Source organism: Mercenaria mercenaria, chromosome 5 (genome assembly GCF_021730395.1).
Source record: "Mercenaria mercenaria strain notata chromosome 5, MADL_Memer_1, whole genome shotgun sequence".
Classification (NCBI taxonomy): Eukaryota; Metazoa; Mollusca; class Bivalvia; order Venerida; family Veneridae; genus Mercenaria; species Mercenaria mercenaria.
The window spans coordinates 36007532-36075851 of NC_069365.1; the positions used below are offsets into that span (position 1 = coordinate 36007532).

General features: G+C 36.1%; 4 protein-coding genes across 4 annotated transcripts; 3 read left to right on the plus strand and 1 right to left on the minus strand.

Annotated features, from left to right (window-relative positions):
- The first annotated feature begins 2640 nt into the window (after nt 1–2640).
- LOC128557293 (uncharacterized) lies at nt 2641–3885 on the plus strand. Its single transcript, XM_053544529.1, has one exon. The coding sequence runs from the start codon at nt 2641–2643 to the stop codon at nt 3883–3885; it is 1245 nt and encodes a 414-aa protein (XP_053400504.1).
- A 254-nt stretch (nt 3886–4139) lies between these two features.
- On the plus strand, nt 4140–7358 carry LOC123526866 (uncharacterized). Its single transcript, XM_045306114.2, has one exon. It carries the CDS (start codon nt 4140–4142, stop codon nt 7356–7358), a length of 3219 nt encoding a protein of 1072 aa, XP_045162049.2.
- Nucleotides 7359–21101: 13743 nt separating this feature from the next.
- Nucleotides 21102–33059, minus strand: LOC123556884 (40S ribosomal protein S3-B). The gene is made up of 5 exons (XM_045347944.2): nt 32964–33059; nt 28266–28490; nt 27498–27592; nt 26536–26723; nt 21102–21331 (listed from the first exon to the last, which is right to left on the minus strand). The coding sequence occupies exons 1-5, from the start codon at nt 32991–32993 to the stop codon at nt 21144–21146; spliced, it is 726 nt and encodes a 241-aa protein (XP_045203879.2). The 5' UTR covers nt 32994–33059; the 3' UTR covers nt 21102–21143.
- A 5367-nt stretch (nt 33060–38426) lies between these two features.
- LOC123556885 (cathepsin O-like) lies at nt 38427–60356 on the plus strand. Its single transcript, XM_045347946.2, has 9 exons — nt 38427–38625; nt 44018–44120; nt 45057–45162; nt 45828–45893; nt 47446–47602; nt 49908–50023; nt 55961–56121; nt 57563–57655; nt 58120–60356. Exons 1-9 carry the CDS (start codon nt 38431–38433, stop codon nt 58158–58160), a joined length of 1038 nt encoding a protein of 345 aa, XP_045203881.2. The 5' UTR covers nt 38427–38430; the 3' UTR covers nt 58161–60356.
- The last annotated feature ends 7964 nt before the right edge of the window (nt 60357–68320 follow it).

The following is a 68320-nucleotide window of genomic DNA, read 5'->3' on the forward strand; positions in this document are numbered from 1 at the left end:
AAATCGGGCATAAAATTGTTAGAAAGTGGTATATGTTTGCAACTTTGCACTAAAATTATTCTATTGCATGTGCTGCGGATTAAGAACGTGAATAAGAAGAATAATATGTATGAATGAGCAAACGATTTCGATATTTTACTCAAAATGTCTTCTTTTCAAAGTAGTGGGGCTGATTATTAGACTAAACAGTTTTTTCTGACACATAGCACAAGACATCAGGCAACCTTGATCATCAAACTTTAGTTTTACACCCCATTCTCTCTTTTTAAAGATAAATAATTACCATTTTTTTCTACGATCCCTTGGCACGTCATTCAGAAATCAGACGAACTCCGTAACGTTTTCCGGGAACTCCGTAACAGTTATCAGAAGAAAACATGACAGGTTATCAGAAGAACTCCATCCTTCGTGTGACACTTCCTCCCCCGTGGCATTGCATAAAAAGTTTTCTGTATAAATTGAGAAGGTCAAAATAATATGTCCGATGCTTGGGTGCTTCGTAAAAAAAACCCGCAAGATCACTCACACTTAGGAGTATTCGCGACAAAAAAACAACAACAAAAAAAAAAAAAAAAAAAAAAACAAACAAACGCATACTTTGCAAACTTTTTTTCAATTATCCATTTAACTGAAATTATGCAAATCTTTAAAGAGTAGTGATTGGTTTAGATTTTACAATTTGTACGCCGGCAAAAAGAAATGAAGATATAGTAGGTAAAACTTTAATTAATGTGAACAAATTCCAGTAACTATTTGTAAGTGCCACTCGTAATGGTCGGTACTTACCGGCATTTAGCCGTTTTGTTAGACGACAACGATAATGTTGCTTTGATTTTCGTTAGCAGTTTAGCCATGTTTCCAGAGTATTTTTTCTAGAAAATTGTTCGTTTTTTTTTGTACTGAAAAGGTTCAAATACATGTACTATAATTTGGTAAGAATATAAGTATTTGCTTTACTATTGTTGAATATTCTTGACATGTAAAATCAAGCAATTATGCTGTATAACTATTAATTAGTTACGCGCCATTCGTACCCCACCCATATCTGACTGTTCGCTAATAAGTTTGTTGCTGGTAAATGACTACTACAGTTTTCTAGATTTAGGACAGCAATTGTTTAAGTAACAAGGATCGATTTTCTTTGTATTCAAGCTGTGTTTGTATATTTTATTACGTTTAAGACCTCAGTTGTCGTTTGCTTATTGTCAAGGGAAGTAACTGCTACAAATTCTTGTATATGCCTTGCATAGTTATGCCCCTTTGTTTCACCTTGCTTAAATTCACTATTGTTACATTTGTTAGTATTGTGTTAAGAAGTTTAAAGATTTTAAACATTAATTAAGTTGTTTTGACATGTATAATAATTTACTAGGCTATAATAGCATTATACATGTATTGTGACTTATTTGCTAGTACTTATTCATGGTTTTGTGTATTTTCAGTCAATCGTAACATAACGAACTGGACATAACACCATGCAACATGATGTAATAAAGATCATCTTGAAATAGTTACGCATTGTCAATTTGTCTTGATATTTGAACATTTACCAGCCAGTACATCATTGACAAATTATAAACAGTGAAATGGAGGAAATGGATGACGACCTTAGCCGAAAGAGAACTTTAACAGAGAAAGGGCGTGAATATACCATGAACTTGAAGAAAGGGGAAAGAGAAGCGAAGCTTAACAGATTGAAGAAAGAGAGTGATAATTTGGAACAATTGTTACAGTGTACATTAGATCCGCTAGTAATAAAACAGTCTCATGCAAAGTGGCTTCAATACTACGAAGAATTTATTGAGGCTAATGAGTGTTATCAACAATTCTTATCTCCTGATGAAAAAAAGTCTGACGATGATGCATTGAAATTATCCTATGAACAATTGTGTGATTTGAAAAAACGTGTTGAACAATGGTTTTCGGTGAAGATGCAACAAGCCGAAAATAAGACTTCTAAAACAAGCCCCGGAAGTACATCTAGTGCGGTATCTCGTCATAGTTCAGTATACAGCCAATTATCAATAGAAAAGTTAAAAGAAAGTCAAAGGAAGATAGAACTATTGACAAGAGCCGCAGCTTTAAAGGAAAGACAGAAAATCGAAGAAGAAAAGTTAAAACTGAAAATAAAAGAGGAAGAGTTAGAATTATCCACTGAAATTAAAATAAGTGATGCTAAAACCAAGGTTATGGATGAATTAGAAAAAAGCATACGTATGGATGAAAATATTTTTGAGGAGAGCAACTTACCATTAAATCTTGATGCTCCAGAGTTCAAACCAGATATGGAAAGGGTTTCACCTCCACCAACGCTACCAAAGTCTGCAAACCCTCAAATGAATAGTTACATGAAACCTGAGTGTACCTACAGTACCACTAACATTTACAGTAGTAATGAGAACGATGGCCTACATAGGGTGACGCGTGAACTGAATAAACCAAAGTCTGAAATTATCAAGTTTGAAGGAAATCCTATGGACTACAACAGATTCATTAGACAGTTTCAGACAAGAGTGTTAAATAACACTGATTCGTATGATGAGCGCATGATATTTCTTACTACAGTTTACAACTGGTGAAGCACACAAAATAGCTTCAGGATATTCACACTTGAGTGCTGAAGTAGGTTTCACAGCTACAATGAAGGAATTCAAAGACAGATATGGTGATCCCGATGTGGTAGCTAACGAGTATGTTAAAAAAGCCTTAGAATGGTCCGTCATAAAAGCAGACAATCCAAAAGCATTAGATCAATACTCTATATTTTTAAAGGAATGCTTATACGCAGTTGAGAATGTGGAAGCGGCTAGGGTTCTTGAATACTCTGAGAACATTAAGCGCATCATCATGAAGTTACCGTATTACCTGCATGAGAGGTGGCGCACAATAGTATATGAGTTAAAGGAAAAGAATCGCGTTGTAAAATTCAACAACCTTGTCTCATTTGTACAAAGGGAAGCTAAGAAGGCCAACGACCCATTGTATGGGAAAACGGTGATGAGTGTGGAGTCGCATAGTACACGTGCGCCTACGTTGAATCAAAGGAAGCCGTATAGAAGTTTCGCTACAAATACAAGCAATGACGAACATAGAGAGTTACTACCTGAAACAAGTCTATCCGAACACGTTGTGCAGTGTGTGTATTGCAGCGCTGAACATTCGCTGAATTCTTGCCAGGACATCACCAAACAGCCACTTAAAGAAAGATACCAGTTCTTGAGATCAAAGGGTTTATGCTTTGGTTGCCTGAAGCCAGGGCATCAGAAGTCAAATTGTAACAGGAAGATGGAATGTCATATCTGCAAGAGACCACACCCAAGTATTCTCCATGTGGAACCCACGGACAATGAAAAATTTTACACAAAAACGGCTGCAACGTCTACAGGGGCTGGAATTCGTCAAGTTTTGCCTATTGTTCCTGTGAAAATTAAATCTAAAAGTAGTAGCAAAGTTGTAGAAACATATGCATTTCTTGATACTGGTAGTACATCAACATTTTGTTTTGAAAGTTTACTTAGTAAATTAAATGTATTAGGGAAAGGACATAAAGTCACAATCCAGACTATTACTGAAAGGCAAACGCGAGACTGTCTTGCTGTTACGGGTCTAGAGATTTTGTCTTTAGATGAGAATGAAGTTATTGACTTGCCAAAGATATACTCTCAGACAAAGTTGCCGGTAACAATTGCAGATAGAATAACAAAGTCCGAGTTAGAAAAATGGCCACATTTGAAAAACGTTGAATTACCTACGATTGATCAGTCGAATTGCGATGTTGAACTCTTGATTGGCGTCGACGTACCTAGGGCACTGGAGCCTTGGGATGTTATTCCCAGTGTTGACAACAGTCCGTTTGCGGTTAAGACCCTATTCGGCTGGCTGTAAATGGTCCCATAGACTATAGTGATGTTGATGCTGAATGTTTAAACGCGTTTTCAGTGACATGTAACTTCATTCAGACAAGTCTTGATCAGCAAGTTAGAAATAATTTTAACCTTGATTTCAGTGAACGCGTAATTGATGATGTTCCGGAACATTCTTGCGAAGATAAGCGATTTTTAGAGATAGTGGCAGGATCTGCAAGGTTTGAAAATGGACACTATGTAATGAACTTACCATTTAAGTCGAAAGACATACAAATGCCTAATAACAGACAGGTAGCTATACACAGACTGTCATTACTAGGAAAGCGTTTCAAAGGTGATGCAGAATTTCAAGGACAGTACGGTGATTTCATGAATAAGATGATGGAGAATGGCTATGCGCGAAAGGTTCCAAGTAGGGATTTGACACAGAACGATGGATGTGTTTGGTATTTGCCGCATCATGGTGTATTCCATCCAAAGAAAAACAAAATACGTGTTGTATTCGACTGTGCGGCACGTTTTCAAGGAAGGTCCTTGAATGAAGAATTATTGCAAGGTCCGAACCTTACGAACACTCTTATTGGAACATTGATCAGGTTTCGCGAGGAGCAAGTTGCTATTATGGGGGACATAGATAGCATGTTTTATCAGGTTAGGGTCCCAGAATGTGATGCTAGTTTGTTACGGTTTCTATGGTGGGAAGATGGGGACATTAATAAACATATTGTTGAATATCAAATGATGGTTCATTTGTTCGGTGCAAGGTCCTCGCCGAGTTGCGCGAATTATGCATTGAAAAGAACTGTACAAGACCGTAGTGATGACATTGATGAAGAAATAGCTGACACTGTTATGAAAAACTTTTACGTGGACGATTGCTTAAAATCCGTTGATACTGTTGATCACGCGAAATCAGTTGTGAAAGGTTTACAAAAAGCTTTGAGTCAGGGCGGGTTTCACATATCAAAGTGGTTGAGCAACAGTCGTGAGGTAATGCAGGCAGTTCCTGCTAGTGACAGAGCCAAAGAGATTCAAGATTTAGACCTGGACCAAGACGTTCTTCCCATTGATCGTGCACTTGGGGTGCAATGGAATGTTGAGTCCGATATGTTCTGTTTCAAGGTCCACCTCAAGGAACGTCCACTTACCAGGAGGGGGATGTTGTCTATGATTAGCAGCGTGTATGACCCTTTGGGATTCCTGGCGCCATTTATGCTTCAAGCTAAGAATCTTTTGAAAGATCTGTGTAGGTTAGGTCTAGGCTGGGATGATCCTGTCCCAGAAAAAGTTGTCGAGCGGTGGTATCTGTGGCTAAATGATGTTGAAAAGCTATCCGACTTCAGCGTTACTAGGTGTTTGAAGCCATCACTGTTTGGAAAAATTACTTCCGCTGTCCTACATCATTTTTCTGATGCCAGTGAAAGTGGATACGGAATTGTCACATATCTCAGATTAGTAGATTCAGATGAAAGAGTTCATTGCTCATTTGTGATTGGAAAATCGCGTGTTGCGCCGTTGAAACAGGTCACAATACCGAGATTAGAACTTACAGCTGCTACAGTTGCTGTTCGCACAGACAGAATGGTGAAATCAGAAATTGACATTCCGTTGAATGACTCAGTGTTTTGGACTGATAGTATGTCGGTTCTTCGCTACATTATGAATACCACATCAAGATTTCACACATTCGTAGCTAATAGACTATCGGTAATTCATGAAGGTTCGAACCCCGACCAGTGGCGGTATGTGAGCACGAAGCTCAACCCAGCGGACATAGCTTCCAGGGGTATTCCAGCAACTGACCTCTCGAGGCATTGGATTGAAGCACCAGAATTTTTGTGGAAGTCCATATTACCGGAAACTACCATTCCAGTATCAGATTCTCTACTTGATGATGACCCCGAGGTTAAGAAAATAAACTTCGTGAAATCAGTTACAAACAATGTTACTTTTGAATCAATTGAAGAGGATCCAATTCACAAACTAATATTACACTATTCTTCATGGCTAAGACTTAAAAGAGCAGTAGCCTGGATACTTAAGGTTCGCGCAAAGTTGTTGCAACGCGTAAAGTGTAAGTCTAGTTCGCAAAGTCATTTTTCTGGTGACATTGACCGTGGTTGTCCTGACATAACAGTTCATGACTTAAATCTAGCTGAAATAATTGTCATCAGTTATACTCAGAAAAATGCATTCCCAGAGGAAATCGCGACTCTCGCGTCCGGAAAGTACAAATTGAAAAGAGACAGTTCGATAAGAAATCTTGACCCTGTTCTTGATGATGGACTTTTGCGTGTTGGAGGTCGTTTAAACGAGTCATGTATGCCAATTGAAAGCAAAAATCCTATCATATTGCCAAAAAACTGTCATGTTTCTAGTCTAATAATGAGACAAATTCATCAAGATCTCAACCATGTTGGTCGAAACCAGATGCTTTCGAAATTAAGAGAAAGATTTTGGCTGATCAATGCACCGTCAGCTATCAGAAAAATCATTTCAAAATGTGTAGTTTGTAGACGACAGCGAGGCAGCGTTGGTGAACAAAAAATGTCCGATTTGCCTGAAGATCGAGTCACGCCAAATGAACCACCTTTTACGCGCGTAGGTGTGGATTACTTTGGACCCTTTGAGGTTAAGCAAGGAAGAAGCTATGTAAAACGTTATGGTGTTATTTTTACGTGTTTAGCAAGTCGAGCTGTTCATTTGGAAGTTGCCGCGTCTCTAGACACTGACTCGTACATCAATGCATTACGTCGTTTTATTGCTCGTCGCGGACAAGTGACAAAAATGCGGTCTGATAATGGAAGTAATTTCATTGGTGCCAATAAGGAACTCAAGAAAGCGATTACTGACTGGAATGTGTGTCAGATTCATGACGCAATGTTACAGAAAAACATAGATTGGCAGTTTAATCCTCCAGCAGGCTCGCATCATGGAGGCGTCTGGGAACGAATGATTAAGACTGTACGTCAAACTCTAAATAGTGTTGTGAAGGAGCAAACTCTTAATGATGAGTCCTTACATACTTTGTTTTGCGAAGTTGAGTCTATAATCAATGATAGACCAATTACCAGGAATTCAGATTCACATAATGACCTTGAGACGTTAACCCCGAATCACCTTCTTCTTATGAAACGTAAGCCAAGTTTACCTCCAGGAATCTTTGCGAAAACAGATAATTACATCAGACGTCGCTGGAGACAAGTTCAGTACATGACTGATCTGTTTTGGCATCGGTGGACTCGAGAATATTTACCTCTACTCCAAGAACGTCAGAAGTGGTGTGACGTCAAAAGAAATTTATGCGTTGGTGATGTTGTCCTAGTTGTAGATTCTAACGCGCCAAGGAATTCGTGGTTGATGGGTAAAGTAACAGAGACTATTCCAGATAGATTAGGCCATGTTAGGCAAGTGAAGTTGAAAACTGTGTTCAATACGAGCTTGGTACGTCCAGTTGACAAGCTATGCTTGCTTCTTGAAGCGGAAACATAGATTGCTTCACTGTTCTTAAGGGGCATAATAATCCCCGTGAAACAATCTTGATAACAAGTAGTATTCAATATCTTGTAAATTTTTCTAGTCAGCAAGAGAAACAGTTTAATTATTGAAATCGATATAAACTAGTCTAAACTGTTGTTATAGAAGAAAATTGAACTAGAGTGTGTTGTTGTTTCAGAAGAAATTGAACTATGTGTGTTGTTTCAAGAGAAAATTGAACTACTTGAAGGAACTACCTTATACATGCATGTTTGTCTATTGAACTATCTGATATGTTGAACTATTGTATGTTGAGCTAAATAACTGATGAGGCATTTATAGCTTAATTTTTTTTTTTTTTTTTTTTTTTTTTTTTTTTTTTTGAAGATATTTGAAAGGTCTTACTAGAGAATTACTTGAGAATTCATATGTTGTAAACTTTAGTTGAGAATACAGTGTATTTTGTAAAATACCTTTAATGTCTTTAAATTATGCACATGGTTCAAACCTCAAGAATTTATTTTTGCAAATTGAGTTACTGTATCTTAAGTTTTGAAATTGTGTTGAGTAATTGTGTCAGATGTTATCTTCACAATTAAGGGGCTGGGATGTAAGTGCCACTCGTAATGGTCGGTACTTACCGGCATTTAGCCGTTTTGTTAGACGACAACGATAATGTTGCTTTGATTTTCGTTAGCAGTTTAGCCATGTTTCCAGAGTATTTTTTCTAGAAAATTGTTCGTTTTTTTTGTACTGAAAAGGTTCAAATACATGTACTATAATTTGGTAAGAATATAAGTATTTGCTTTACTATTGTTGAATATTCTTGACATGTAAAATCAAGCAATTATGCTGTATAACTATTAATTAGTTACGCGCCATTCGTACCCCACCCATATCTGACTGTTCGCTAATAAGTTTGTTGCTGGTAAATGACTACTACAGTTTTCTAGATTTAGGACAGCAATTGTTTAAGTAACAAGGATCGATTTTCTTTGTATTCAAGCTGTGTTTGTATATTTTATTACGTTCAAGACCTCAGTTGTCGTTTGCTTATTGTCAAGGGAAGTAACTGCTACAAATTCTTGTATATGCCTTGCATAGTTATGCCCCTTTGTTTCACCTTGCTTAAATTCACTATTGTTACATTTGTTAGTATTGTGTTAAGAAGTTTAAAGATTTTAAACATTAATTAAGTTGTTTTGACATGTATAATAATTTACTAGGCTATAATAGCATTATACATGTATTGTGACTTATTTGCTAGTACTTATTCATGGTTTTGTGTATTTTCAGTCAATCGTAACATAACGAACTGGACATAACACCATGCAACATGATGTAATAAAGATCATCTTGAAACAGTTACGCATTGTCAATTTGTCTTGATATTTGAACATTTACCAGCCAGTACACTATTTTCCAAATATTTATTTGATCCAATTTTAACATTTGTTCAACTGAACTGTTCTTTTGTTGTAAAACAGAACTAAATCAGGAGAGGGACTGCACAAAATGAGCCCTTAGGTTTATTTATAATGATGATTCGGCAAATTCTGTCATCGGTCTTCGTATGCCAAACTTATCAATCTTTACGTCATCCCTCTGATTCTCCCTGCACAGTTTTTGCAAGTTACAAAGTACTCTCTCCTTTGTTATACTGTTGAGGGTACTTCTACTGGCATTGCATTTACCTGCGGGACTTTTATTAAGCAAGAGAAATAGGAAAATGCCACAGGGACTTATAAATGGGTGCACAACTTTCTTGTTCTAAGAAAGAATTTGACCTTTATAGAAAGTCGCATTGTCACGACTAAGCAGTATGCCTTTCAAAGCTTTACCTGGTCGTTTAAATTGTTTTGACTGATTTTTTGACAGCTGTATTTTATCCTAAGTAAATTTAAGTTCTGTTGAGAAATAAATTCTTTTAATTTTGGCGGGTGATTGTCCTACGTAATGTGACGTCTTACTGCTTAGCCGCATATATTCATGTCAGTTCAATAGGTAGTTGATAATAGTTGATAACTGATCCTAGCAAAAAGATAGCAGTGTATGTTTCATGAAAGGTAAGGAAAACCACCTAGCTCTTGTATTTAATGGAACTCTGTATGTTGTGCGTTAACGTCTGCAGAAGCCCTTGTGATACGTTTGTGACCGAGACCTTTGTAACTTTTGAATGACAATATTGTTTTCATGGTAGATGGAGGGCAATATGTGTGCGTGCGTGCGTTTACATTGAGAAAAATACTTTATGTTTGCCTCACTGAGATGAATTCTCGTGAGCAAACATCAGATCCCTATCTGAAAGGTCAATGTCACACTTGGCTTAGTGGGTTCGGCAAGAGTCATCTTCGCACCTTTGAAAAGTCACAAAAATACACTAAAACATCTAGAATCTACAACGTAGCGAAAAACGTTATGATGGAAGAAAATAACGAAATCAAAATACCGGTAATGCGGTTGTCATGCCCTATCGTAAAAGAACATTTAGTATATTGTGAAATTTAAACATTTCCCGTTAAAATATCAAATTATGCACTTCCTTATTTCTATTAATAGTATATATTCATTTTTTTAAAAACTACGGTGGCACAGAGGTGACATGCACTACTCTTTCTTTTTCATTTGCACTTCTCTTCTTTTATGTCGTTCCCACGAGATACTAACTCGAGGGAACGACTTAGTATATCGTGGTAACGAGTTACTAAGTCGTGGGAACGACATAAAGAAAAGAGAAATGCGATTAAAAAAAGTATGTCATTGAAAAAAAGGAGTAGCGCAATAAAAAAGTAGTATAATAAAAAATAAAAAAAGAATAGTGCAATAAAAAAAGAGTAGTGCATGCTAGCTATGTCGAGGGAACGAGTTAGTTATGTCGTGGGAACGACTTACTATCTCGTTCCCACGACATAGTAAGTCGTTCCCACGGCATAGCTATATATAACTCGTAGGAACGACATAAAAAAAGAGTAGTGCATGTCACCTCTGTGCCACCGTAAAAAACGCATCTTTCATGTGTATTTTTCTTACTTTTTAAAAACGGGCTTTGGTACTAAAATGAATACGTAATTTAATACTACTGAAATTTTGATATGTTATTTATGACCGTCCCCTCAATTTAAGAAATTTTCTTTCAGTTGGAAAATAGTAAATGGCGGGTTCATGTGGGGTTAGCTCCTTGGTTCAGTATATGTAAGACATCTGTAGACAAGATGGAAGTCCTGACAGATTGTTAAAATTAGAAATTATGGAAAACCAAACTGGAAAACCAAAGTAACTGATTATTGACTGTGATTATTGATTTGGTGTCAACTAAAATACAATACTGCTTATCACGATACCTATACTACTGATGAGTGGGCACTGTATGGAGTGGGTGTAGACGCGATTTTATAGATACGGTACACATACATGTAATCATGGAATATATTGGATAAAAATGTTTGAAATGCGAGATATCTTGAAGTTATATTTAGGCCTAACTGTTATACATTGTTTGTAGTTTCAGGTATTACATATTAATAGAACAGGGTCGTTATTTCATGTATATGTCACCTACACGTACGCCCCCACATTAACAATATCACCTCCAAGGCCAATAATACCCTCCGCTTCATTAAAAGAAATGTCAAAACCAATAACACACAGGTCAAAGAAACTGCTTATAAAACATACGTCCGTCCCCAGGTTGAGTACTGTTCTACAGTCTGGTGTCCTTGGCAGAAATATGGTGTCCTTGGCAGAAATATTTAATAAATAAAGTAGAAATGGTCCAAAGGTCAGCTTCCCGTTATGTAAAAAATGACTAGAGATACAGCAGTAGTGTCACAGACATGATCAATACTCTCAATTGGAAAATGCTCGAACAACGTAGAAACCATGCCTCCCTGATCATGTTCTATAAAATAAGATCCAACCTTATAGTAGTGGATAACCATCAGCTCCTCCCTACTAGAAATCTTAATTATCTAATCCCACATTCTAAGACCGACTACTATGCTACATCCTTCTTCCCGAGGACCATCAGGCTATGGAACAGTCTTCCAATATATGTCCAGTCAAGTCCGAGTCTACCAATTTTTGTTGGTAGACTTGACTCATGCTCTCTGTAGACAGATGTATACTGTTTTTAACCTTAGATCTTTAGATCTTTTATCTTTGCAACATATGTATATATGTGATATATACTTTTAATCCCCATGCACATAACATATCTTTTAAACTAATAACTGCTCCTGACAAGCTTCTGCCGAGTGTAATCAGTATTGATTTTATGGCAGTATGAAGTTGAAGTTGATATGTAAGTTGAAATGTAACTCCTCAATGTTTGGTTTGATATTAAGACATGTGATTGTCGCCGATAGTTATCCTTTTCAAACTAAACTGCAGTCGTTCTTGGGCTCGCCCGATATGGATTTCCTCGACAGCGTATATCCCGTATCCTGTCACCAACAAGCAGTGTAACTAATAATATCAAATTGATAGTCGCCGGCTAATGTATCTATTAGTCGCTGGCGACTATATTTGATAAGCTCTAGGATTTTGTTCAAGATGTAAAACTTTGCAGGAAAACATTTTACAAGAATATATCACGAATTATAACTGTTTTCAAAGTACAAATGTATATGTTCATTGTGTACATATAAATTAAGGCTATACTTGAATTTTATGGCCTCTTAAATGTTATTTGCACAACTTCTTTATATTAGCATATAGAGGTAATTTGACACTAAGCCGTTAAATGATAGAAATTTCTTTCTTTCTTTATTTCATATAAACAATTAGGCCTACATATGCAGACATCTTTTTGCAGAACTTTAGAGCATTTCTGTAATGTGAAAACTATAAATAGTTATCAAAATTATCGAGATGTTATATAGCTAAGAATACTAGTATGTCACGAATGAGAACAGTTGATCATTTGTTGTGCTCATAGTACACACTGTGGAGCTAGCTATTAGTGCATACTTGGTAATCCATTAGGTGTAAATATCAGTTGACCTTATCTTTGCCAAGCTTCCTGTACTAGCCAGAAAATTGATTCTTATTCATTTTGTAAATGCGATTTTAAATGAATGATTTTTTGTTTGTTTTTGTTTTGGCTTTGGTTTAACGCCATTATTCAACAGTATTTCAGTTATGTAACAGTGGGCAGTTAACCTAACCAGTGTTCCTGGATTCTTTATCAATACAAACCTGTTCTCCGCAAGTAACTGCCATTACTTTGAAAGAACTATGGATGTTTGCTTGAAATAAGACTTTTTTTCATTTGAATTACATTTATTTGTTCATTGAAATTTTGGGATTTCAGTAAATACATTAACGATGACAACGCCCAAATTCGCATGTAAAATGCATACTAAAACTGTCGGGATTCACCTGTAAAATACATACTGAAAATGAAACTAGAGTCTATGTATAGCGTACAGAAAATTGTATACACCTTGCCGGAGTTTGACGGAAAGCGGCGAGGTCGAACATGTGACTGACGCAAAAACAAAAGAAGGATTTTAATAGCTAAAGTATAAGCACGTTATGGAATGATGTTAATTATTTGGAATTCTTCTCTTTTTGCATGCGGATGATACTTTTAAGCAGCTAATTTGCGAAAGAAAAACAGACACGACATTCGTAAGTAAAGTTTTTAACAGTATGTTCGGAATGATTTACACTTGAGAGATTTGAGAATTGTTACTCACTACTGAGTTGTTTAAAAGAAAGAAACAGCCGTTCGATATTTGTGCCATGATCTGGATATTAAGGTTCAGTATTTTAATCACGGGGAACAAACCTTGTATTTCGTCGTAAAACGTCGCCAACAGTTAAATATTGTTTTAATCGTGCTCAAGAGGTCACAATTTTGGCTCAATCTTTATGAAACCATTTCCCTCAAAGTCTAGGTCAAATAAAAGAAACACATGAGAGGCCACATTTTCTACTGGATAAACAAGAGAACTGCTTAATAAAATCTAGGTCAGCTTAAAAAATATATTCATTTGGGGATCAGAAACTAGGTCACTGGGTCAAATAATAGAAAAGACTTGTTAACACATTTTCTATTTAATATACATGAAAAGTCATTACTCGTACCCACCTCAAGCATAATACATTTTCAAAAAGCATATTTTTATGAAATCTAGTTTATGTTAAAATTAGGGTCATCTGGGATTAAAAACTATTCAACTACGTCATATCAAAGGAAAATATTGTCAACACTACAGAGGTCATATTTTCTGCTCTATGTACATGGAATATGTAAGTCTACATGAAATTTACATCAACTTTAAATGTTGGTCATCAATTACAACACCATATCATAGAAAAAAACTTGTTAAAAACATAGAGGCCACACTTTCCATTTGATCTACATAATACATGGATAAATATCTAGTTCCAAGAACGCAGCGCCCTCAGAACTCAAACATAAAACGTTGTCAGATTATATGTTTGTATGAAATCTACATTCTGTTCAAATTAGGGTTACCTGGTATTAAAATCTAACCAATATGTCAATTCTTAGAAAAACAGTCAACACACATGGTCATCTGGGGTCAAAATCTAGGTCAAATCATAGAAAAAAACGTTGTCCACGCTCTCGACGTCACATTAATAAACTAGATTTCACATTTTACGTGATCAACTTTAAACATGGTCAGAGTGAATGTCTTATCAATTAAATATATTCTAATGGATGAAATTAGATTGTTACAATATAGTGAATAAATAAGGAAAACACGACTTTGTCTCACTAAGTCAAATTCAGTCTATTGAAATTATCTTTGAATTGATTAGAGATAATTTCATGCTATCATTTTTCTCTGACATGCAGGTAGTCAATATCCTCAAAGATATTGTATAGAAGATCGCCGAAGTTCGGAGAAAGCGATACTGACGATAATGATGATGACAATGACATGAAAGCAATCGGCGACAGTCTAAGTAATTGCCTGCGAGAAAACGGATTCGGCGAAGAAAATATAGACAACGGCGCTACAGGGCGAAAGAATGTTTGTACATCCAGTTGGAGTCCATGTTCTCCAGGCAGTCATAGCAATTTACTTGAAGAATACAATGAAAGTTTGCAAGACTTTGAAAGAGAGTCAGACTCTGATAATGACCACGATGTTGACGAAGAAGATGACACATGGGCTGTTTTTGAGGAAACACGAGAATTATATAGGCATGAACTATCACAAAAACATCCTGATTATTTGAAACCTGTATCGAAAGAAGTTGGTATTCAAGATATTAAAGCTGCCATAGATGAAATTCCAAAGCCTGAAGATAACAGTACAGATCAGGTAAAGGACAAAAGTTGTGCTAACTGTTGCATTAAGAGAAGAGTTGAAAACGTGCTGTCCTTCAAGAAAGGTCAGCACATAAGACTACCGGGAAATTCTTTAACTTTTAGATTTGGCAGAAAACTTCGGTCTGTTTACAACCATCACGCAATTATCAAAGAAGTTAATAAAACATGTGGACATAAAGTGGAAATGGTTTTGATTCATTTTACTAAAGTAAAAAAAGATATAAACATCCATCAAACAACCGAAATATTTAATCTTGAAAATGATGAAATATTTATAATTGACTATTTGTATCCTAGATACAGACCCGACGATATCGTAAGAAGAGCGGAATCGATGCTGCCGCTGAACACACGCGCAAACCGACACAGAAGGTTTAGATCATACAACATATTTACTCGCAATTGTGAGCATTTTGCATCATGGTGTGTTGTTGGAGCAGATGAAAGTTTTCAGGTGCAAAGCGTTCGAAAAGTCACTGCGAAAATTCTTACAAAAACTGCCGGTGTGGGATGCAAAACTGCACGATTTATAAACAGATTCTTATACAACTCGGCAGATGAAATTGCATCGAAATTCCATTCAGGACTATATCTTTCGGGTTTTGTCCTAGGATTTATAGCTCTCGTCTACCTTATTTACTGTATCGTCATGACGAAAAAACACCACACAAAATATAAAAAGGGCGAACTTTGCAAAGCGTGTTTCAAAAGGGAAGTTATCACCTTATGGACACATTTTGGAGCATTTGTTGTAACATCAGGGATATCATATATTTTAGTTAATTTTCTTCTTCCATTGTTAACTCCAACAGGTGTTGGAATTCCTTTATTGATTATCATTGTCTTGCTGTCTCTAGTGTTACAATGGGGTGTAGCAAAAGTGAGAAAAGTTTTGATGTCTCCGTATGCTTGTGAGGAAAGTCCAGTTGCAAGATTATCAGATCTTAATGTCGGCAGTATGATTACATTCAAGTATTTTGGCATACCACATCATGCTATAGTTACCGAAGTACATGAGGGTAATGACGAGTCAACTGTTGGTTCAATACGATGTGTACACTATGGTTTAGAAGTTGGAACATACTTCGCACAAGGAATGTAATGGAGGAGTTGATACATGTCAACCTGAACAAAACACCGAAACAACTTAAACTGGTAGATTGCAAGCATTTACATAGATTTCCAGGAGAAGTGGTGGTTAAACGTGCAAGGGAAAGAGTTGGAGAGAGAAAATGGAACGCCGTGTCTAACAGATCAGACCACCTTTGTTTCTGGGCATTGGTTAGCAATGAAAAAGACATGGAAACAGAAAACTCAAATCACGACAACATAGGCGAATCTCAAACCAAACATAAAAGCTCGCTTTGTGTTGCTCAGAAAGAAGTGCATATTAGGGAAGAGATTAGAACGGGAGATGTTGTTATTTACGATAAAACAACCGGTATTGTTGTTTATTTGGACGATATATCACAATGTGCGGTACAAGAGTTTGAAATGGAAATGATAGTATACCAGAACTATTGTGCCAAGCGTATAAAGAAGACAGTAAACTTGAAGAAAAAAAGGTTGTTAGTTAAAAGGTACCATCCAGCACATTGTTGTTCTTTGAATACACGTGTACAACGTGCGATAGAAAAAGAAAACAAAAAATGTGACTATTGGAGGGAGGAGAGCTTCTTTGAAAGTTGTATTCTGAAAGAGGACTCTAGATAATGTACATGTTACTTGATTTCAAAGAAACATTTATCTGAACTGTTAATCAAAGTAACTTTCAGTCGAGACTTCAAGTTCCTGTGAAAATATATACGTTAAGTATCAGTTCTGGTGCTTTTTTCTTCTTTCATGAAATTTTGCGTCTATTCGAAAACATATTGTTTGCATCTAATAAATCGTTGTTCGAGTACTTTGTTACATTTCTTTTGATGACTTGGGCCAAACTTTGTTAGATGTATAATCTGGTAAAGGCAGTGAAAGATGTCAAAATATTTTTTTCACTGGTAACCTAGCACGCAAGCCTATATGGGACACATATGGGCTGTATCTGTGCAAATGTTCCATATGGGACCCAAATATAATGTCACAGAGATGTGATAACCAATGTATTTTAAACTATTACCTGATGAATATTTACCCTCTATTTGTTGCTACTTTCAGAAGGATCAAGTCATTTACTGGCGTCACTGAGCTCCCCTCCCCCACCACTTTGTGACCCAATTTCATCCTGTCCTTGATCGAGACATAATTCCAGGGTTTTATTTTCTTACCCAAGTTGTGGCTACAGTGGACACCATCATATGCCCTCCTGGTAATGTCGGTCAGCCAACTACATGTACTTTGTTAGCAAGCAGTACCTGCAGAATATGTGGGTCTACAACTTTCAAACTTTTTATGATTTCTGTAGTCAGTTAAAAACTGAAAACGATTTCCACAAAGTTAATAGAAACCGTAAGAACCTATGGCTGTCAAACATCGGAGGATGATTGTCGATGGCTAAGGTCACAACGAACTGAGAAAAACCAAATGCCTTAACATAGGATTTTCGTGTGTGGTGTGGTGTGGTGTGGTGTGTTATGTTGTGTTGCGTGTGTGTGTTGCATTATGAGGACTGTTACATGCACGATTGCCTTGTCCTCTATTGCAGGCAACAGATTCGACAACGGGGCATAAAACCTACCAGACAGACTTCATTTTCTGGCACTGATGTACTATTCTTTATAAGAAATGTTTCAGTTAATTGAGACAATTTTCTCCAAGAACGGAATGTATGCATAATTTCCTATTCTTAAACAAGCAGGTCATTAAGTCATTTAACCTTAGAAAACCAGATGACCCAGTTTTGACAAAATTCTATCTAGGTTTTCTGTAGATCAGGTAGAACTGCGTTTTTCTAGGATATTCTATTCCCAGTTGACCCACAATTTAACTTTAACCAGATTTCATCTAGATATTACCCTTCAAAAATGCCTGTATGTTTGATATTTCATACTAATTTATTTTAGGTCGATTGTGAACCAAGCTCTACAACTTCAATAAATCACTCTCGACACCTCATTCCTGATGTAATCCACCGCCACGAGGGTACGAGAGGCCAGTTTCCCTTTTATTGCCGAGGTCCAAGCAACTACTGGTTCTATTTTCACGTCTTTGGTATGACGCGGCTGGGGATCGAACCCATGACCTCCCGCACGTGTAGCAGACGCTCTACCTCTAGGCTATTTTTTTCGAGGTGGTGCATGTTTGATGAGAAAGACCCCTTTTCTGTAGTTTCAGTACAATGTACAGTCATGTATGTAGTAGTCACTGAGATACAGCTTGACAATTAGTGCATGCACAACCATTTCTTTCAAGTTAAACTAGACAAGACTTCTGTGTCCAATGGGCACCGTTTCCCCCACTTCCTACCACTGTACATGATTTCATGACTCAAGGTGAAATATTTTTAAGATAATGTTACACAAACTTTTAAGCACTTTGTATATTTTTTTATTAAGCCAAGAACAGCTCTGGTTTGAGTGAATTCCAAAACAGAACACCTGGTGCAAAACTTCACGAACTATTTATCCTATTTATGTTTTACCTCCCTCAAGGTTCTCATATTTTCATTGGTGAAAAGGTGATTACATGGTGACTCCTAGCATTACAGTCGAGGGTCATTAGATTTTCATGTTGTTCAAGGCTTAAGTGGCTATAAATAAAATAAATTATAGGGTTTGTGAGTCTCCACGGATATATGTGGGGTCAGCAAGATAAATACGGGGACTCGACCCCCTATTTTATACTGAACCCACATATTTCCGTGGAGGCTCACTATTAAACCCAATAATTAGTAAGGACATATTTCGACTGTCAAGGGCCATAACGAGTGAAATTCAAAACAAAACCCAAAGTGCATAATTTCACATGCTCAATAATATTTCTATGTTTCACGACACTAGGTCAAGTACCTTTTAATACACATGCTATACAACATCTCTAATGTTTCAGGACTATGGCAAATACTTTTTTGAGACACAGGCAGTACAAACCTGTATGCCCTTTATGGATATTTTTTTAACTAAATCAAGGGCTTAACTCTGGTCTGGCTGACGAACAAAACCCTAGGTGCACAATTTCACATGCTCAATATTTCTACACGCTTCTTGACCCTAAGTCAAATACTTTTTGGCGATACATGCAACAAGTTTAAGACGCTTTTTATGCATACTTTTTACAATGGGCCATAACTCTGGTCTGGCTCAGAAATCCCAATTAAAATACCTGATGCACAACTTCACAGGATGAATTTTTGATGACTGGGTCAAATACTTATGAGATAAGCACAACACAAATTAGGACATACAGACAAGGGCAAATCTAAATGCCCCCATGCACAAACAAGTGCCAGACTGTCACAAAATACGCCCGTCATCGAACTTGAGCGGACAAGGCTAAATTCAGTTTTTGGAGTAATTCCAAGGGCCATACTCCAAGTGCCTGGGCGTTTCTGCTGGTTATCGAACTTGGCCGAAATATTATGCCCACAAACACTGTCAACAAGTTTGGTGAAGATTGGATGAAAACTGTTTGACTTAAAGAGCCGACATGCTTTGGACGCCGCCCGCACACCATGTGTGTTCATATAATACACCCCGCTCTTTCAGAGACGGGCATATAAAAAGGGGCAACTTCAATTCATTTCCACCAGAAGTTCTCCAACTTAGTTATGCAAGTATAATTCATGAGAGAAATGCCTGGTGTGAGGTTTCAATCTAGTTATGTAGTTGTTAACGAGATGCAGCTTGATAGCTGGGTGCAGGCAAAACTTAAACCAAATTTCCTGAAACAGTGTGTCTTAATTTATATCAAATTCAAGCAAAAGTTGTCAAACTTGTATGTAATATGGTTTGAAAGCATTGTTTGTTACCCAGATATTTCTTGACAGTAAGTCGCACACAAAACTTGAACCAAATTTTCTATGTCAACAGCCTCAATTTACATTTAATTTTTTCAAATTTAGTTATGCTTGGTGACTTGGAAGCATTGTGTTCAAGTTTCAATACAATACATGCAATATTTACAAAGATATCACCTTGCATGCAAAACTATAACCAAGGTGTGATGCAGACTGCCACGTGAGTAGAGTATTTAGCTAAAAATGACAACAGTACTGTTCTAATTCTTTTCCTTTAAGTAAGCATTACATTGTAGTGAAGGACATAGTGTTTCCACACATACAGTGATACTTTATTCAAACACGATGCATTTCATACACTTAACATGAACTGTAGTTTTACCTTTTAGGTATGGAATGATATTTAGGTAAATATTACACAATGCTTTCTGACTGTTACACTTTACTCACTGACACTCCCATTGTGCTTACTGGTATAGTAATAATGCATGCTGGCACCTTTAACACGCTTATTGACAATGATACCACGCTTGTTGACAATGATACCATGCTTGCTGACAATGATACCATGCGTGCTGGAAGTTACAACTTTTTTGCTGCTTAGACCCTGATGTCTATATCATAATTTCATTTGGCAAAATGACAGTGCCGTGTAGCGTATTGGAATACTTCAACATGCTGGGACTGTATGTAAGCAACATTGCAGTTACAATGCTCACAGAAGAAAATACACGATGTGACCACACAATATGAAAGATGCAATCAGCCACTAAGCAAGTTGAAAGTAAGCATAATGCAAAGTGCAACATTGCACGTCACATTTTGATACCAGGGGGCAAATAATAATTGAATGATTGAATCAAAGGGACATAACTGATAGCAAATGGTTTAGCCAAGAGCTAATTAAAATCCGTTATAGGCCGGATATTCCCGTTACCTTTCGTGAAAACTACGAACTTGCGCCCCCTGGTATCAAAATGTGACGTGCAATGTTGCACTTTACATTATGCTTACTTTCAACTTGCTTGGTGGCTGATTGAATCTTTCTTATTGTGTGGTCACATCATGTATTTTCTTCTGTGAGCATTGTAACTGTGCAATGTTGCTTATATAGAGTCCCAGCATGTTGAAATATTCCAATACGCTACATGGCACTGTCATTTTGCCAAATGAAATTATGATATAGACATCAGGGTCTAAGCAGCAAAGAAGTTGTAACTTTCAGCACGCATGGTATCATTGTCAACAAGCGTGGTATCATTGTCAACAAGCGTGTTAAAGGTGCCAGCATGCATGATTACTATACCAGTAAGCACAATGGGAGTGTCAGTGAGTAAATTGTAACAGTCAGCAGGCATTGTGTAATATTTACCTAAATATCATTCCATATTAAGGGGCTTTTAAGTAGTTTTGTACATATGGAATTACTGATAAAGTTTTTCAACCTCTCGTAGATTTAGACCAAAATTATACTTGAGCTCTTTATGTACTAGCTGAAGTATTTGCAAAGGAAATCCTGCATTTATGACAGTTGGGTTTATAAGAAGATAAAAACTCATTTCTCTTCGACATGATGTATTTATCACATAAATTACAGAGTCTATGCCATTATAGGCGGAGCTACAGCATCCTGTGGCTTGCTTCCCTTCTGTTCACTGTATGGTTGTGCTGGGGGCTGCTCATCCTTGGGCTCTACAATGCTCACATGATCTGGCAATGGTTTCTTGGGGCCAATCTTGCCAGATGGATCATGAGGCAACATGATCTTCACCTTTATGCCCAGTACACCTAAAATGTAAGTAATTCATTCAAGGCTACTTGGTAAAATATTGATAAGACATTATGAATGTAACATATGGCAACCTAACAACATTGGACTACTTTTCACAAAATATACATTCAACTTCAAAGTGAGGTCCCCAAAATGTTAATAACAATGTGAATTTACCAAGATTTTGTGTATGTGACTTCCAATGTGTTTAGTAAGTAACAGCAATTTCTATGTAAAGGGCCACATCTTCGTCTTATTTGCGGACTCTTCATAATAACTGAACTCATCTGTGATCTTGCGGCAGAAAAAGAAATTGTAAAAATTACTCTAGAAATAAGGTCTCCAATGTGTAAATGCGAAGTATGCAGTGTTCATTCCAGGATTTTTTAAGTGGGGTCAAAGGGCCCCATGATGGCAAAAAATTGGGGACATTTGAAAAAAATAGGGACCATGAAAGAAAAACCGATTTACATGAAAGGAAAGGCTGTATTTTTAACACTTTTCTTACATGGAGTTCAAGGTATTATTTTCGCGGTTCGTAAAACATAATTACAAAGAGAAAAGTGGACACTTCACAGGTCGCTCAACACGACAAAAACGAAACAAGTCATAATATTTTGACCGTTACCGAAACTTAACCACGGAAAGTCCGACAGCCATGAATGCGGATTTACTACGGAATTAATGTTTGTCGTCTGATTTTGGCTAAGCGGTTAGGCTATTGAGTGGTCTAGCGGTCTCGAACATGTCATCTTTCTTTGGAAATTTGTTCTCCATCATCTGCTTTTTTTTAACGGTTAGAGAAAAACGTAAAATTGGATTTCTTTTTTCTCCGAATCGCGACTGTTTTTTTTTTGTCCGCCATTGCATAGCAACATTGAAAGCTGTATGTTGTTAGGCGACCGGAGACTGGCTACTATTTTAACATCGACCAATGAAAATGCGCGTTATGTCATCGGAAGAGTCGTATTCGATTCACAACTTTTGGAAGTCGGCTCATTGTAAACGGACTGTTTTCGAAAAAGTGTGCGCCCGACGGGCGCTATAGGGCAAACTTTTATGCGCCAATACAGTAAAATACGCGCCTATGGCCCCATGGCGCGGCCTGGAATGAACACTGAGTATGGCAATTAATATAACTCAAGGGGCATAACTGTAGTGTTATTATTAATAACTTATTAAAGTAATCTCGCCCTACACCAAAATCCTGTACCCATATACATTCTGTGCAAGTTTCATGACGAGTGGCCTGTCCTAGGTTAACAATGTAAAATCGTGCCACTAACTAATTCAAGGACTCTTACTCTTGTGTTTTTTTTTTTTTTTTTTTGGATTTTACATTGCACAGACACATGATAGGTCATATGGCGACTTTCCAGCTTTAATGGTGGAGGAAGACCCCAGGTGCCCCTCCGTGCATTATTTCATCACAAGCGGGCACCTGGGTAGAACCACCGACTTTCCGTAAGCCAGCTGGATGGCTTCCTCACATGAAGAATTCAACGCCCCGAGTGAGGCTCGAACCCACATCGATGAGGGGCAAGTGATTTGAAGTCAGCGACCTTAACCACTCGGCCACGGAGGCCCCCTAGTGTTATTTAGGTTAACCTTAAAAATATCTTCGTTTCCCTTCCCACAACCCGTAACATTCAAGGCTGAGTGGGTATGAAGGTCAGGAATATATATAAACTTTTTAAACTGCTCTTTTTTTTCACACACTTCAAATTCACAACCACTTATAAACAAAATAATTTGTGATATAAAATCAATCTATGCCTCTTGCATAATATATAGCAACATTTTTTGTCTTAAACAGTTACTTGTAATACATAATTAAGCAATCTGTATCATCAGTTTTACTTAAATGTAACAAAACTGAAGGGATGGGTTTCTTTTAGAATTGTAACAAAACAATTTTAGTAGGGGAAACAAACAATGCTATTTTAGGCATAGAGCAATCTTGCCAAATATTGAATTTGTAATTTTGTGGCTGCATACATTCCATGCAAGTTTCATGAAAATTATTAAGGAAGGTCTTCAATTTGTTAAAAAAAACTGTTGAAAGAAGACAGCTAATTAGTGTCCTAATATATGTCAAGTACCAAAACCAGGGTTCATACAGACCAACCAAGCAAAAATTTCGTAACTTTTCAGGACTTTGGAATACCAAGTTTTAACCTTTGACCTCTAAGTATGACCCTGACCTTTGAGGTAGGGGTCTAGGAGTTGCACGCAACACTCTGTCTCATTGAGGCAAACATTTATGCCAAATAAAAACAAGAGGGTCATGATGACCCTGGATCGCTCACCTGAGAAATATGAGCTACATGTTTCAAATGTCAAACTGATGATTTTTTGAAATTTCTTGGAAGATTTTCCAAGTACAATCAAGTAACTCCTGGGGCGAGGCCAATTTTAGCCCGGGGGTCATGATTTGAACAAAGTTGGTAGAAGTCTACTAGGCAATGTTACATATCTAAGATCTAGGCCTTCTGGTTTATTTTTTAGCAAATTTATGAAGTTTTCCCTATGTACAATCAAGTAACCCCTGGGGCTGGGTCAATTTGACACTGGGGAAGTCAATATTTGAACAAATTTTGTAGAGGTCCACTAGGCAATACAGCTTGTCAAATATCTAAGCTCTAGGCCTTCTGGTTTATTTTTAGAAAATTTTGAAGATTTTTCTATGTACAATCAAGTAACCCCATGGGGCGGGGTCAATTTTAAACCGGGGGTCATGATTTGAACAAATTTTGTAGAAGTCTACTAGGCAATGCTACATGTCAAATATCTAAGATCTAGGCCTTCTGGTTTATTCTTAGAAATTTTTTGAAGATTTTCCTATGTAAAATCAAGTGACCCCTGGGGCGGGGTCATGATTTGAACAAATTTTGTAGAAGTCTACTAGACAATGCTACATGTCAAATATCTAAGATCTAGGCCTTCTGGTTAATTTTTAGAAAATTTTTGAAGATTTTCCTATGTAAAATCAAGTGACCCCTGGGACGCCGGGGGTCATGATTTGAACAAATTTTGTAGAGGTCCACCAGGCAATGCTACAAGTCAAATATCTAAGCTCTAGGCCTTCTGGTTTATTTTTTAAATTTTTTTGAAGATTTTCCTATGTAAAATCAAGTGACCCCTGGGTCGCTGGGGGTCATGATTTGAACAAATTTTGTAGAGGTCCACTAGGCAATGCTACAAGTCAAACTTCTAAGCTCTAGGCCTTCTGGTTTATTTTTTTTAAATTTTTTCAAGATTTTCCTATAGAAATCTATGTAAAATCAAGTGACCCCTCGGGCGGGGTCAATTTTGACACCGGGGTTATGATTTGAACAACTTTAGTAGAGGTCCACTAGGCAATGCTACATGTCAAATATCTAAGCTCTAGGGCTTCTGGTTTTTGAATAGATTTTTTAAGATTTTCCTATGTAAAATCAAGAGACCCCTGGGGCGGGGTCATGATTTGAACAAACTTGGTAGAGGTCCACTAGGCAATGCTTCACACCAAATATCTAAGCTCTAGGACTTCTGGTTTTTGAGAAGATTTTTGATAGGGCTGTCATCGATAGAAACGATATCGATGTATCAACGATATTTTTTGGTCGATCGATTATCGATTCCCATTTTTAAAAATCGATATTTTACACAGAGAAAAGAAACTATCCAGATAAACACTCAGACCCTCTAAAACAACTTTTCTGCCTGCAAAAATGCGCCCTAAGTAACTGAAGTTGTCAATAAAGGTCATGTCTAAACTTGTCCCGTAGCAGTCTTTTTCAACTAGTCGGCACTACCTGTATGGGGAAATACATAAATACAAATAAAACACCCGAAAAGCATGCAATTAAACTAAAAATAACATTAACAAGAAGGTATATAGCATGTACATGAACAAATAGGTTGTTACACTAACTTAATAATCGATATATCGATGTATCGTCGATATCTGTCTTCTGATATATCAGTATCGTCGATATGACAAAGACCCAATCAATGACAGCCCTAATTTTTGAAGTTTTTCCTTTGGGTTGCCATGGCAACCAGAGTTCTGCATGGAATTCAATTCTTTGAATTATTTTTGTAGAGCTTCACCCAACTTAAGGAACATTCCTGTGAAGTCATGATTTGAACAAACTTGGTAGAGGTCCACTAGGCAATGCTTCACACCAAATATCTAAGCTCTAGGACTTCTGGTTTTTGAGAAGATTTTTGAAGTTTTTCCTTTGGGTTGCCATGGCAACCAGAGTTCTGCATGGAATTCAATTCTTTGAATTATTTTTGTAGAGCTTCACCCAACTTAAGGAACATTCCTGTGAAGTTTGGATGAAATTGGCCTAGCGGTTTATGAGGAGATGCCGTTTAAAGTAGAAGTTTACGGATGCCGGACGGTGAGTGATCCTAATAGCTCACCCTGAGCCTTTGGCCCTGGTGAGCTAAAAAGATTGCTTTATGCATCGCAAAGTTACAGCCGGACAAGCTCTAAAATGACCTTTGACCACAGTGTGACCTTGACCTTTCAGATAGGGACCAGAGGTTTGCGCACAACACTCCGTTTAATAGAGGTGAACATTTATGCCAAAGGAAAAAAGAATAGTGCTCCATACTTATCAAAGGTATGGCCTGGACAAGCTCTAAAATGACCTTTGACCCCTAACTGTGACCTTGACCTTTGATACGAACCTGGGGTTTGCACATGACACTCCATCTCATTGAGATAAACAATTATGCCAAATATAAACAAGATTCCTCAATGCATGTCAAAGGTACGGGCCAGAAAAGATCTGACATGACCTTTCGACCTCCAACTGTGACCTTGACCTTTGAGGTCGGAACCTGGGCTTTGTGCATGACACTCCATCTCACTGAGGTTAACGTTCATACCAAATATAAACAAGATTGCTCCATGCATGTCAAAGTTACGGTCCAGACAAACAAATCTGGACGGACGCAGGTATATACACCGAACGGCCATTTGGACAACAATGTCTTTGCTTTTGCACGTGGGCTTGACAAAAATCAAGAACAGTCCAGCATGTTTAGACTTGTTTCAGGACTTTTTTTAGAACGGGCACTAATTTTCAGGACTTTTTAAGACTGTATGAAACCTGATAACACCATCAGTTCTTCAGAACATTTTATGGTAAATGTTCTCTAGTCAAAACGAAGCTGTATAATAACATGTAAAATACAAACACCTTAACAAACAATCTGAACAAACCTTGTCTGAGGAGGACGTGTCTGACTGCTGTATCTACATAATCATTAATTGGGTCTCCACTGTGGATCATGAGGCCATCAACAAACTTCATAGACTTGGCTCTCTGTCCACGCAGCTTCCCGGAGACAACCACCTCGCAACCTTTAGCTCCAGACTCCATGATAAATCTCAGAACACCATAGCAAGCTCTGTGGAAATTTTCAAAGCATTTTTTAAAGCAAATAGTTCTTTGAACAAAAATTACATGAAATTTTATTTCAAGCCACAGCAAGGCCAAACCTGTACAGTTTTACGCCACCTTTAGGAAAATGTAAGCTTATCACCACATTTTTTTCCTAAGTCACTTGTAAAGAGTAACTGTTATTTGACAGCACACTAAAAGCCACTTCATATCCCATTGTTATTGTGAATGTTTGTGTTTCTGGACCTGGGTTTTAGATCTTGCAAGAAACATATTGTACTGTAATGGCATATCTTTCTGCAAGATACTTGAAAATCCATTCATACGTGACAAAGTCATTGGCCAGTCCAGGGGTTTTTTTTGGCCGTTTTTATAGCTGTTATTGGGCTATATTCCCAATGCCAAAAAGTATGTATTTTTCACAAAATGAGTGCAAAAATTCCCAATCTACATTCTGAGAAATAAAGTCAGCAAAACTGCACAAATATTATGGACAATTTTGTAATGGCAGTTTGTTAAAGAGGTTGTACAATATGAAAAATGTGTATGAGAAAGTGCCTAAACACATCCTTACTATATCCTATGCCTCTTAATATTTCCCAATTTGGAACATTTATGCGTCAAAATTCCCAATGCTTAGGGTATAGGCTATGTTCCCAAAACAGCAAGAAAAAACCCTGCAGTCAAGGGACCGAGTCTGAAAGAGTACAAACCTAGAACCCAAAACTTGTGTTGACCAAGTAGGTGTCTTAACAATCAACAAAAGACATTGCATAGGTACCTTCTGACAGCTAGACCTCCAATAAGCTTGTATCTCAGAGACTCACACTGGGCAATGGCACACAGACCTCGAGTGGCGACCTTCTCAGCATACAACTGCAATCAACAGATATTATATATACCTAAATACACTATTAAAGGTAGATATAAAATCTTTTTGACATTTCTTGCCACATTTGTATACATCTGATTGTCTTTTAACAAACAACTGCTGCATTTCAAAATTTGATCAATTCCAAGGTGAAATGGAACAGTTTATTTTAACTGCATCAAATTTAGCACTGTCAAACGCCTTCTTACACTGTACAGTTCTATCCCAATAACAGACTTTATCCCTTATTTTAAAAAAAAGTGCGTGGAAAATGGTGGCTTACTGTTTACCATCTAATATTTTTAACAGGCAAGAATACTTTTGTTCAGTTTTATGAGCAGAGGAAGACTTAAGATGGCTTCAGAAGTGACTATTTTGTTTAATCTGGTAGAAATTTTGCAAATGTTTGCCAAACATGAAACAAGACTTGTGTAAACGTGGAAACCTTACCGAGGCAAACATCCTTACCAAGTTACATGGAGATTTAGCCCATGTGATCTCTATAGAGTATTCACAAAAACTGTCAACAACACACAACAGAAAAGTAGCTAACATAGAGTACTCTGGGCTCAGATAAGCTAAAACTAAAGGACCTTTCTCCGACTTCTCGGTTGAGTAGGAAAGCCGATTTAAATACATAGTCTGCTTAAATTCTTGTGTAAATATACTAGTAAATACCTCAACAGTGCCTTCTGGGAAGCCAAACCTCTTCTGTACTACGGAGGTAAGTTCACGTATACGTCTTCCCTTCTCTCCAAGGACATTCTGTGTTCTTGTAGCAAGGATGATGATTTCAGTCCTGGTAGGTGTTACACGTACCTCAACTCCACTGTAACCATCTTCTGCAAGTTCACGAGTGAGGAAGTTGTTCAATTCAGCCTTGAACACTCCATCGGCTATAAACTGGAATGAGTAAACGCTTTATAAGATTTTTTATTACAAAAATCAACCCAGAATGAATTAACAAAAAATACTTTTTACTAAGCGTCATGAAACTCATTATCCTCAATTTTTTAGAAATATCAAACAAAAAGGAAGTGTTTACATAAAATGAAAACAAAAACTTTATGTAATTCTGACTTTTAGCTTATTTCATCATTTTTCAATATCCTGGCAAAGCCGCAAACTCTGTAGACACTGTAAGAGCTACCACCTCACGGACGATGGCTTCTTCTACCATTCCAATGCCAATTATGCTCACTTTCTTCCAAATTAAAAGAAATTATCTCCAATCCAGGGCTTCGGAAATTTGCCGGTTTGTCGGTTTTGGACCGATTTTTGACTTTTCAGACCGATTCGTGAAGTGAAAAAACGAAAAAAATCGGACCCGTAAAAATGGAGAAAAGTATAAATTTCGGTCTTATATCTCAATACACGATCACCTGCCAAGTAGGAAATTGTTGGTCGCACCTTCAGATAATCAATAAACGTGTCAATCGGTCTGATTGTCACTTTGATAATCGGTCCGTAATTAGCGCGTGACGCAATCAGTGCTCGCGCGGCACATCCTTTAATGTTTGCAGACAGCCGACTGCGGTGTATTAAACATTTTTGACTGGTTTCCTAACGTTTCTGACTGGATCCAAATCATTTCGATGGAGATCCACTTCTTTTATTTAGAATCCGACGGATGGTTTATTTCAAAAGGCTATGTTTGATCACGGTAACAAACAAATGGTCGCTGCATTTAATCAAAGAGCTATAATTGTACATTATAGGCAGCATGCCCACTCATTTTTAAAGTTGAGGGTACATGTACCCCCTGCTTTTGCAAAATAGGGGTACACTTCAAAATTTGGGGGTACACTACATGGCAGATCTGAAAATTTTCTATTTAACTACTGAAATTTGTATATTACATGTTTTTTGTGTTTGTTTTTTGTTGTTGTTTTCTTCATACAGAACTCTCGTGGGTGGGGTATAACAGATGAGATAATTTTAGAAAAAGTAAAATGTTTTTCCAAAGTTAAGATAGGAAATTCTGAATCAAAACACCCCTCCCTATATTATACTAAATATAAATAATTTTTCAGCAAGGTTCATGTATTCCCAATTTCGTGAACGGAACACGATTCGTCCGAAATAACATACAGTCAACTGAAGACTGGTAAAATTCGTCCATCAATAATAAATGGCCAAACTATTACAGATATGCAATGTGTATCAAAATTGCAGTTAAATATCGAAAAATAAAATACTGTTAACCTTTTGCTGAGTTTATTAAAGCTAAAATGCCTTTTTGCGTTTCGTATCCATTCTTTTTTTTGCACACGACCCGTATGACGTCCGACTAAAACATTTACCAAACCCCTCTATACAGCTGACAATTACGCCGAGAATTCGGTGATGGAAACGAAATTATAACGTTCTTGGACCGGATCTGCGTTTTAGACCATACCAAACAATTGGCAAGTGCGCGATGAAATAAACAGCGATATTGCAGCTGAACTAGAGTTCCGAATCTCTGCGTGCATGTACCCCCAACAAGTGATTTTTATGCGTGCATTTGATATTTTGTACGTGATTCACGTACTGCAGTGCGTGAATGGGCATGCTGTATAGGTCTTTGATTTAATGAGACATCATATGGAAAACCGGTAAAAATAATTTTTATAATTACTTGATTTGAAAAAATTACATGATTCATTTGTTGGGGCTCCAGTTGAAACAAATACAGAAAATCGTCTTTGCAACCCGACTGTACAAAAAAGAAAAAAATGAACGGGCAACCACGAATGATAAAGAAAACCGGAGTGGCACTGTTTATCAAATCGGTCTTTTAAAAAACGTTTCAAAATGAAATTTTGTTTACATCAGAAGAGAACATATAACTTTATAAAATGTAGTTGCTTATCGAAGTACAACGTAAGTGAAATGAAATATCCGTGGCCAACCCGCGTGACGTTTTGGTACTATACATGCGGGAAATTCAATCTCAGCGTTCAAATAACGTACACATTCGGTCCGCGGCAGAGTATTCTTTAAATACTGAGGCTGTTTAGCAGAGAATATGTGTCGTGTAACTCACTTTGACGCATTGTATTTTATAGAATTCCGTCAAAGAATGAGGAAACATCACAAAGTATCTGCCGTGTATACGGTATTGAAGTCACGTGCGTTGGCTTTTAGACTAGTTACGCACACGGTGTCAATGCCTCGTATTATCTCGGAAAAACATCGAAATTTAAACAAAGTAACGATCACACATAACACTGAATAACTGTCTTCATTGTATGGTAACGCGCGATGACTGGTAACTCAGTTTTAATGCATGACATGCTTATTTCTTTACCCTATCACGCTTTACAAAATATGTAATATTGGGAATGTGATGGGTGGGGTAGCGCCGATGTCAGGATTTTCGTTTCGGACCGATTGAGTTATCAAAATTTCCGGAGCCCTGCTCCAATCCACAGAAAAAAATCCTGAATGAAAAATGACCTTATGATCATGAAGGACTCAGTGGTGCAGTGGTCACAGTGTTTTTTTTTTAATTGTGAATGGGTACAGTACCAGAAAAATTGTGAAAGTTAGCGTCATGCCCCCATTTTTTTTTATTCTACTTCATATTTTTATAATTAAAGGCCAGGGATCATCCTACAAGGCGATTTGAGCGATATCGTCGCTTTAATGTCGGCCACTTCGCCTAATTATCGCTTCCGGGCAAAATCCGAATCGCCAAGTTTTTCAGAGTGTTGTAATCTGTTTACTTTAAGTTGTAAAACTTGATGCATATTCTAGATTGAATAACCGATAAATCCATTGTCAACCCCGCCTACTCGCCTGTCAAACTTCAGCTAATCATAGCGTTAATATCACATTGTAGTTAATCAATAATATTGTAAGCCGCTGCCATTTTGAACATTTTCAAATCGGCGTGTAAAAAGCTGATAAACTTAACGAGTGCGTGATCTTATGCATCAATTATATATTATTTCTTGATTTCATTAAAAATTACTTAAAAAATTATTTCAAATACGGCCAATTTCTGTAAATGAATTGCCCGGGCGCTGTGGATAAAAAGCGATCCCGCGGACGTCTGAACTGCCGTACAAAATATTGTAAAAAGATCGCCAATATCTACAAGTTTGGTATTATTTTCAAAAAGATTAATAAATAAATCAATTAAATGTATAAATCTGAACAAGTTGATGCAAGAATCGGGCATTATTAAAGCACGAGAATCGAAACATGAATGAAAATTTTCATGGCGATTCAATCGTGCACCTGATAAATTTACAAGTTTCGGACGTGTAAATTTCTGATAAAAAATTATAGGCGACTTTTTCATAACTCATTTTATACTTTATTTTGAAATTCATGACAATAATAATGCAATATTCAATTTCCTTAGATAATTACTGTTTTTAAGTTATAGCAAGACCCATAGAAATTGGATATATAGGTGGGAAACTGAATATTATATGCCGAAAATTCTTAAATTCCTTGATTTCTCCCTAAATTCTGTGGAGGTAGAAGTCACTTCTCCTTAAAATTTTGACCTAGGATGATCCCTGAAGGCTTAATATTTTTTAAGATGTTTGCAACACAAACTTAAGAACTTTGTGTATTTTACACCTAGTGACGGGCAAAAACTCTGACCTAGCCGAGTAAAATTCCCAAAGACAGGGAGATAGTAGGTTTATAGGCCACTTCCAACAGCCTTGCTGTTGGGTTAACCCTTCTGCGACATGGTTAGTGTCCGCTTACGGACCACAAGGTCCGGGTTTCAAGCCTCAGTAGGGACCTTTCTATTTTCTCTCCCAGTGTTTACTTCAATGGTGTCAGAAGTGTTTGACTGACTCATTCGGTTAACATGGAGTGTCATAATTTCTGGCGAGCTGGTAAGCTCTGAAAAGTAAAGGGGAAGAAGTGTATTGATAGTAGATTTATAAGCCACTTCCAACAGCCTTGCTGTTGCGTTAACTCTTTGGTGAGGTGGTTAAGAGTGTCCTCATACGGATCACGAGGTCTGGGGTTCAAGCCACAGCAGGGACTTTTGTATTTTCTCTCCCAGGTTTTATTTTAGGGAAAACCTCAATCCTAAAATCGGAACTTAGGTATATAAAACTTATGCTTTTGATTTTATATTTCAACTGACGCTGAAAGAAATGACTTTTTCTGACCATACGGAACAGTGAATTTGAACCCTGCTCATAACACCCGTGTTGCAGCAATGAGTTAGTTTATTCCCTAAATTTTACATGCAAGATTATTCCACAAATATGACATGCCCTGCTATATCTTAATTAATCTAAGTATATGACTTGAATAAAGGGACACACTAAATCTAATGGAAATCCAATAAGCCAGATATTTTCATATAAAGAATAGTTTTATCTATTACGGAATTATAAAATCAAAATATATCAAAACCTTTCGCTTCTTGCTAATATTTGTAGTCATCTTGGAATAAACTACCGGAAAAGGAAGTTGAAAGAGGGACAAATTACGAAATGAGATAAAATACCCGAAAAGATGGGTATGACTAGATATAAAATTTACTGAAAGAGTGATTTTTTCTCAATGCAAATTGGAGCGCCGGTATAAATTACAGACTCCGGTATATATCGGATTCAAGCAATTTGAACTAAATGTACTTTGTTTGTTTGTTTTGGGTTTAATAATAACGTCTTTTTTCAAAAGCGTTTCAGTCATTTAACGGCGGGCAGTTAACCTAACCAGTGTTCCTGGATTCTGTACCATTACAAACCTGTTCTCCCAAGTAACTGCCATCTTCCCCACAAATCAGAGGTGGAGGACTAATGATTTCAGACACAGTGTCATTTATCAAATAGTCACGGAGAAGTAATTTTAAGTACTTTAAATGTTAATGTATATATTTTGTAACCATGGTGATACTAACCCTAACCTTTAGTCAGTATATCATACATTCATTATACACTAAATGTGTGCGAACATGCAATAATTTGTGTATTTTTGCCGTTAGCTCCAATTGATAATCACTTCCGGGCATGCGCAGAAGACCGCTCCAACTCTGCAATGAGCTACATCGCAAAAAAATTAAACTAAAAACGTCAAGGAACCAAAATTAATGTCAGGTGAAAGAGTTCTATATAAAATGATTTCAAAGCATCATAAAATGAATTACACAGATATCACGTGGAAATGGCTTCAACATGAAAACAAGGCCAAATATCCAAGAGGTAAAATAAAATCTGTAAAAAGATCGCTTGAACACATAGAACACAACAAGGCAGTTTAATAAGCAGTTTAATAGTTGACATGGTTAAACTGAGTCTGTTCATAAGAACAGATCAGTCTGCTACATGAATATTGAAGTAAGTATAATGAACGTTTCAATCTCCGATGATGTTTAAATTCTATCTCACCACCACTATTCAAGGAACTCCGAGAAATACGACCAAAACATCCTAAAAAACGTTTGGTTGCACATCTGAACATAAATAGCTTGAAATCCAAATTTGTGGAGATTCATGAATTATTGGCAAATGAAATTAAAGACATTCTGTTCCTTTCCGAAACTAAAATAGGTCCATCTTACTTTGATTCTGCTTTTAATATTTCAGACTATAAACTTGATGGAAGAGACTGGGGAATTCATGTGGATTAGCCTCCTTTGTAAGATCTGACATACCATCAAGAAGAAGAAAAGATCTTGAGTGTAATCACATTGAAAACCTAGAATATAAAGTAACCCTTAACAAAAGTAAATCTTGTGATCATTTGTGCTTGCAGGCCACCTAGTTTAAATGGCGTTTGTTTTATTGAAAACAAAATCTGTAAAAAGATCCTTTTGAAGCAAAGAATGCAACAAAGAAGAATAATACAGACTCGGTTTGACTGAGAGTGTTCATGAAAGGTAATGAAATATGCAACATCTCAAGCTGGAGGGGAATATCCAGGTAGTTAGCTCTGAGTTGGGTATATATAAGACCATGAAAATGTGTGCAGTGGAGTTGAAAGAAATTTATTTTTCATAAGTGAACGTAAGATAATAATTATGATGATGATAATAATAATAGTTATATCATATTATTACTATTATTATTATCATCATCATCATCATTGCTATTAATGATAGTAATAAGAAATTATAGTAATAGTAGTAATTCTAATAATAAAATAAAACACAGGTTTAGTGAAAACTCAATAATTTCTTCGTATTGACAAACAATATCCGCTAATATCATAATAATAAAAAACGTTGTACCTGCGACAGTGATCTTACAATTATATTTATATACAATAAAAAAGAATGGAAAAATGACTTTTTCGTTTATGTGCACTCATCATTATTGGTATATAATGTGACAGGATAAATCAAAGAGTTGTGTTTCAACTATACTGAGAAACACTGTCTCATTTAAAATAAAACTTGAGATGAGTGAATGTCACATTTTAAAAAAAATAAGAACTTCTTTTTTCCTAAAAACATGGTATACTTTATAATATATTCCTAAATAAGTTTTCTTTTGAACAAGAAACATTTTTCCTTTACTAAAGAAATGCCCAAGATAGATATATATATTTTAGTTATCACATATCTATTTTTAAAAAAAAAAAGAAATATTATTACATGACTGTATTCTATTGTTTCTCTGACTGGCTGAAAACGGTTCGAAAAGTAATGAGTGCATATCATATCAACTTATCTTGGGTTATAAATAGTACAAAAATAACAAGAGGGTCATGATGACCCTGGATCGCTCACCTGAGAAATATGAGCTACATGTTTCAAATGTCAAACTGGTGATTTTTAGAATTTTTTTGGAAGATTTTCTGATGTACAATCAAGTAACCCCTGGGGCAGGGCCAATTTTACCCCAGGGGTCATGATTTGAATAAAGTCTGTATAAGTCTACTAGGCAATGTAACATATCAAATATCTAAGATCTAGGCCTTCTGGTTTATTTTTAGCAAATTTATGAAGATTTCCCTATGTACAATCAAGTAAACCCTGGGCCTGGGTCAATTTGATCCAGGGGGGGTCAAAATTTGAACAACTTTTGTAGAGGTCCACTAGGCAATGCTACATGTCAAATATCTAAGCTCTTGGCCTTCTGGTTTATTTTTAGAAAAGTTTGAAGATTTTTCTATGTACAATCAAGTAACCCAATGTGGCGGGGTCAATTTGACCCCGGGGGTCATGATTTGAACAAATTTCGTAGAAGTCTACTAGGCAATGCTACATGTCAAATATCTAAGATCTAGGTCTTCTGGTTTACTTTTAGAAATTTTTTGAAGATTTTCCTATGTAAAATCAAGTGACCCTGGGGCGGGGTCATGATTTGTATAAATTTTGTAGAGGTCCACTAGGCAATGCTACATGTCAAATATTTAAGCTGTAGACCTGGTTTATTTTTAGAAAATTTTGAAGATTTTTCTATGTACAATCAAGTTACCCCATGGGGCGGGGTCAATTTGACCCCTGGGGTCAGGATTTGAACAAATTTTGTAGAAGTCTACTAGGCAATGCTACATGTCAAATATCTAAGATCTAGGCCTTCTGGTTGATTTTTAGCAAATTTTAGAAGATTTTCCTATGTAAAATCAAGTAACCCCTGGGGCGGGGTCAATTTTGACCCTGGGGATCATGATTTGAACAAATTTTGTAGAGGTCCACTAGGCAATGCTACATGTCAAATATCTAAGCTCTAGGCCTTCTGGTTTATTTTTAGAAAATTTTGAAGATTTTTCTATGTACAATCAAGTAACCCAATGGGGCGGGGTCAATTTGACCCCAGGAGTCATGATTAGAACAAATTTTGTAGAGGTCCACTAGGCAATGCTACATGTGAAACATCTAAGCTCTAGGCCTTCTGGTTGATTTTTAGAAAAAATTTGAAGATTTTCCTATGTAAAATCAAGTGACCCCTGGGGCGGGGTCAGTTTTGACCCCGGGGTCATGATTTGAACAACTTTAGTAGAGGTCCACTAGGCAATGCTACATGTCAAATATCTAAGCTCTAGGGCTTCTGGTTTTTGAGAAGAAGATGTTTTAAAGATTTTCCTATGTTAAATCAAGTGACCCCTGGGGCGGGGTCAATTTTGATCCCGAAGTCATGATTTGAACAAATTTGGTAGAGGTCCACTAGGCAAAGCTTCACACCAAATATCTAAGCTCTAGGTCTTCTGGTTTTTTGAAAGAAAATTTTTAAAGTTTTTCCTTTCTGTTGCCATGGCAACCAGAGTTCTGCATGGAATTCAATTCTTTGAACAATTTTTGTAGAGCTTCACACAAGGAACATTCCTGTGAAGTATGGATGAAATTGGCCTAGTGGTTTATGAGGAGATGTTTTTTAAAGTAGAAGTTTACGGACGACCGACGACAGACGACGGACGACGGACGGTGACTGATCCTAATAGCTCACCCTGAGCCTTTGGCTCTGGTGAGCTAAAAATAGATCGAAGTAGGTGCTTGGAAAACCAATATCAACCTGATTTGGTCTAAATTTATTCCTTATTTCTTTATTAAAGTTACAATTGTAATAACAAGACTGACTTTACATTGATTCATGTAATAAAACAATTATTGACTTTTTCATAGGTTGATATCAAGATTTATCAACCCTCAAAAAGTTCATAACTTAAAGGTCAAGGTCACCTTATAGATAATATGTCATCAGGATGGAATAACAGTCAGAATGACGAATGAAAAGCACAATCACATAGTCCTTGAAACTAGTTTTCAACAAGCAGGCGACTAAAAACCTTATTGCTGGCGTTTTTCAAGACGCCGCCCTTCAAGCTCTTCTATTTCTTATTTGTAATAATATTGCCGAAGCATTGCTAAGTTCAACTGGATTATTTGCAGGCGACAGTTCACTTACAGTATCCTCGTATGACTTACGTGAAAAAGAAGCTATTTTAAATAATGATCTTAATAAGGTAATCTAAATTTAGTTCGTCTGAACAGTGGCTAGAAAAGTATAATTCAATGAAAACAGCAGTGATTTTTCTTTTCTATAACGAACACAATATCCACTCAGTAAACATTCGACAATAACCAGTATCATTTAACACAGGCTCCCTATGCATAACACTCGAAAGAGGGGCTTGACAGTACAGATACATGGATAGATATCTCTTTATCTAGTTTATCTGTGGAAATGTTGTGCATTCAGTGTATTATCACATCATTAATTAACAACACGTGTTATTATGTATGTGTTTTCCTATATAGATATTTAGAAAAATAATACTAACATGTGTTTCTTTTACATATTGATATAATGAACGTCCTTTCTCATGTTGCATTAACGTTTGCGAGATGCATTTTTTGGTTACCACCATTGAATGTATTATATGCTGAATAGTGCCATTCCCAAAAACAGCCACAGTCTCAGTGACGTTCATCAAACCAGCACTGATATTACTGAACCAGAAGCAATCTACAAAACTTTGATTCCTGGCAGTGCTCATGTAAGTGGTATCAAAAATAAAGAAAACTGTGCCTCTGAATATTTTGATAAGAGTTGTAAGTAATACTACTTTCTTGTCATGTCTTATCTTCATGAAATGTTTCCGGTGATTGTCAATTGTAGTCGATTCAATTCTTATATCATTAAACTTAATACATAGGATTAAATAATATAACAGTGAGTACCAATCTGGTGGTATAAATTTGAATTTCTGTTAAAAATACTTATTTGTGATTATTCTACTTTTTCACCTAACCTGAAAGCACTCTTCAAATGTATATATCATCATACTATTGTAAGATATTAGTCGGAATCGACCTGAATATCAAATATTATTACTTTTTCACAAATAAATTGAAAGCCTATAAAACTTGAATGTTTTCCGGTGATTCTGTGATAGTTCGCCTTTTAATGTGCAGTGGGTTGTTCCGGCGAGAATGCGCACGCATTCAGATATTCGCGGAATTTTTGCAGTTATGAGGAAATCATGTGGATATTTGTTTATATTTGTATTTCATGTGTTTGCAGAACGAAACACAAGGCTTAGAGCATTTGAAGTACCTTCAGGTACCCTCAACACAAGAAATAGCAGCAATGTTTTGAACAGATTTTATGTGTATAATCATTACAAGGTACTGAATCGTACAGTAAGTGGGGGGAGAGATACAATTTGAGTTACAAGTGCCAAAATTAAAATTATCACAATATCGCGTCCGGCATACAATTAGTAATGTCTCCCACCACACAGTGATGTGAGAGACATATTGATTTACTCCTGTCTGTCTGATGTGTATCTGTGTGTGTGTCAGTCTGTCTACAGGTGTGTCTGTCACAAATCTTGTCAGCGTGCCGAGTCCAACATTTCACTTCCGATCTTCCGACTTGAAAAAAATGTGTTTGACCTCAAGTCCTCGGCCAAGTCCGATAATTGGCTAAATCAAGGTACTTCGGAATTGTGGCTCTTCAGGGATATAAATTAACACTTGGACCCTATTAGCCATCTGGGCTCTTTACAGGCAAATTCTAGGGGCCCAGCCTAAAAGTTAGGGGCCCAGCTATTATTAGCGGAAAAATATATTAACCGTGGTTTAGATCTACATACTTAATAATAAGTCTTGTAATTTGCTTCCTGCCAAAATACATCAATTTCTTAAATACAGAACAGTCATCAAACTCGCACTGAAATGGAGGAAAGTTGTAATCAACCAGTGAATGACATGTTCTAAACATAGGACACAGTCTCCCAAACACCGACGCATTTAATTTAAAGTTTGAATGATTTTTGCAGCATTAGAGGATTTGGGTTGTTTATGGGCATTTTTGATAGAGGCTGCACGCTCGTGGACATCTGAATTCTAGTATTTTGTAACACTGTCGAGGTACAGGACTCGCAACCTGTCACGAAATTATGACTTGTACAAAAAGTACAAACCATGTTGCGGTCGGTGTTCCAAGCAGCCACAGTCTGTTAACAGCCCATTTTTCATTTAAAGGCCTCTTTGGCCTTTAGGACTTTTCATAATCCTGCTAATATTTCCTTTTGTCGCCGCTACCGGTTGTTCTAAGCTCTTTAACAGCCTTCAATAAACCGCTACTTTCCAGTGCTGTATTTCTATTGGGGCAGCCATTGTTAGTGATGGAGTAAATAATCCGCGTATGCCGATTGGTCGTAGTATATATCGGTAATTTTAATTGGTCGATTTAAGTGACGTCGTGTTTATTAATAGGACGGTCTCGGAAAACCCAGAATAATGACATTAGGAGAATCTGAAGCCATTCGCCGACTGGGCGACTATCTTGGAAAATTGACTCGACCAGCTTTAAATCTGGTCGCACTGGGCGAGAGTTAATTTATATCCCTGCTCTTGAATTACAGAAAATTGGCCTTTTTACTCTTCTGGATCCGCGCTCTAAGTCGAACATTTCTCATTGGCAGTGGCTACGATTACAGTACCGTAATCCTAGCCTCCCATTCTAGGATCCGTATTCCTAGACACACCTATGAGGATAGGCTAGGATTATGGAAGTACTTAAGACGCTTCAAAAGTATGTTAGGACATGCATAAATGTTATTGTAAACTTACTTATTTCACTTAAAATAGCATTTTTTTTCATGCCTGTCCTATTATTTCATGTTACTGATCAGCCATTTATATAAATATAATATTATCACTGACACTTTCTGTGACTAAAATAACCTAACTTAAATTTAGGCAAATTTTTGACACCTGTCATCAGAAACTGGGTTTAACCTGTTTGACAATTTGTTTCATTTAATGTGTGCCAACACCAGCAGATCAAAGAAGACACCTGCAGATCAAAGAAGATTGCATGTATTCCATGTGATATCATAGGGATGTCACTGCTATTGACAGGACCAGCATAACACACACTTGCCTGACTTTGAGTGCATTATAGCACTGGAAGCTTGATTTATTTTTTGCTGATATGGAATTAACTTTTTTAATTGTATTCATATTTAAAGGGTTTTCTTGGTTTGGGCAATCATGGCAAGAGTGAAAAAAAATTATTTAATTTGCAGTTTAATCACGTTAGATTCACAAGGTTTACAAGGATAAGAAAATAGAATCACTGACATTTTCAGTGAATTTGTTATTTACTTTAAATTAATAGACTTAAACAAAGACAGGAAATAAGAAAAATAGTAACATTATATTAAGCATATTTAGTTCTTTTTTCAACTTGCATGTCATGGCGCTAAAATCTTTCCACGTTTTCCCTAAAATCTTGTCACTTCTCCCTAAAATCTCTCCACTTCTCCTTAATCTTAGCTGAGGGAGAAGTGACTTCTCCCAAAAATCTTAGCCTAGCTTAAGCCCTGACTTTCATCACAAAAAGTATTAATGATCACTCCTGACAAGAATTCAGAATGGGTCATGTCACTTACTAAAATGGTATTTTCAGTGACATTTGAATACAAACAACTGAAGATATGCATAAATGTATGATTATTCAAAGTCTATGATAAATATGAATAATGATAACTGAAAAATGAAGTGTGTTTAAGTGTTTCATGAAAAAAATATTAAATATTTTTTGTGTTTTATGTTTTTCATCGAAATGCTAAAGCGCGCCCGAGGTACGCGCCGCCAAGTTTGTCTATTAATTTTTTCCCTGAAAAAAAGTGGCTATTAGTTTATAATGACCAGGGCTAGCACTGAATTGCTTATATATAAAGTACCCGCTGAAATTTGAGGACGCATTTCCAAATGGTGGGGAAATATGTCACGGTATAGAACTTGAAATATATTAAAACAGGGAGAAAGTGTGTAGGCGGCCGGTAGCTCAGTCGGTAGAGCATCAGAATGGTATTCCGAGGCCCCGGGTTTTTCTTACCCTGTGACACATGCCCTTTTTTCAAAAGCAGCTCTAGTTGGACTATAATTTCATCAAATGAAATGCCACAGACTTTTACTTTACTTTGAAATATTTTGGTCAATTTTTCTTCTGATCTGACATAAAATAAATCATGCAACAAAAACCGAAGAAGAGTCATACGCACAATTTTCAGATTAGTACCGCTGTGTGCAATATTTTGAGAACCACCATTGCAATGTTTTTCATTGGGATCAAATCTACCCCCCCCCCCCCCCAAAAAAAAAAAAACACTGATACTTTAAAACGTAAGCCATATCATAACCAACAACTTGTATTACAATACCCACACTGTTCTCATAGTAGAGGAGAACTACTGTAACCATGACTCTCTTCCCTCCACTCTAGACTTAGCTTGCTTCATGCGGTTCATGTCCAAATCCAGGGTGCACAGATATAGTCTGTGTTACTAAGTAAAGCAAGCACACAGGTGGGCTAAAAATACAGCTTTTGAAGCAAAGAATCCTTTGATGTTCATCTTCTAGAGTGGCTCAGCAAATCAGCATATTAATTTCAAGGGTAGAGTGCAGTACTGCCATAACTCTCTTACATAGAGTTATGGCAGTGTTGTGCCCAACCCTAGATTTATTATGCTCTGTGGTCATCAGCTAGTCATATAGACAGTGACTTCTCAGGCAGTTCCTAGGTTTCTGCATCATTGACTAATAAACCATGTTGGAAATTATGGTTATCTGAATGGCAGTGTCCGAGACTGCTGCTGATATGCATTTTAAATGAAACTGAAACTGAATAATTTGATTAAACACCTATTTTTATACAATGATATATTCAGTGACATTGTACATAATAATAATAATTATTGTACCCCCCGACAACAAAGTTGTAAGGGGGGGTATACTGGTTTCAGGTTGTCTGTCTGTCTGTCCGTCTGTCTGTCTGTCCGTCTGGTCGTCTGTCCGTCTGTCCGTAGACGCAATCTTGTGCGCACCATCTGTCCTTATCCCCTTGACAGAATTTAATGAAACTTCACACAAGTGATCAGTACCAACAGTAGTTGTGCATTGGGCATGTTAGGTTCTTTTAGAAAAAGAATTTGCAGAGTTATGGGACTTTGTTTTTTTGTTACTATACTATATACATAGACACAATCTTGTGCGCACCATCTCTCCTCATTCCCTGGACACAATTTAATGAAACTTCACACAAGTGATCAGTACCAACAGTAGTTGTGCATGGGGCATGTTAGGTTCTTTTAGAAAAAAAATTTGCAGAGTTATGGAACTTTGTTTTTTTGTTACTATAATATATACATAGACACAATCTTGTGCACACCATCTATCCTCATCCCCTTGACACAATTCAATGAAACTTCACACAAGTGATCAGTAACAACAGTAGTTGTGCATGGGGCATGTTAGGTTCTTTCAGAAAAAAAATTCCAGAGTTATGGGACTTTGTTTTTTTGTTACTATACTATAGACATAGACACAATCTTGTGCCCACCATCTCTCCTCATCCCCTTGACACAATTTAATGAAACTTCACACAACTGATCAGTAACAACAGTAGTTGTGCATGGGGCATGTTAGGTTCTTTCAGCGACAAAAATTGCAGGGTTATGGGACTTTGTTTCTTGTTAACATACTATGTACATACAGTCTTCATATGCAATCTTGTGCGTGCCTAATCTACGAAACCCTTGCACACAGTTTAATGAAACTTCACACAAGTGATCAGTACCAACCCTAGTTGTGCATGGGGCATGTTACATTCTTTTAGATAAATATTCTGCATAGTTATGGGACTTTGTTTTTTGTTACTATACTGTATACATACAGTCTATATACATACAGTCCACATAATTATGCAGTCTTGTGTGTGTCAAATTGCAATGTACTGTGTCAGTGCATGCAGGGGGTACATTCATCACCTTTAGTGATAGCTCTAGTTATTATAGCAATATTGATAATGACAATATTACTAATACTAATAACAGCCTTATTGCATCAAACACTCATGACCACACCCCTCCCCTTGAGGTCATTTTACCCCTATTGCGAATACCAGTGCTTAAAGCATCACATGGTACTCCCAGATGAGCTGCATATTGGGGTGCAAACCCCCCAGTTAATGGTGCCATCATATACTATTTAAGAAAGAAATACTACACATATCCTTACCCATAGAGCCATAAATGCTTAACTTTGTCAGCTGAAGTTAGCAAATCAGAAGTAAGATAAGACCACACTTTTAGAAGATCCTAGATAGTGTCATAGAGAGAGATAATGTGCAGTCAGTTTGGGACTCAAAACCGGGACCCCTCACTTACAGGGAAATGTCTACCATTTGAGCTGACTGCCTGACACATATTCCTAATGTGAACAAGTTTGTCAAGCAACAGTAAGACCACACTTTAACAAGAAGTAAGATAGGACCATGCTTTAGTAAAATGTAAGGCAAATTTTAATTCACTCAAACAGAAAGTAAGATAGAAGGAGATTTTCAATGAAGTGAGAATATGGCTATTGCAAATTGTAATGCTTTGACTTGCATAAAATTGATGAAGTAACTGTTCTCAGAATAAAACTAACATTTGTAACTTGCTTTTCTCTGATTATGATATGACATGTAGGCATTGTATCATTCATTTGCATGTGCATTTTTCAGGATGATGTCGGACATCACCGAAGTTTGGCAAACAAATTTAAAGATAATGGAGCAAAGAATGGTCTTACAAAATTTTCAGATCTTAGCTTTGCTGAATTCAAAGGTTTGTTTATAGACACTTCACATGTTAGTTGTATTTTGAGTGTAACCCGAGTTTTGAATTAAAGCAGTATGCCTCCAGATTTGGCTAAAAAATAATCTTTCTTTCAAATTGAAGTTTGGTCACATTATGAACATTAGAATATGAATTTTTGTTTCTAAAATATTTTAGAAGTTCCAAATCAAGAAAAAAATATGACCGCGCCGGGAATCGAACCCCGGACCACCGTGGCAATAAAGACATTTTCCCGTCATCGTAACCAATAGCGCTATTATAAGCTGAAGTAGTGAATAATGACTTCAAAATATAGATATTTATAATCGAGACAGTTTACCTGGAGTAAAAGCGTGACAAACGCTTTTCGATTTTCATCGTAAAAAGTGGTAAAAACAGCAAATTCTCATGTGTTTCTGTAACATAAAGTGTGTCGGTAATTAAGTTTTAAAGCCTTCTTAAGAAATATAGCATTTATTTCAAGATATCTAAAAAAATAATTTTTTTTTGTTGTAGAAAGATCTGGAGGCATGCAGCTTTAAGATAAATACTGAATTTTGATGTCCTATCCAAATAAAATATGTACACCTACCTACTCTTCTTATAAGTTTTGGGGGAAGCAAATTTTGTTTAGGTTTTAAATTCAGTTTTAACTCTGAATTCTCAAAGCAATGTCACACACATAGAACATTCAGCCAGTAAAAAACATCACTGTAGGTATGCACAGTGCAGTTAATATTATTACAAGAAAAACCTATGTTATTTTGATAATTGTTTCTAATGAAAATGCACCATTTTATATGGGATTAGTCTTGCTCAAATTTAATATGTTTACAATTTTGACATGTCTGTCAGAGTCTTCCAATTTTCAATTATTATTTCTTCTTTTGGATACTTGGAAATGGTATGTACCAATTTTTAGGTCTGTCAAGCATTTCATTTCAGAGTTGTACCTTAGTGACTTGCAGCCGAGTGTGAAACCCTTTAATCATACCAGGATCATACCAGTACAGCAGCTTAGGAAACTTCCTATCCCTGACAGATTAGACTGGTTAGTAATTTATATATACCTGACAGATTAGACTGGTTAGTATATACCTGACAGATTAGACTGGTTTGTAACAGATTAGACTGGTTTGTAATTTATATATACCTGACAGATTAGACTGGTTAGTAATTTATATATACCTGACAGATTAGATTGGTTTGTAATTTATATATCTGTGACAGATTAGACTGGTTTGTAATTTATATATCTGTGACAGATTAGACTGGTTTGTAATTTATATATCCATGACAGATTAGACTGGTTTGTAATTTATATATCCGTGACAGATTAGACTGGTTAGTAAATTCATATTTTCATGACAAATTAGACTGGTTAGTAATTTATATATTCTTGACAAATTAGACTGGTTAGTAATTATGAATATATCCCTGATAAATTACACTGGTTTATGATTTAGATTTTTTTTTGATTTGGAAGGAAAAATTATGTTAAGACCCTGGCAGTCACATATGATTTGTAGGTTATTGTTTCTCATCTTTTTCAAAGAAAAAAAGGAAGACATAAAAATGGGCTGCTTCCTTCTGTCCGCCACACTTCACGTGTTTTGTATGTACATTGTATATAAAATTATTTAAGAACTTTTTTCATGTTTTTAGCCGTCTTACAACTTTGCTTGGCAGTTAACTCCCTTGCATTGTGTTTTTCAGGAGAACATATTTAAACTATAGTATTATCTCCCCAGTGAAGAACCAGAAGAAATGTGGAGGATGTTGGTAGGTTATAGCTCACACATATTTTGGAGTTGATGACAGATTGCTTTCAGAAATGACCAAGAGACCATTCTTTAATTTTCTTTCTTTGTATTCTATAATGAAAGTTATATTCAGTATATAGAAATTGCTTACCAAGAGAATACTTGTTACTGTGCCTGAGGTGTAACCATGGCTGTTAACAGAGATGTTATATGTATATCAATAAGCTACATTTGTGTTAAAGTTAATGCTCATGGTGAACTTTTAAGTTATTGGATGTCTTTGGTCAGTCCAATGTACATTGTCTGTCATCCACAATGTCTTTAAAATAAAGTATCCTACTAAACCAGTAGGCAGTTTCAACTTAACTTCACAGAAATGTTCATTTGGTTGTACTCTTTAAACTGTTTATAAATCTTTGTTATTCATGAAGAATGCTGATTACCATGAGAACTCGGAGGAAATCTCAAAAACAACTGGCTCGATTTCAAAATAAAATTGCAGCAATGTTCCCTGGGTGACCTTAGATCATTCCTTTAAGCCATGTTGGTTTGTTGAAAAGCATGGCTGGCAATGTTTGGGGATAATTTTCTCTATATGGCCATATGGAAAACTTGAAAAATCTCCTCTGAAACTGCCGGCCCTATTTCAAAATAATTTGACAACAGTGTTCCTTGTACCACTACAAAATTTCTTCAAGCTCTAATTCAGAGTCAAGCACTGAGAAAAGTCAAGCGTGCTGTCTTACGAACAGCTCTTGTTATAAGGTTGAATGGCTACAAATAGAGATGTGCACTGTCATTAGACGGCTTTTGTGGAGAATCTTCACATCAGAAACTGTTGACTTGATTTCAGATTTTTTTTTCATAAATGTTCCTTGAGTGATTCCCTACTCTGCTCAAGCAAGCTGTGAAACTCAGGTGAGCAACCTAGGGTGAGCAACCAAGTGCTATCATGCCCCTCTTGTTTTAACCTTAAACAATCTGTGCTTATATTTAATACATGTATCCTGCAAAAGCTATTAAAATCTTTGAAGTGCATATATACTGTGAAATCATTAATATTCATGGGGGACTAATTTTCCTGGTTGAGTCAATCCACGAAATTCAATCCCAGTAAACAAGTAAACTCCCCTTTCATTTTATGTTCAAAAGTTGAAATCCACGAATTCATATCCCCACGAAATTGCAGTTTTGACCAAAACCACGAAATTTCATGCCCACAAAATTAAATGATTTCACAGTATTTGCTTTGCTTCAGCAGACCAGAGAATAGCAAGCGATCATAAAACCATAGCAACAAATGTACTGAAAAATCTTACATTAGTGGGTATAAAATTTTGTGGGCTTTTCCAGATTTGCTATGTAATGGGGATATGAACATATGGATTTCAAGGTTTGAGGATAAAACAAAGGTGATTTTACTTGTTTCTTTTTAATTTCATGGATAACATAATCATGAAATCCACAACAATTATATCGAAATGAATAATGATTTCCCAGTAATTACAAAGTTCAAAGACTGTTTCATTTTTATCAACAGTATTGTTAAGTTCTGATTCACAAATTCACAGGGCTTTCAGCACAGTAGAGACTGTAGAGAGCATGGTTGCCAAGGCAACAGGAAATGCTCCACCCAATTTATCCGTTCAGCAGGTGATAGACTGTGCCAGTAACAATGCCGGTTGTGAAGGAGGAGACACATGCAGGGCACTTAGCTGGATGGTCGATGTAAGTGTGGACTGTATATTGTCTGTATGTCTGTCTGTTTGCATCTTCATGTCTCTTGCAAGTTTTTCATATGGAAAACAATGTCATAGTTAATAAGATGGAACTTAATGTGCTTCATGAAGGTATAGGTACTGGACTTTAGATAGCATCTTTCATTAGAAAGCACATTTCAATAATCCATAAATGAGCCGCACTATGAGAAAACCAACTTAGTGCGTGTGCTACCAGCATGGATCCAGACCCGCCTGCGCATCTGTGCAGTCAGGTCAGGATCCATGCTGTTCGCTTTCAAAGTCTATTGCAATTAGAGAAACCGTCAGCAAACAGCATGGATCCTGACCAGACTGCGCAGGTGCGCAGGCTGGTCTGGATCCATGCAGGTCGCAAAGGCACTTTGTTGGTTTTCTCATGGTACGGCTCAAATGTGAGAATCCAAGGGAAAATGTAGAACACCACCCACCTCCCCTTAGCAACTGGTAATTTTACACATATTCCTCCAGTATGAATTTGTACATCATTTGATGTAGAACAGAATGAATCAAAATTAGTAACATATCATGTATACAATAATGTATAAAAGGGATTTCGTATGATCTAGGAATTGTGACATTTTGATTTTATGTACTTTGGTTATTTGTTTGTTACAAGCAAAAGGTTGACAATTATAACTTGCTCACAGATGAGCTATTATGATTGTGCTGTGTCTCTATCATCTGACCATCCATTGTAAAGATATATACATTCAAATGACTTCTTGTTCAAATTATGATCCTTGAATCATTTTAGCTTAATACTGTGACAAAATTATGATCACTGCTTATAACTGTGAAAATTCAGGATCATTGCTTAATTCTGTAGGAAGTTATGATCACTGCTTATTACCGGGAAAATTCATGATCACTGCTTAATACTGCGAGAATTCATGATCACTGCTTAAAACTGCGAGAATTCAGATACTGCGAGAATTCATGATCACTGCTTAATACTGCAAGAATTCATGATCACTGAACAATACTGTGTGAATTCATGATCACTGCTTAATACTGCGAGAATTCATGATCACTGCTTAAGACTGCAAGAATTCATGATCACTCCTAAATACTGCGAGAATTCATGATCACTGCTTAAGACTTCAAGAATTCATGATCACTGCATAATACTGCGAGAATTCATGATCACTGCTTAATACTACAAGAACTCATGATCACTGCATAATACTGCGAGAATTTATGATCACTGCATAATACTGCGAGAATTCAAGATCACTTCTTAATACTGCATGAATTCATGATCACTGCTTAATACTGCGAAAGTTTATGATCACTGCTTAAGACTGCAAGAATTCATGATCACTGCTTAAGACTGCAAGAATTCATGATCACTGCTTAAGACTGCGAGAGTTCATGTTCACTGCTTAATACTGCGAAAGTTCATGATCACTGCTTAAGACTGCAAGAATTCATGATCACTGCTTAAAACTGCAAGAATTCATGATCACTGCTTAATACTGTGAAAGTTCATGATCACTGCTTAATACTGTGAAAGTTCATGATTACTGCTTAAGACTGCAAGAATTCCTGATCACTGCTTAAGGCTGCAAGAAATAATGATCACTGCATAAGGCTGCGAGAGTTCATGATCACTGCTTAAGACTGCAAGAGTTCATGATCACTGCATAATACTGTGAGAGTTTATGATCATTGCTTAATACCAGGAGAGTTTATGCTCACTGCTTAATACTGTAGTGGGCTGTTATTTCAGTTTAGAGTGAAACTAGTCTATCTGTATTTAGAAATACATAGAAGCAGATAGACTAGTTTCGCTCTAAGCCCTCGGCATGTACTATAGTAAATGCAAAGGAGTTGGATAACAAGTTCTTGCAACATTATTGAATACACTCTTCAAAGTTTTTCCCTATCCCTACAACAAGTTGGGTATTGATTTGCCCTTGTCAAAGCCAAGCAGTACATTTATTTTAGAAACATAAAAGTTAGCCTTGTTATTATTGAAGGTACTTACAATTAAAGTGTAATGAGCAGCATCATGAGAAAACCAACAATGTGCATTTGCGACCAGCATGGATCCAGACCAGCCTGTGCATCCGCGCAGTCTGGTCATAATCCATACTGTTCACTTTCAAAGCCTATTGCAATTAGAGAAACTGTTAGCGAACAGTATGTATCCTGACCAGACTGTGCAGATGCGCAGGCTGGTCTGGATCCATGCTGGTTGCAAATGCACTATGTTGGTTTTCTTATGGTGCGGCTCAAATGATTCCATAACATGCAGTGTGTTTCTCTTTCAGTCCAAGACACCACTAGTATCAGATGCTCTCTATCCACTGACAGATGAGTCAAACTTCTGTAAGATTGAACCCAATGACACTAAAGGCACCCAAGTGAAGGATTACCAATGTTATAAGTAAACTAGTTTTAGTGTTGATCAAAATGTTCAAATGTTTATTCATGTACATTGCAAAACATACCATATACATATACCATGAAGAGCATTAGTAGGAGGCTGATCTATTTAGTGTTGCATAGAATACAGTGAAATCATTAATATTTGTGGGGAACTAATTTTCGTGGATTTTGTGGTTGAGTCTATCCACGAAATTTAATCCCAACGAACAGATAAAATTCCCATTCATTTTATGTTCAAAAGTTGAAATCCACGAATTCATATCCCCACAAAATTGCCGTTTTGACCAAAACCACAAAATTTCATGCCCCCGAAATTAAAAGATTTTACAGTAGAAGGAAAACACAATCAGATTAGAGGCTTTGAAGTACAATTGTCATCATTTAGGAACTATGGTTGGTTGCTATACTCCCTTTGGAAATGTCCAATCAAAAGTGTTCGTATTTAGACTGGTTTCAGAACTGAGCTTTGTTATTTCGGACCCAGAAAATACAGAATTTATAGGCAGGTTTAATGGCTTCTAGAGTTATAAGTATACATTTGGAAATCACACAACGCTTGTATTAACCCAACAATGTCTAGGATCATGTGTTGCATAAAATTGTACCATTCATGAACACCACAGAAGAATTATTGATGATGAAATAATCTGATTTATAGTTACACCACTGACTGCATTTGAGCTTAACAGAAAAAAAAACAACTTCATAGCTTCTTTTTAGAACTGCCTGATAGATACAGATTTTTAGTCAAAAGCATCCTTTCAGTGTTTGTGCAAATGGTTCCACTTGTCCACTGAATGGGACAGTGTGTCAGGATATAGGTCAGATAGTGAAAGCAAAATGAGCATCTCTCTTGTGTTCTAATAATAGCCTGTTTATATATGTCAAGATGGAATTCTGGGAAGAAATATTGTTTATTGTCTAAGTTATGCATTCTTCCATCTCAAAATCTTATCCGCTCAGTATCTCTTTATCCCAGTACAAGATTTTCAAATTACTTGACACAAATGATAGCCATATTGAGTTGATACGAAGAGTAAACCTTTTCTGATGTCAGTTCAAGGTCATGTTCTTTCATTGAAATCATATGTTGCATTGGCAGTATTTTGTGCTTCCTCTGTATCATTTAATGATTTATATGTCTTAGAAGTATTTTCAGTGATCTTGGCATGAATGTTTGACAAAATATATCACATACAGGCATGTTGATTCAAGGTTTTGCAGTCAGATCAAAGGTCATAGAGGCAAAATTGGTATAAATCTTTTAACCCCTTTGAAGGATTTTCAAGTATTTTTTCTCAGATAGTTGTCATGATGAGTAATGTGCAGAGCATAATTTTCACGCTGGTCTGTTCAAGGTCAAGGTCAGATAGTGAGATCAGGCAGGTTTTCATGAGTGCTCCATATTTTTTTAAACCCTGAAAGGGTTTTGAAATAGTGTAACAAAGATATTTGCCATAATGATAGGATATGCAGAATACATTGTTCTGTCATGCCAGTTCAAGATCAAGGTCATACAGAGAGGTCAGAGGTTAAAGAAGCAGTATTATGTGTCTCCTCTATATCTCTTTTGACATAGCAGCAATGTTTGACATAATGAGATGACTGGCAGAACACAGTTTTGTCAGATTAAGACAAACATATCTCTATGACTTTGTGCTGTTGATAGGTATTTAGTACAGTAAAATGGTGTAAAAATACTTCAGAAAATGGGAAAAGCATGAAACTTGGTACATACCTACTATAGGGCAAAATACTAAAAATGAGCATGAGACCCACTCCGAAAAATCCAATATGGCCGAAAAATCCAAGATGGCCGCCAAATATGTATATATTTTCAAAAATACGTAATATTATATATAAAATTTCTATTGACACTTACAGTCATCAGTATAATAAGCTAAAACCACCTGCCTGAATAAATCCAAACATATTATATTAACCAAAATACCGCTCTTCCAACAAAAATGAAAAAAGTTGTCTCCCTTTGATAAAATGTGCTATTAAGCAGAAGAAAAGTCATAATGCATTTATATGAATCAAAATTAAGTATATAATGGTAACTGGCATATCAAGAATGTTTAAAATGGCAACAGTCCTGTGCCGAACTTTACAACAATTGTAAATTAATTAATTATAAATACATTCGAACTTCGGTAACTGGAACCCATCAGGACCGACTAAATTTATTCGAATTATCGGTAGTATGAGTGATCGAAAAAAATATTATAAAGGAATTTGTTTGGGACTTGACGATAGATTAATTGAAGAATGGTGTTCGAATTATCAGAGTTTGAGCAAACGAAGTTTTAGTCTGTAATGTGTATTAGTGAATAAATGACATGTGTTTCACTTTGTCATTAGTTTTCGTGACTCAGAATTTGTAAGTATTGCTGTATTCATTTCAATTTATTTACACTAAGAGAACTAATGACACTTAATAAAACTATATAATTCATTAATTATGTTAGTGTGATAGACCATGTGAACATCCCTGGCCTGTCAGATCATCATGATTTCTTTGGGAAAAAGTCATTGCCGGTTGATCAGCGTAATCAAATTTACATTTGCATGTCCCTGTAATATTCTGTTTTTGTCAAATTGTAGCACATTGTGCCATAACAATGGTTTTATAGTTTAATGTCGTAAGCATATAATGTACAGTCACTAATGCCCTGATCACTCTCAGGCAAAGACCATGAAGATCATACTGCTTCCTGAAAATTTTGACGCGGTGGGGACGGGGATCAAACTCGAAAAATGTGCAGTTCTAAAGTTCATACTGCGCGCTTTTAACATCCTTGCCAGGTTCTCACGGTTCAGTCAGATTGCACCTCTCGCTTACCATGCTTTAACCATATGCTTATCACTTTTTCATTGCATTCGTCGCTACTTATAAATACAACGCCATGCACCTCTTTTTTTTTTTCATTCCTTCTGCAAGTTATATTGACATAATTGTGTCCGCATCTACACTCAACAACCATAAATTACAATAAGCGACGACCCCCCCACCCCACCCCAACGCTCCAATGAAGAAAAAAGAGCAATCTTATAGAGAGACTGTGGTGGAATAAGCAAAAGCAGTGTGAAGGATATACGGAGGTCCAAAAGTCCACTACAAGCTGCCAGTGCTGCTGAGTCCATGATTATGTGGCAATTCCTGATGATGTTCGATACCCATTGCTGACTGAAAACGAAGTGATTGGGAATTGGATCCAGTATTCATACTTAATTATCAGAATCTGAACCAATCATGGTGAGATCCTGCTGCAAACGTGACAGAGATGTGTTAAGAACTGAAAGAACGTATTAATAACCTTATGTGGTATACTACAATGTGACATGCACGTAGCATGGTCATAGCACACAAGCGTAGATAAATTGTACTAAGAACTCCATTGACGTAGCAAGAACGCAATGATAACCCAATGACAGCACAGTGAGCACGCCATGCAGCCTTTCCCGTCCGCACCACGCTTGTGCTATGTCCTACTAGGTTTTAGTTAATCATTACTACATCCTTCCTGCTTCCTGATTAGACCGCGTTCTCACTACAATTGTTTTGAACATGTCCAAAATTCGACCGCGTTCTCTACACTCATGGAGACCATAATTATTAATTATCATGTTCTTATCGGAGTCTACTGTATTTCTTCTACATTGTACAAGTTCTTACTGCGTCCTGCTAGTTTTTACGACGTAGTGGGAACGTGGCTTAGTGTAACTGGGGTATAAATTAAGAGCAGAATCTATCATTTCTACAAGAAAAATGTGCTCTAATATCTGTTTCTGGACATTTTACTGAAATTAAAATTAAATTAAATGTGAGTACTTGAGGATTTTTCTAATAAGCACAGGTGCATTCGAAACACAATTTTAATACCAATTTAAATTACTAGTTTTAAGACGACAAATATTATCTATTTACCATTTGTACTTCCAGTTAAGCAGTCTAATGTAAGAATAACACTGTCTTGTCAAACAAAACTAACCAGTACAGCTCGCGCTTACCGGTGAATTAAGCTTTTAAATGCATTTTCTACATCATCCTACAAGCAAATTGTTCGTATTATATTTTTGGGGTATAAATGGAGGCTTTCGATACTCTTCTTTACAGCAAAACATGTCAAGTAGCTTGATCAACCATCTGTTCACATATAAATTAGGGCTATAATGTGCATTCCTGCATCGTCTGCTACACCTCTTGAACATACTAAAAAAGGTTGCCCATTAGGTCGGGCACATAGGGTGTCGGGTGTTCTATCACTTTCCTAAAATTCCTAGTCAAGATAAATAAGGCTGACCAGAGAGATCTTTGATATATTGGAACCTTTCCAATAGTTTTTGTCTCGAGTACACGAGTCTCGTACCAATAGCTCCTCAAGTGTATTTGCAACCTCGATAAAGTCTGTCGAGGAAGACGTAATTTGTCAAACGTGCTGAAATGCTCTGCACTGCCTTATGCAAATTAACTAAAGTTGTCGACAATCTCGTGCTTGTGTGTACTGACAAGAGTATCTGACATGTACCTTATTTCAGATTTCAGCTCACTGTTCAGAGTAATATATTTCACAGAATAGTTACTAAGTGTTGTCCATGAAAGCAACTTTTATATTTTCAGCCTTACTCTTCTTTGTTACACAGTTAGCAATTTATTACGCAGACATTGTGACTGCGGGTGCATAATAAGGAACATTGTTTTATTTGATCCTACTAGCCCGTCGCTATAATCTATTCTTGCATTTCGAAGTCCCAAACTGAAAGGGGTAGTTGTCGTACTTGGTGTCAAAGAAACTACAATTTTATAGAGCAACTAAGTTAATTGACCTTCACATTCTCCATATTACTTACCATCTATAAACAAGGTTTCATAAAGAAGTCTTTAGAATTTGCAATTTTGAAGTTATTGAAGAATCCGCCATTTGCAAATGATGGACCGACATACAGACGGACAAAATGATGTACAAGAGGAGAAAATAGAAAGCAAGCATGTTTTCAATTTGTCCCTCTGTCTATGTAAAATTTCTCAAGAAACAATCTCTCCTTGTTTTGAAGAAATGCAGGATGACACTTTGTGTCATATTCGTGCACTATTTGTTGCCATAGCAACAACATTTGTTGCCATTGGAACAAATTTAAATGACATTGGCATTCTCTGCATTGCCATCTATCCATGTACCTAGTATCATGAAAAATTCTGCTGTAGTTTCAAAGTTATTGCAGTATCCCACTCTGCATGGCTGACGTATTGACATGCATATAGGGGCAACCCATAAGCCCCATCTGGCTAAATACTGGTAAGGGAATAACAACAATGTTTCAATATGCTGCTGTGGAGGGAATTCAAGTGAAATAATATAAATTACATATATTAAAACAAAATATTCTTTAAAATATGGAAACTACACAATGATAATATTAAACTAAGTTTTAAAGGTTAGATTTTTGCCGTTACCATGGAAACAGAAAGAAACTAACATCATTTGAATTGTTATTTTTGCATTTGATGCAAATTTAGGATTTATTTTATTATAAACATTTATATTTAGTGCATTTTGGGGGTGAATGTAAATATAATGACCTTTCATTAGAATCTTCGAAGGTAAATATTGAGTTTTGACGGCCATTTTGGAAAATGGCCGCCATATCGACCATCTTCACAGATATCAAATGGGTCCCATGACAAAAATGTTTTTAATGCTTTAATAAATAGCTGTGCCAATTTTGGTGCTTTTCCCATTTTCTGAAGTATTTTGGCATTTTCTGTTACGAATTGATCGCACTAATTGCATATCAATTCACCTTTCCATATTAATGATGGGGAGACATGCTTTTTTTCAAAAGCATTCTCTAATTTGTATGGTTTTTATCAGTTTGTAGCTAATATTTATATTAAATACTTTTAAAAAGTTTCTTTATTTTTACATTGCAGACATGTGAGTGAGGATAAAGTATTACAGTTGTTACAAGGTGGTCCACTTGTTGCTGCAGTTGATGCTACTACATGGTACAATTATCAAGGGGGGGTAATCCAGTATCATTGTGATGCTTTCGTTAACCATGCAGTACAAATAGTTGGCTATGATTTGTCAGGTACATGAATATTAATGTGAAAATGCATTAGGACATATATAAATTTTATTGATAAAGAAAGAAAAGGGCTTCTGGCCACAGGTAAATATTCTGAGGAGCAGCCATGAGGTTTTGCTAATTAGCATTTAAAAACCATACCCCGGAGTAAATATAACTGTATTAAAATTTTAGTGTTTTAGGAGTGGTAAGTGCTATCATGCAGGCGAGTATTCTTCCAAAAGAATTAAAAGATAGTATAATCAGAGAAAATCAGAATTCTGTATGAATCAAACAATTACCTTTTATTCCGCCGACATTGTGACATTTCTGAAAAATACTAAACTCAGAACTGCAATGTTGGTTCAAAAGTTCAAATTATACTCTGATTATACCCTACATACCACCGAAAGAATAACTGTTACAAGTGATGTGATCACAGTAAAATGTAAAGAATATCCAGAGGTGTTTCCTGGATACTATATACTGTAATATATAGAAGGTTATTTGTGTATATTGCCTCAACGAAAATGTGATGTTTACAAACATAGCTATAAATTGCTTGTAATGGAGCATTGGAGATTCAGTATTTTTTTAACTTGTTCAAAGTCTAAACATTTGTAGTTCCTATTCATTTTCCATGTATGTTCGAAACTCAGCGACAGCAGTTCATTTTTTGTTTTCACCAAAAATATTTTGGTTGCTTTGAGGGTTTATTGTTTTCTCTGTGTCACTTTGCCAGAAAAATTTCCGAGGCTAATATGACAGATGAAAAAAGTTTAGTATCAATCATATCAAAGATAATATTAGTTATACATGTGCATAAACATTATATATGAAATGAATAATGAAAATATGTTATAGAAAGACAAAATATCAAAGGAAGAACAAAAAATAGGGTAATCGAAAGGAGAAAGGATACGAAAAACAAAACAAAAATATGTAGAACAAGGGAATGAAATGTTTTCGATTTTTTTCTAAATATTGGAAATATTTTCATTCAAAATGTCAACCATTGAAACAAGACATAAACCATATGTGATCTGCCATTGTGTAAAGATTTAAGAAGTTGTTTCGTGACTGAACTTACTCAATTTACATATTGATATAAACATTACAATTATTTTCATGATGCGTTAATTTAATGGTCATTTTACATTTGAGAGAGCATAAAAAACTTTGAAGTAAAAGGTATTTTGCATTTAAATATTTTTAAAGGCAGTATTATTAAAACTTTGCATGCATATTCTAGAGATTATCATCAGTATCGAATTGGATAAATTCACATACTGGGTACCAGAAATTGATTCAATTTACTACAAAATTTCAGCAAGTTTTTTCAATCACTTACAGACAGATGTATTCACTTTTTGTCCATAATAATGAAGAAATTAAGAATAATTTTATGAAGTAAATGTATCATGCAGTTGCTTTAGAAGTCTGACCTACCTTGTTACATCTGCAGGCGAAGTTCCCTATTATATCGTGCGCAATTCCTGGGGTGCTGATTTTGGACATGATGGTTTTCTGTATATCAAAATTGGTGAAAATGTTTGTGGTAAGTATTTTAATTTACGCATTATTATTTGGGTAAGTGATAATGTTTATGGTCAAGTACCAAACCCAGTATCACTTGGAATTTCCACAGTAAGTAACTTTGCAAGGCAGTGAAAGTGTTTGCTCTTTAGCCCTTAGTCTGCTAACGGCAAGTGATTCTGCCTTTGCGACCAGTACAGACCGAGATCTGCCTGCACATCCGTGCAGTCTGATCATGGTCTCATTGTGACCAGTGCAGACCAAGGTCTGCCTGCAGATCCGTGCAATCTGATCATGGTCTGCACTGTTTGCTATTCAGTCTGTATATTTTCAGTTTTGAATAATTAGTGGTACTGCCCAAATTGAATGATGGACAAGCTCATTTTAGAAATTTAGCAGGCTAAAGATTAGAGGTGTTGTATTATTAAAACACATAACAGATTCTAGCTGCTCAGTTATCTAATGTACTTTTTGTGTTTATTTCAGGAATTGCGTCAGAGATATCAACTGTCTTGGTATACGCATAGTTTAGTGGAACAGTTGTGTCTGGGTATACGTATTAAGTGGTTTTGGTCTTGGTGTACATTTGATTCAGTGGATTGTGTCTAGGTATATGTATAATACAATAGGTAGTGTCTCAGTGTATGTATGATTCAGTGGACTTTGTGTATATATGATTGTGACTCTATGTACATATGATTTAATGGAATATATGTATCAGTATCTGTGATGACTTGATGAAAATTGTTCAGCTTTTTTCTATGGATTCAGTATGTGCTAAAACATAGGCATATTCTTTATGGAATCTCCTGTTAAGATGTTTGGGGTAATTGTAACTTTTACAGCAGCTATTGGCTCGAAAAACTTACTTGTCAAATGAAATTAACTATGTTAGCTTTTATCTTACTTTCTGGTACAATAGCCAATGCAAGTGTTTGAAACCTGATACCAAAATTCAAAAACACATATCTAAAATACACAGTGGCATTCATTATAGAATGTATCAATCTGTAATCATCCACAAACTTTGAATTGTACCAGTTACGAAATCTGGAGACAAATAGCTCAAATTTTCAGAATACTTTAGAATATGGTTTTCATATGCTAGAACAGACTGGTGCACAGCTTAAAGTTTCAGTTACATTGTTGTCATGGAAATTAACTAAAAGATTATGCTATCTATATTGCCTGTTGTCATGGAAACAAGAAGTTTTATCCTGTTACATGCTGCAATGTTGTTTCATATTTCACACAAAATTTACAAGTGAAAGTATTAACATTTGAATGTAACCAAAGATGTACTTTTTTGTTAAGGAGGGTGCTTTATGTTTATAATTTAATAATTATAGGTTATTAGATTTGTATCGAGAAATATGCACGAGTTCTGCAGGGGAAATATTGCGCGACTTTAAAAGCGCAATTTTATTCCTGTGAAGGAATGAGTGCATATTTCTCAATGCAGATCTAATCATCTATTTATTACATACGTATCTACACTTAAAATTATCATATAGGTCATAAAAATTTGTTATTAAGCCTGAGTCAGATTGGAAATATGGTTGTTATAGAACCTTTAAACGTGATGATATACATGAAAATGATGTCATGAATGACATATCACACCTGATATGAAATTAGAAGGCCAATATTTATAGGTTATTAACTTTGTATGTGGATAATATATGCATGAGTTCTGCAGCGGTTATATTGTGCGACTTTAGGAGCGCAAGATTATCCGCAAAAGAATGAGTGCATATATCCACATACAAAGTTGGTAAGCTTTTTATTACCCACTATCAAATAATTAATTTATTTTCAAATCATCATATTGTAACAAAAGACAGGACAAATACGAAAGTAAATTGTCCGAAAATGTAATAAACAAATCAAACTGATGCACGTTAATATTTTCCGCGAAAATAATGTCAACTTGTTGTCGCATCGTGCGCGTGGACGCCATGGACAACATGCAGTTCTTTCCATTACAACGTTAAGAAAACATTCCACGTTAGATATGAAAGCGTTCCACGTCATGATATGGAAAAATATTGCATGATCGCGGTCCAGTGAAACTCAATGGAAAATATTTTTAGGTATGTAATAAGGAAAATATTTACGTTTCAGGTTCCTTTGAAACTTAACGGAGTTTCTTAATGAGTATGTAATAATCACTGTAACACATATTTTAAGATAAAATCAAAACTTCTTGGAGAGGGATAATATAATACTAACTATCATACTTTCACATGTTTCCATTTATTTCAGTTATGTCTTTGGTGGTTAAATATATTAGCTATACTGTAAATCTGGTTTTAATCACAATCATTTTATTTTCACCAATTTTCTGGAACAGAGTGGCGCTAAGATTCATAAAACTTGTGAATGATATAATATGCTTCATCGTACTCTGATGTACAACAAGGAAAAACTTTGATGTCTGTACATTGTAAATGTGTCAATTCGCAAACTAAATGTGATACAAAAAGATCTAATCTTTGTTTTAAGATTTCACAATTCTACCATTATATAATTTGTGAGCATGCATACTGGCCATACAGGCTTTTTTATATGAGTCTTTGAAAAAGTTATTGTTACAAAACATATTCATGCTAGAATACTATAACTGGCATGGAGTATTTGAAATTTTTGATTTTATATAAACTGATGAACTATAATGCATATTTTCATTGCATTTATTTTTCACTGCAGTGAAATACATTTCCTTTATTAGCTCACCTGTCACAAAGTGACAAGGTGAGCTTTTGTGATCGCGCAGTGTCCGTCGTCCGTCGTCCGTGCGTGCGTCCGTGCGTGCGTCCGTCCGTAAACTTTTGCTTGTGACCACTCTAGAGGTCACATTTTTCATGGGATCTTTATGAAAGTTGGTCAGAATGTTCATCTTGATGATATCTAGGTCAAGTTCGAAACTGGGTCATGTGCCGTCAAAAACTAGGTCAGTAGGTCTAAAAATAGAAAAACCTTGTGACCTCTCTAGAGGCCATATATTTCACAAGATCTTTATGAAAGTTGGTCAGAATGTTCACCTTGATGATATCTAGGTCAAGTTCGAAACTGGGTCACGTGCCGTCAAAAACTAGGTCAGTAGGTCTAAAAATAGAAAAACCTTGTGACCTCTCTAGAGGCCATATATTTCACAAGATCTTCATGAAAGTTGGTCAGAACGTTCACCTTGATAATATCTAGGTCAAGTTCGAAACTGGGTCACGTGCCATCAAAAACTAGGTCAGTAGGTCAAATAATAGAAAAACCTTGTGACCTCTCTAGAGGCCATACTTTTCATGGGATCTGTATGAAAGTTGGTCTGAATGTTCATCTTGATGATATCTAGGTCAAGTTCGAAACTGGGTCATGTGCGGTCAAAAACTAGGTCAAAAGGTCTAAAAATAGAAAAACCTTGTGACCTCTCTAGAGGCCATATATTTCATGATATCTTCATGAAAATTGGTCAGAATGTTCACCTTGATGATATCTAGGTCAAGTTTGAAAGTGGGTCATGTGCGGTCAAAAACTAGGTCATTAGGTCTAAAAATAGAAAAACCTTGTGACCTCTCTAGAGGCCATATTTTTCATGGGATCTGTATGAAAATTGGTCTGAATGTTCATCTTGATGATATCTAGGTCAAGTTTGAAAGTGGGTCACGTGTTGTCAAAAACTAGGTCAGTAGGTCAAATAATAGAAAAACCTTGTGACCTCTCTAAAGGCCATATTTTTCATGGGATCTGTATGAAAATTGGTCTGAATGTTCATCTTGATGATATCTAGGTCAAGTTCGAAACAGGGTCATGTGCGGTCAAAAACTAGGTCATTAGGTCTAAAAATAGAAAAACCTTGTGACCTCTCTAGAGACCATACTTGTGAATGGATCTCCATAAAAATTGGTCAGAATGTTCACCTTGATGATATCTAGGTCAAGTTTGAAACTGGGTCACGTGCCGTAAAAAACTAGGTCAGTAGGTCAAATAATAAAAAAACCTTGTGGCCTCTCTAGAGGCCATACTTTTCATGGGATCTGTATGAAAGTTGGTCTGAATCTTCATCTTGATGATATCTAGGTCAAATTTGAATTTGGGTCAACTGCGGTCAAAAACTAGGTCAGTAGGTCTAAAATTATTAAAATCTTTTGACCTCTCTAGAGACCATATTTTTCAACGGATCTTCATGAAAATTGGTCAGAATTTTTATCTTGATAATATCTAGGTCAAGTTCAAAACTGGGTCACATGAGCTCAAAAACTAGGTCACTATGTCAAATAATAAAAAAAACGACGTCATACTCATAACTGGGTCATGTGGGAAGAGGTGAGCGATTCAGGACCATCATGGTCCTCTTGTTTTTACTGCAGTGAGACATTCTTCCTGTATTTTCACTGGTTTTCCAGAACTATTTTAGTATTCTTGGGAAGTGATTTTGGTGTCATTTGAAGAGAAAAATGCAGATTGATAGTGAGTAAGCTATTTTAAGTCAAATTATCAAATTTATTACAAAAATAAAAACCATATTCATGAAAAAAAAACCAAACAACTTGACTATTCATTCTTTATTATTATAGGACAGTATTTTTATAATGCTTGTTATAGCTCTGAATGCTGTATTTTTACTTTAAAGTTTTGCAATCACGATGGTTGCCTTTTCATACATGATTTATGGTAATATTGTATTTAAAAGTTTTATTTATACAGGTACATTGTTTTTTGTATTTTTAAAATATAAACTATTGGTAAAGAAATCATGTGTTAGTGTTTTGTTCTCAAGTTTTGACCTATGAGTAGGAACTGGCTTGTTTAAGCAAGACATTTTTTTATGTTCTTGATGACAAGATATAGCATAGTAAATAGATCCTAACTCTTCAAGTTTGGTATTTGCAGATCGTGGTCATGCAGCAATCTGGGCAGGATGACTCCTCATTTCTTACTCTATCATACTATTGAAATTATCTCCCTTAATAGTTTCATTTTTCTGCATTTGGTGAAACATAAAACCCCTTTGTTGTCATCTAGTATTTTCATGAAAAAAAAAATGTACTGATATAATGTCTTTAAATTTAATAAAGTGCCATATTTGTACATTATACATCTGAGTAAAATAAACTCAAATTGTTTATTATTGAGTGTCTGCTTTCAGAATATAAGATTCTTTCACTGGTTGTAGGTGCAGATGGTAATATCCGGCCTCGAGGGTAACTGTTTAGGCGGTAACGAGGCTCCCTGCTGAGTTACCGTCTAAACAGTTACCCGAGAGCCAGATATTTCCATCTATCATCTATAACCAGTGACAGAATCTTTTTCTTGCATACCGATTTCAAGAAATAATAATAAAAATAAAATCAATCGAGCGGCTTTCTTTTTAGAACTATTTCTTATAGCAGTGTATTTAAATGAAGCGCGGGAAACCAACGTCCGTAAACAGGAAATACTTCATGACGTTTCAAAACAAATAACAGTGTTTAGTTCCGGTTTTGTTTTATCAGTTCCAGCGTAACGTTATGAATTTTTGATAAAATAACGTGATTTGAATCGAAACATACTATCAGGAACCAATAGGAACTGTCAAGGTATTGAATTTTTATTCCATTTTTAAAAGAAAATATAAATTACTACATAAATCTTCTACATATATGTAGTTCGTAATACGTCATTTACAGCACGAGAGTCATCTTACACCCCGGGTTGTAAGATGGATTTTTCTAGCACCGGTAAAAATACCGGAAATCCCTGTCTGGTATGCAAGAAAGGTAGTATATTATAGTATGAAAGTTCCTTTTTTTATGCCCGTTTTGGAAAAATGGGACTTATTTTATGATGGTCAGTATGTCTGTCTGTTTGTCCGTCTGTCATAATTTTTGTCCGGGGCATAACTTTATAACCATTAAAGTTATTGACTTTAAACTTGGCATATAATTAAAACACAATTCTTTAGGAAAATCGTTCTTTCCTTAAACATTCCAATAGGGGTTAAGAATGTATTTGACTCTTATGCAGAATGATTAGTTGACAAATGCTAGTGATTTTGACAGGTAATGTTCATTTTAAGATGATCCCAAGTTTTTCAAAACATGATCCAATAATGGGGAAAGTGATCTGCTATTGGCTTTAAGCATAGCATGATGATGAAACACTTGCTATTTGTAAGATAATTTCAGGTAAACTGTTTATGGTCTTGGAAAGGAACAGTTAAATCTCCAGGTTGGACATGTTTGAAATTGATGAATTATGAATACATATTAACATGCACTAAAAGTTTCCTTAGTGATCCGCTATTGGCAATATGACTGTATCTCATTTATCTATTTTTTGAGGGATTTTGACTCCACATCGAAGGAATTTTGACTAACCAGTCATTTTTGCTAAGGGGATTATGACCATCCTAAGGGGATTTTTATATACACTATTAGCAGTCAAACAAGAATTGACACAATTCGTCTTAATAAGAATGTCAACTTCAAAGAATTCCTGAAATTACTGTAAATGCGGCTAAGTAATACCTATACAATAGGACTTTTTTTCTTCAGAGGTCGGATTTTTGTTTACTTAGTAGTTGCATTTTGAACATAGGAAAACAATAATTACGAGTATTGGAGCACACGATGAATGCACAAAATCAATAATTACAATACATGCATGTTTATAAATTCAAACACAAATACCTGTATGTAAATGATAACAACAGATGGAAACAGGCTCTGGAAATTTTGAGAACTCAATCGGTCCGAAACGAAAATCACATCGGCGCTACCCCACCCACCGTATTACCAATATACCATATTTGTAAAACGTGAGAGTAAAGAACTAAGTATGTCATGCACTAAAAATGATTTACCGGTCATTGTGTGTTACCATACAATATAAACAGTCATTCAGTGTTATATGTAATCGTTACTTTGTTTACATTTTGATGTTTTTCCGAGAAAATACTTGCAGGGATAAAACTGCTGAGGCATTGTTTTCTTGGCACCGTGTACCTAACTAGACTAAAAGCCAACGCACGTGACTTCGGTACCGTATACATGGCAGATATTTTGTGATGTTTTCTCATTATTTGACGGAATTTTAAAAAATACAATGAGTCAAAGTGATTTACGCGACACAAACATCTTCAGTGTTTTTAGAATACTCTGCCGCGGACCAAATGTGTACGTTACGTGAACGCTGAGATCGAATTTCCCGTGTGTATGATATCAAAAGGTCACGTGGTTTGGCCGCGGATATTTAATTTCACCGGCGTTGTACTTCAGTAAGCAAACTGCGTGTTATAAAGTTATATGTTCTCTTCTGATGTAAACAAAATTTCATTTTGAAACGTTTTTAAGACCGATTTGATAGCTGGCCTGGTCCGCCACTCCGATTTTCATTATCATTCGGGTTTGCAAATCTATTTTTTTTTTTTAGCTCACATGTTTTTAGCTCACATGTCACATAGTGACAAGGTGAGCTTTTGTGATCACCCTTCGTCCGTCGTCCGTCCGTCCGTCTGTCCGTGCGTCCGTCCGTCAACAATTTCTTGTCTGCACGATAGTGGTTTCATTTATGATTTTATTTTAACCAAACTTGCACACAACTTGTATCACCATAAGATCTCGGTTCCTTTCTTGAACTGGCCAGATCCCATTATGGGTTCCAGAGTTATGGCCCCTGAAAGGGCCAAAATCAGCTATTTTGATCTTGTCTGCACAATAGCAGCTTTATTTATAATTTTATTTTAACCAAACTTGCATACAACTTGTATTGCTATAAGATCTTGGTTCCTTTCTTGAACTGGCTAGATTCCATTATGGGTTCCAGAGTTAGGCCCCTGAAAGGGCCAGAATTAGCTATTTTGACCTTTTCTGCACAATAGCAGCTTCATTTATGATTTAAATTTAATCAAATTTGCACAAAACTTGTGTTGCCATAAGATCTCAGTTCCTTTGTTGAACCGGCCAGATCCCCTTTTGGGTTCCAGAGTTATGGCCCCTGAAAGGACAAATAATTAGCTATTTTGACCTTGTCTGCACAATAGCAACTTCATTTATGATTTGATTTTAACCAAACTTGCACACAACTTGTATCACCACAAGATCTTGGTTCCTTTCTTGAACTGGCCAGATTCCATCATGGGTTCCAGAGTTATGGCCCCTTAAAGGTCCAAAATTGGCTATTTTGGCTTTTGCAGCCATATAGAGACTTCTTTTATGGTTTTATTTGATACAGACTTCCAAAATATCTTCAACAACAATAAATCATGACAAATCAGATCCAGTCGTAGTTTCTGGAGTTATTTTATATCTGATTACCTCCCCTGATTGTAGTCAAAATGGATTTATATCAGTAAGTCCTTATAGGACTTATTTGAAATTTCATTATTGTCATTAATTGGACTGAGCCAATCAGGGTAGATAACTATGGACTGATTTTATGTCAAATTACCTCCCTTTATTTCAAATTAAAATGGGTATATTTCCGTAACTAATGAAGATACTGATCTGAAATTTCATTTATGTCAACAGATTTATTTGGCAGATCCTTCTTTTGTTCACTTACAATAATTTTCTTTTTTATTACTTCCCTTTTACGTTACTATAAATAGCTTATTTTTAGTAACTTTTTATTATTGGCCGTAGGGAAAACCCGAGACCACTTTTCTGTGGTACAACATGGATGGTACCTCCAATTTTTAGGTGTATTTTGACATATCTGTACCTTGTAAGAATTTTGTTTTTCTGTTTGGTTAAATTTCTTACTTTGTTGTTCCTAGATATTTTTTCTGAGGACCTTCTTGTCCTCAAGTGCAATGATAACAGGTGAGCGATATAGGGCCATCATGGCCCTCTTGTTTTTTTTTTTTTTTGAACGGTCCAGTTGCAAAGACGATTTTCTGTACTTGTTTCAACTGGACTGCCAAATGAATCATGTAATTGTTTACAAGTCAAGTAATTATAAAAAAAATATTTATATCGGTTTCTCGTGTGATGTCTCATTAAATGCAATGACCATTTGTTTATTTTTACCAGTCTTCAAAATAAAGCAATCCGTCGGCTAATGATCTAAATAAAGGAAGTGGGTCCCCGTCAAAAGCATTTGGATCCAGTCAGTTTCGTTTTTTCACTTCATGAATCGGTCTGAAAAGTCAAAAATCGGTCCAAAACCTACAAACCGGCAAATTTCTGAATGGAAATATTTGAGCACAAAATAGCTATGACTTTGTTTTTGAATATGGAGGTTGGTCTGTGATCGGTTATTGATTCGTGCAAATGAATTTTAAGTACCGGTAGAAGGTTAATCGAACAGAAATATGAATTAAATGGTCAAAGGGGAGTAAATTCTATGAAATACTACTATTTTGAACCACCATATGACTACTGTACTGACTGACAGAACTGTATAAGGTGTTTTCAGATAAGTTAAAAGACTAATATCTTTCTATTAACACTAAATAACCCAGTTAAATTTCTTTAATAGTTGTAAAAATAGTTGTAGCTTTGATAGGAAATCTGAAACATAAACAAAGGTGCTAAATATGACACACTCTATGACACTAGCATCTTACAAAATATAACCCAGTTACTGTGCATTACCAATAATTTCATGCCGATCAATCACTGATATGGAGTTGATGATTAACATTACTTCAACAAGATTTTCAGGGGACAGAGTAAGTTGCCTGCTGAAAGGGAGATTAGGGGTCTCCTGATGTCCGCTGTCAAATTTAGGGCTAATCTAGATCAATTACCAGGTATCCAGTCTCCTGACCCCAGGCTATCCCCTTTTGATCTTTCAATATTGAACCTTTCATGTAGAATATGATCCTGACTAATTATGTTTTCATAGTTCTGCAAGGTGCACTATACAGGCAGTTATTATGTTTGATTTGTTCTGTATTTCTATAGGTTGGCCTTTTAACTTTGGGGGGAAAGTACCAGTAGTTGTATAGATGGTAGACAGTAACTGCAAGAGGAAGAAATTGTCAAGCACAGAGCAGAAGAAGTATGTTATTTTGTACCCTCCAGTTTTGATCTTGGTCTTGTAATGGCTTTGACTCCTCAAAATAAGGCTGCAGATAGATTTGCCCTTGTCTGTCTGTCTTTATGTACATATGAACAGAATATATTACCAAATGTTTGGTCAAAACTTCCAAGATCACCTATGTTGTTTGATGACGGAAATATTTTTAAGGGATATACTTCCTGGAGTTATGAAACATTTATTTATTTGCTACTATAGGCTGTAATACAGTTTATTTCTTTCTTCATAATGGCACTGATTGCTATACAGACTTACCAAGCGTTGTTGAAAACCAGACTTGGCCGGCAATTGTAACCAGACTTGGTGAGCAATGTTATACAGACTTAACAAGCATTGTTGAAAACCAAAATTGGCCGGCAATTGTAACCAGACTTGGTAAGAAATGTTATACAGACTTAGCAAGCATTGTTGAAAAACCAAACTTGGTGAGCAGTGTTTACAGACTTAGCATGCGTTGTTGAAAACTGGACTTAGCCGGCAATTGTAACCAGACTTGGTGAGCAATGTTATACAGACTTAGCAAGCGTTGTTGAAAACCAGACTTGGCCGGCAATTGTAACCAGACTTGGTGAGCAATGTTATACAGACTTAACAAGCATTGTTGAAAACCAAAATTGGCCGGCAATTGTAACCAGACTTGGTGAGCAGTGTTTACAGACTTAGCACG

Bases quoted from the DNA above. Each gene is read 5' to 3' on its own strand.
- LOC128557293 (XM_053544529.1), top strand. From the start codon at position 2,641: ATGAAGGAATTCAAAGACAGATATGGTGATCCCGATGTGGTAGCTAAC.
- LOC123526866 (XM_045306114.2), top strand. From the start codon at position 4,140: ATGCCTAATAACAGACAGGTAGCTATACACAGACTGTCATTACTAGGA.
- LOC123556884 (XM_045347944.2), bottom strand. From the start codon at position 32,993: ATGACTACAAATATTAGCAAGAAGCGAAAG. The intron at 28,491-32,963 runs GTTTTGATATAT...TACTCATTCCAG, and splicing joins ATATTAGCAAGAAGCGAAAG to TTTATAGCCGATGGAGTGTT. The intron at 21,332-26,535 runs GTTTGTTCAGAT...CTTACATTTTAG, and splicing joins ACACGTCCTCCTCAGACAAG to GTGTACTGGGCATAAAGGTG.
- LOC123556885 (XM_045347946.2), top strand. From the start codon at position 38,431: ATGCGCACGCATTCAGATATTCGCGGAATTTTTGCAGTTATGAGGAAA. The intron at 45,163-45,827 runs GTTAGTAATTTA...TGTGTTTTTCAG, and splicing joins ATCCCTGACAGATTAGACTG to GAGAACATATTTAAACTATA. The intron at 50,024-55,960 runs GTAAACTAGTTT...TTTACATTGCAG, and splicing joins AAGGATTACCAATGTTATAA to ACATGTGAGTGAGGATAAAG.